This window comes from Rhododendron vialii, chromosome 7a, assembly GCF_030253575.1.
Source record: "Rhododendron vialii isolate Sample 1 chromosome 7a, ASM3025357v1".
Lineage (NCBI taxonomy): Eukaryota > Viridiplantae > Streptophyta > Magnoliopsida > Ericales > Ericaceae > Rhododendron > Rhododendron vialii.
Window position 1 is genome coordinate 36,920,820 of NC_080563.1, and position 69,525 is coordinate 36,990,344.

General features: G+C 38.8%; 4 protein-coding genes and 1 pseudogene across 5 annotated transcripts; 4 read left to right on the plus strand and 1 right to left on the minus strand.

The window, feature by feature from the left end:
* Positions 1 to 544: 544 nt before the first annotated feature.
* Positions 545 to 10,823, plus strand: LOC131333455 (ubiquitin carboxyl-terminal hydrolase 17-like; annotated as a pseudogene).
* Positions 10,824 to 22,490: 11,667 nt separating this feature from the next.
* LOC131333456 (AT-hook motif nuclear-localized protein 17-like) lies at positions 22,491 to 24,022 on the plus strand. Its single transcript, XM_058367985.1, has one exon. The coding sequence runs from the start codon at positions 22,589 to 22,591 to the stop codon at positions 23,558 to 23,560; it is 972 nt and encodes a 323-aa protein (XP_058223968.1). The 5' UTR covers positions 22,491 to 22,588; the 3' UTR covers positions 23,561 to 24,022.
* A 4,466-nt stretch (positions 24,023 to 28,488) lies between these two features.
* Positions 28,489 to 30,036, plus strand: LOC131333457 (uncharacterized). Its single transcript, XM_058367986.1, has one exon. The coding sequence runs from the start codon at positions 28,631 to 28,633 to the stop codon at positions 29,687 to 29,689; it is 1,059 nt and encodes a 352-aa protein (XP_058223969.1). The 5' UTR covers positions 28,489 to 28,630; the 3' UTR covers positions 29,690 to 30,036.
* A 6,430-nt stretch (positions 30,037 to 36,466) lies between these two features.
* On the minus strand, positions 36,467 to 37,090 carry LOC131332981 (uncharacterized). Its single transcript, XM_058367284.1, has 2 exons — positions 36,890 to 37,090; positions 36,467 to 36,778 (listed from the first exon to the last, which is right to left on the minus strand). The coding sequence occupies exons 1-2, from the start codon at positions 37,088 to 37,090 to the stop codon at positions 36,467 to 36,469; spliced, it is 513 nt and encodes a 170-aa protein (XP_058223267.1).
* A 16,915-nt stretch (positions 37,091 to 54,005) lies between these two features.
* On the plus strand, positions 54,006 to 64,265 carry LOC131333458 (MADS-box protein JOINTLESS-like). Of its 2 annotated transcripts, none has more exons than XM_058367987.1 (9): positions 54,006 to 54,119; positions 57,667 to 57,876; positions 59,756 to 59,834; positions 60,321 to 60,382; positions 60,471 to 60,570; positions 60,676 to 60,717; positions 60,944 to 60,985; positions 61,649 to 61,833; positions 63,894 to 64,265. In XM_058367987.1, the coding sequence occupies exons 2-9, from the start codon at positions 57,695 to 57,697 to the stop codon at positions 63,916 to 63,918; spliced, it is 717 nt and encodes a 238-aa protein (XP_058223970.1). In that variant the 5' UTR covers positions 54,006 to 54,119; positions 57,667 to 57,694; the 3' UTR covers positions 63,919 to 64,265. The 2 variants fall into 2 exon arrangements, with proteins under 2 accessions (XP_058223970.1, XP_058223971.1); XM_058367988.1 differs by having other exon boundaries at positions 54,012 to 54,126.
* The last annotated feature ends 5,260 nt before the right edge of the window (positions 64,266 to 69,525 follow it).

Here is a 69,525-nt window from a genome sequence, read left to right on the forward strand (position 1 = left end):
CCAATAAAAATAGTTTTGGCATTATTATTTCCTATTTTATTTTACGATTGATGTCCGGGTCAATTTGCATGTGCTTCAACTAATTTCCTTCTGGCCCGCTCGAAGGCAGGCCACTCAGGCCAGAATTACAGAATCCACAATAATTACTACTCCCTCCGTCCCTTTTTAAGTGTCTTGCTTCGTAATTCCAACTTATTAAAAAGACATCATCATTATACCTTTCACATCAATTTTTTCCTCCACTTTCCTTACTTACCCATCATTATTACACTTTTACTCACTTACTTTTTAAAATGGAATCTACTTTTAGGGACAAAATAGACAATTCATCAACTTTTACCCACTAACTTTACAAAATGGACACTTATTAAGGGACAGCCCAAAATGAAATACCGGATTATAAATAAGAGACGGAGGGAGTATTTTTTTTTACGACTTGACCCCAAGAATCGAGAAGCAAGATCAATTGTGTGAACAACAAATCCACCAAACAACTAAACTAACATTTAACGGCTAAAATAAGTACGCCAGTATATACAAAAACAAATTTCCACGCATACGCCATATGTGTGAAAATTTCCCTCTCTCTCTCTATCTCTCTCTCTCTCTCCAAAACCCCCTAAAATCTCGATCTGAAGAAATTGGAATTCCGAAATCTCTACCAGAAAAGCCTCTCAAATCCTCATTCCTCTGCTTGCCCCAAGCCACATTCGTTCTATAAATTTTTATCCACACATATGCATACATGTATATGCACATATATATTGTTGTGTAATTGTATTTGTTGTACTGCTATCATCCCCGTCGCAGCCACCGCCGGTCGGCCAGTTGCATGCGCAATCCGTGCAACCGCCACTGCAATTTCAACGGGAGGATCTATGTATGCGAAATTAGGGTTTCATAGCCTCGGATTCATGCGATTGGGAGCGAGATAAATGCCAATTGGAAGAGATCTAGGGTTTCCGTACCTGGTAGTGTTTTTAGTGTTGGTAGGGCAGTTGGTGATTGGATTCCTCGTCCGCCGTAGATGGAGGCGTTCGGTAGGAAGGAGGGAGGAGATCAAGAGGCTCCTTGTAATGGCGGCGGCGGAGGAGGATGCGGCTAGGGCCGAGGAGGAGGCGGCGGCTAGGGCCGAGCTCGAGGCGTCAGCTGGTTACGCCTCGAACGTAATTTCAGCACCGTACGCCTCGAGCCTAATTTCCGTGCCGTTGCAGTACCAGTGTGCAGTGTGTTTGAGCCCCACTACGACGCGCTGTGCTAGGTGCAAATCCATTCGATACTGGTATGGTAATTCGTGACCAAGCAATGGTTGGACCACAACGTTAAAACACAACTGTATCCAGAACCGTTCGGTGTATGTAGGCCCATGTACATTGAACGGCTCCGAACACAATTGGGTCAAGGCTTTTTCTTCATAACCTTTGTGCATGAAGCAGTTGATTTTTTTTTCCTGTCATTTGGTTGTGTTTTTGTTACAGTATATTTCAGTGAAGAATAGGGTCTGAATTTGTTCACCCACCTGAGAGAGAAAAATTTGTGAGAACAGTAGAATGAGAACACCCTAATATTTTAACCAATTGTAGGTGAGATTAGTGTTGACATAATTGCACTCGTTTGTGATATTTTGGGATGTTGTGATCGTGATTGGAATTTGGTTAAGCCGTTAAGGGATTCACTTTGGCCATTGTTTATGGTAATGATGGAGAGATTTGGTGAGAATGGGCTTGGTATCTTGAGAAAGAGGAATTATAGGTAGGAATTTTAGGAATTGATGCATAGGGTATAAAGGAAAACAGTTACTGGAGGAGTTTGATTCTTTACACAAGTTTAGTTTAACATGTTGAATAGTTGATGTTTGGAGTCAAAAAGGAAATATGGCATTTGAAAACAATTCAGAAAATGTGGGAGGGAACTCTGCCTTACGGTCGACTCGGGCATGTCCAACAGACAGTTTGTCCTGCTAGGTAAAAACAGTCCCCAGGGTTTGATGGCAGCATCACCTAATATATATGCATTGAACTTACAGGTGTACGGTGATGAATGTGTGGCGCACGATGTGATATGCACTCAAAAAGGTGAAGCAATCACACTGGAGGGGAAAATACATGTACTTATTAAGTGTTGTGTAGTTACGGGATGGATTTAATGATGGCAGAATGCCCTGTTAGACATTATGCTCATCTTTGGTGAAAATTATTTTTAATTGAAAGAACAACAGTTGGATGTGCAACAACCCTACCATGTTGTTCCAGCAGAAACTTTCATCCCTCTTCACCTTTGAACTAGTGATGCATTTGGATTTGGAGTCCTGAACACCCTCATGGTAATCATCTTTGAACCCGTCTCCACCATACCTTGTTACATCTTTTATGCACGTCTTGTCTCCGAAGACAACTGAGAGGGTGAGAGTGTTAAATTTGTTGGAAGTTGGAACTCAAAAATTTGTGCACAAAGAGGGAGGGATGGTGGTGGCGATGCGTGATAGAGGGGGATGGTAGTCCTTAAGTATATCTATTGTACTGCAACTAGGGTAGTTTCCTTGTCCAAATCGTCAATCAAAGCGAACTGTTAATGGCTCCAATTCGTTGATGATTTCTAGAACATGTTGATTTTATAATTATACTTTTAAATGATAAAGATACATACTAAAAGTAATTATTTTAGGGGGTAAATAAATAGGTAGTTGGTCTTAAGTGATCAATTGAGAATCATGTGGTCTAACAGGGAAGGCCCTTGCGTGTATTGCAAGAGATTCAATGAATGGGTTTTTGGCTCCCTTTTTTGCAGGAAAAGGGTTAAATAACCATTTTAAGGTCTATAGGATTCAGGACTTATTGCATGCTATCTTGTGTCTTTTTCTTCCTGCAGTACATTTTTTATTATTCAATGACATATGGTCCCATGCACGTAGATTTATTGAAACAAGAATCTAGGATACATTATACTAGAATATTAAAATTTGATATTTTAAATCAAATTGAGAGAAATTTGATATTATAAGAATCCATAAGCGATATTATAATCATTACTAGATTGATTGCTTCATAAATTTCAGAATGACATTCTAAATCAAATTGAGAGAAAATTTGATATAATATGAATCCATATGCGCTGTTATAATCATTTCGAGACTCCAAGCTTCATAAATTTCAGAATGACGATTTAGTTTTGTACCAAAACTGAAGTCTATCTAGATTAATGAAAGAAAGACCCTTTATACGAAAACTATGAGAAATGACTTAAAGCATATGGAGTATAACTTTTTCCTTTTATTTTATCTTCATCAAATGGATAAACAATAAAAATAATTTAGTTAGCAAGGAAAAGAAATTTTTTTTTTTTTGCAGTTCATATAATCCTATTACTCTTATTAAAAGGGTTTTTAATACTCAAATCGCCACACTTTTTAGACATCTCACTCAATGACTTCAAATAATTCTTTTTGGAAGTGAGACATGTTGGCAAAGGGAATCTTTCTTGTCTGTATCAAATTGAATTGGATGACATTCACCGTGAATCATAAAATTTTCGTCTCCCAGGGATTCACAGCAACTCACCCAAACATACAAATTGATAGCTTGGTTCATCGAATCAAGTCGCTTGATACATGTCATGAATCGTGTGGTTCTGATAAGAGGGTTGTATTTTGATTTTATATGTTCTCTCTCTGACCTGTTAGATTAGTTCTCTTTACTTAACAATTGACGATGGTATCCTGTCCACATGTCTATAACCCCTGTATCGATGGCCTTCCATTAATTGGACCTTGTGAACATTACTTTGATTTGTGGTAATTTCTTATCTGTAATTAGGGCTGTAAATGAACTGAGCCATTCGCGAACTGTTCGAGGCTCGGTTCGGTAAGAGCTCGTTCGAGTTCGATTCGTCTGCTAAACGAACTGAACCTGAACCTCAATTCTAGGCTCGTTTCGTAAATGAACCGAACCTGAGCCTAACGGTATTCGGCTCGGTTAGGTTCGCGAACCTATACTTAAATTTAATTAATAATTCAATAGGGGTCTATTTGTAAATGTAAAAAATTTTAAGGTTGTATATATAATTCAATACTTATTTTTCTCCCAAATTCTATACGATCAATGAGAGAGTTTGGGTTCGCTTGAGTTTAATGAGTTAAGCCGAATCAAACCTGAGTCTTGACGAGCTCAATTCGAGCTTAGATTCGGCTCGGCTCAATTCATTTGAGTTTAACGAGCCAAACTCGAGCCAAGATGTTCAAGTTCGAGCCGAATCCGAGCCGAACTCGAGCCAAACTAGTATCTTAAAGAACCCAACCGAGCCGAACTCGAGCCAGACTAGTATCTTAACGAACCCAACCGAGCCGAACTCGAGCCTTGAAAAATTTTAACGAGCCGAACTCGAGCCGAGTTGTTCAGGCTCGAATCGAACTTGAGCCGAACCCGAGCCGAACTCATACCTTAACGAACCCGAGCCGAACTTAACAAGGTTCGGCTCGATTCGGTTCGTTTACAGCCCTATCTGTAATGGTCCATTTTGTGAGTATTGTTGTTTCCCCCTCAAACGTGAAGCCTCCTAGTATATGGGTAATTGGGAACTTTCTAAATTTCAGGAGGATTGCTGTAGTTATACTTCATTTTTGGTATCAACTTACTTCATCTAGACTCTAGAGTAGCAAATCAATCAAATTTTAGTGATCACAACATATCATGGGTAGTATTGCCAAACTGGTCTTGGGTTAGCTACTAGATTAGCCCAAGGGCGGGAGGCAAGCCCTTCACACCACAACCCCAATGGGTGTTCTGGAAAGGAAAAGAGCTCGCGCGCGCGCACACACACAGAGGTTATTGACTCCCTCCATCCCACAATGTTAGTCTGTTTCGATTTCCAATCATTTGAGGGGATACACATTTAATGCACTAAAATTCAAGTTAAAACTATGTGTAACATTTTGCAAGGTTTAAAAGTATCCTTAACCAGATGTGTAGTTCTGGAAAGTAAAAGAGTTTTGTGCTTGACTTTTCAGCGTGAACATGTATTTTGGGATGCCCCAAAGTGAAGGAGTATTTATTAGCGTTATTTGGTAAAGTCAGATTCTTATGATCGGCCCGTACTTTCCAGTAGTTATTTTTTCTTGGATTTAATTTATCCGAGCTTCAGCTTACCCAGTGTCTGGAACCTGTCCCTACATCGATAGTTCCTCACATGCGCATTTTTCATCTGGCATGCCTCGAAGATCCAGAGATAGATAAAATTTGGTTTATTCCTGAAAGGATCTACTGTAAAAAACCTGAATAAACAAATGTACTTCTGAAAGGAAATTCCTGCCTTCGATAGATAACTTTCCCATTTTAGTACTGTTATTGGTAGGTAAATCTTAAACTTGATTCTCAGTTGGATTATCTTAGAAGGATACTTCCTATCCTATAGTGATTCTGTTATGGCGTACAAATAATCTGATTCTGCCATATGTTTTAATTCCACATGTAGGCCTCTGCTGTGGATTTGTATGCATATAATCTGGTGCCCAGTACTGACACGTTTGATGTTTTCAGTAGTCCAATATCTTGTTCTTTTCTAGGCTTTTGAGCTTATAAGTTTGCAGTTATTCAGTTGGGAATTTGACTGTTTCAGCTCTGGCAAGTGCCAAATTGTTCATTGGAGACAAGGCCACAAGGAAGAATGCCGTCCATTTACATCTTCCCATGAGAGCAATGAGGAGGGAGGTTCCTACCAAAAAGTGTTGAAACAAGATGAGCGCAAGAGTCATGACAACAGCATTGAGACTAATGAGAAAGAGAGGAATTCTAGTTTGCATGATAAAGAGAGATCAGATAAACATCAGTCCACTAATGTATTCCCCGATAAGCTTGAGGCTAGTTGTATGAACAGTGTGGATGAAAATGGCCAACCACGTTCAAAGGGTACCGTGTTTGTTGATTCCGCTAATTGCCCTACGGGTTCAGGTAAGTTAAACCAGATCAAACCTGAATGTGCTGATGAAGATAGTCAAGGTGATTCCACAAGCTCTTCAGGATGGACTGCTGATGGATCCAATGAGTCTTTATTTTCTGGGCCTTCTACTCCATCCTCTGGTTTCTCTGAAGGAACGATAGACTCCAGTAAGCCCAAAGTGGATGATGCCCTTGATGATTCTGCTGAGTCTGCTTCCATTGGAGCTGATGATGCCAACTTGCAAAATTCTCAATCTTTGAGTTTTTCCTCCAAATTCCATAGGAACACCGTGCTACCTGTTGTTGAACAGTGTTCTGATACCAAAACAGTCAAATTGGATAAGCTTTATTCATCTGAACCTAGATATTGCTCATCCAGCACTTACGCTAACCCAAATTCAAGTGCTGGAGGGCCTTCAATTAGTACAGATACTTTGAAGGAGAGTAGCATCCGTTCAGTGACCCATGAAAAGTCAAGTCATTCAGGTAATGACACTGGCACTACTTTGTGTCCGTTGGGATCCAGAGGTGATAAATCTAGTGCTTGTGCTGAACATACTAATCCGGGTAAGGTTGAAAGTGCTCAGGCAACTGCTACTACTGAGTATGCGCATTGTTCACCAAATGGTAGGAATGGTGTGAAAACATGTATGCAGAAAGTTGTTGGCCAGCTCAGAGCCTCTAAAGGGAGTGAGATGACTGGAAGATACACTACCAAGGTTTAGCAGCACTCTTTTTCTGCATTTTTTTGGGGTCCAGAATGCTTATTTTTTGGTTTTGATATTGGATTTCCTTGGTTTTCACAGGGCCTGTTTCCATACGAATTATTTGTCAAGCTTTACAATTGGAACAAGGTTGAACTGCAGCCATTCGGCTTGACAAATTGTGGGAACAGGTTAGTTAGAGCTGTTCTTTATTCTAGAAAGGCAAATAGTAAGTGCTATAGTATTGTTTTTAGGAGGTATGAAATTGTTTGTGATGTTCAAGGATTGTCTTCATCTCACTCAATCTCCTGTTCTCCAATTTGTAAATTTAACTCATATGAGTGCATTGATGTTGCTTCAATTTTACAGTCGCAAGATTAAGAAAATTGTTTATCTGACAGATTAGATTGAAGACATAAGCTGGAATATATTGCTTATTCAAACAAAACAAAGAAAATTACTCATCTCCAACAATGCGCACATGCAAATACACGATATGCCAGTACCATTGTTTAGTGCTTGTATGTCTGTTCGCGATACTCTGTAATCACGCATCTTTATTTATGATTCTGTGTGCTTTTTAGTTTGATGTAGTTGGCTTCTTTTTTGTTTTTGTTTTTCTTGTGTTTGTGTCATAATGTGTTCCTAACGCGTAGATATTTCTAATGCTCCTGCAGTTGTTATGCCAATGCCGTGCTCCAGTGCTTGGCTTGTACACCGCCTCTTAGTGCTTATCTTCTCCAAGGACTTCATCGTAAAGCATGTATATTACTAAACACTATTTATTTTGCAGGATGCACTACCTTAGAAGTTTTTGAGAGGCATGTTTATTTATTGTCTAGTAGTGTTGAATTGATTTATGTTTGTGTTTGATTTAAGGTGAAAGGAAAGGCTGGTGCTTCACCTGTGAATTTGAAAGTTTAATTCTAAAGGCAAGGGAAGGGACTTCTCCACTGTCTCCAATGTCTATACTAGCTCAGATTCAAAACATTGGAAGTCATCTTGGTAACGGGAAAGAAGAAGATGCTCATGAATTTCTAAGGTGAATTAAATTCTGTAGATGGGCAGTGTGATTAGATGAGTTTTTGTATGTAGTCTTTGTCATAGTGAGATGGTTTTCTGTGCAAGTCAGCTAATGATGATATTGACAGGTATGCTATCGATGCAATGCAATCAGTTTGTCTCAAGGAAGCTGGAGTGAGTTCAGGAAGCTGTTTGGAAGAAGAAACAAGTCTCATAGGGCTTACGTTTGGGGGCTATCTGCGATCAAAGGTATTTCGTGGTCTAACGTTTAGAACTATATAGAAATCAGAAAGATAAAGCGAGAGTTTTCTTTCTCTATCTTGAATATAAGTAACCCAATTGGACTTCGTTTTTTTATTAAAATAAAAAAGGATATCAATTATCCATATGAGTTTGATGCTCTGCTCTGCAGATTAAATGCATGAAATGTGGAGGCAAGTCTGAGCGGCACGAAAGGATGATGGATCTCACTGTTGAAATAGAAGGAGATATAGGAACTCTAGAAGAAGCGCTACGAAAGTTTACTGGCACTGAGATTTTGGACGGTGAAAACAAGTACCAGTGCACCAGGTTGGTTTGTTTTGTTTCTTATAACACAAGAAAGCAACTCTTTAGAATGATTTTTGGATGGCGATAGTAGCTGATTTTTCAAATTTTTTTCCCGAAACACTATCTATAACTTCTTGGCATAATGGAAGCCAGATGGTTGCGCACTGTGTAGAGTTTTTTTTTGTCAAGCGGTATACAGGGGTTAGGGGGTAGTTAGTAAGTTAGTCCACAGGGGTCCAAAGGTTGTCCATAACCCTGAACCACAAACGAACCACAAACGCCCCTAACGGGGCTTGAACCCTGGCCTCCCACAAGGGAAGGACCAGGAAATACCATTGAGCAACAAGCCCTTTGGCCACTGTGCAGGGATTCAAAAGTTGCATTAATGTCATTATTTTGTTGATATATGGATAGCATTCCCTTCCATCATCAAATGTGGCTCGTCCCTTCTTTGCCTGGATTCTTCCTCTTTTTTTAACATTCTGGTGAGAACTCTCGCAAGTTGCTACGTCATGTTAGTTATGTTTTGGAATGAGGTGGATTTTAAACTCCATGCATTGGCATGGCGTTGCTCGATTGTAGGAGTTGAACCAGGACAATCAGGCAGACGGTCCCATGTCTAAAAGTTTCAAATAGGATGAAAAGAGGCTCTTTATTTTCGGTAGGACAATAGACATTAAGGTACTGACTTCGGATTTATATTTTAACAGATGTAGATCCTATGAGAGAGCCAAAAAGAAGTTGACAGTCCAGGAGGCTCCTAATATTCTTACGATTGCATTGAAGAGGTTTCAGGTATTTGGTAACCCTGTATTGTTGAGCATATTTTACTCTTCTTAGTGTTTTCAGATCTATTGCTTACTTTGCATGAATTGTGCAGTCGGGTAAATTTGGAAAGCTTAATAAATCGATTAAGTTCCCAGAGATTCTGAACCTGGCACCATATATGAGTGGAACAAGTGACAAATCACCTGTATACAGGCTCTATGGGGTGGTGGTTCACTTGGATATCATGAATGCCGCATTTTCTGGTCACTATGTGTGCTACATAAAGAATGGCCAGAAAAAATGGTTCAAGATTGATGACAGTACGGTATGTTTTTCTTAACTATAAGTACCTGTTGGAATGTCTAGTTTGTTTTGTTAGTGTTATTTGATTTGTTTTCCTGAAATTTTCTTATGGCGATTTTGAAGCTTTTGACCCTTATGCTTCTTATGGTTGGGTAGGTAACTGCTGTGGAACTTGAAAGTGTCTTAACAAAAAGGGCATACATGCTTCTTTATGCTAGGTAACCCATTTATCCTCTCTTTCAGGTTGAGATTTCAGTATCTGAGTGGTTAGATATCTAACGAGGAATATTTTTGTAGATGCTCTCCCCGGGCGCCAAGAGTGATAAGGAATTCTATAATACCGCTCGATCCAGTAAAACCAAAACATCTTATATTCAAATCAAAAACTAATCCCACAAGTTCTTGGGACACCTCTACCCCCAATCCTTTAAGCGGTCATACTGGCATTGAATGCATACGCGCAAATCACATGAGGAAGATTTTGGAAGAAGACTCTTCGAGCGAAAATTCTTCCTCTCTATTCTCTGAAGAATGTTCCTGCTGTAGTTCTGAAAGCAGCAACAAGGACTCTGCTACCTCCGACGACTATGATCACCTTTTCATTGATCGAGGGAGGGATTGGAAGAACTCATCTGATTCCGACTCTACTTCTTCTGACTCTGACCAGAATTCTCCAAAATACCCCTCGACCAATGCGATTCGAATTCGGAATGTAGAATCAGATATTGACAGAAATAGTTTTTGGGGTAGACTACCAGACCGGAGCAGTGATTTGGAAGGTAAGTCTAGTGGTCCCCTTTTGAATTCTGATATAGCGAAACAGTGTAGAAACTTTAGGGAGTAGTAGTAGTAGTCGTAGGGAAACTGACTCAGACGGATTAGGGTTGGCTAACTCTAGAGCTGGTGTATCTTCAAGTAGAACGGGTTAAGTGTGTTTTTATGAAGGTTTTGAGTTGGAGGAGAGGGGAAATAAGAATTGGGGAGGAGAGGGTAGCCAGGGACCCTGCAGTGTACTGATTGACTATCGGGTTGTAGTGCACCTCGGTTTGCTCCACCTCAAGCCCAGCGTCAGGATATGAACTGTTAGTTTTTCAGGGTCCGCTGAACGTATTTTCTGTGCAGGAAATTAGGTTATTCGAACATTAATAGCCGCATGATCGGTGGACAGTGGTCCAGTTCTTGGAAACCAATGTTATTCGATCGTGTTGCTATTAATATCCGATCAAACATTATTTTCTGCACTAGTGAATGAGCAATTTTAGATCGTGATGATGGGCTGGAGGCGGATCTTGCTTAGGTGCGCTACGACCTCATGATCCTCTTGGTCACTATAGTTTCCTGTTCCAGAGAGCATCTATGTATTTTACACGCTTTCTGTTGGCCACCATTTTGTGACTCCTCCCCCCTTGATGTAGTTTTATATATATGAAAACATCCATTTCTGTAGTGTACAGTAGGATGGGATAAATGGGCGGTCCCTTAATGAACTGTGTTAATGGATCCGCAGATGTAAGATTTGATTAATGCATAAGATGAATTCGCTATATGTTGCTATGTTTTATTCGCGACGTTTTTCTGTTGCTTTTTTTTGTAATTTGTACAGTAATTTGTTTCTTTTTTCCGGGACCAGTGAGTCCCTTTGCAGTTTGTACTGTTTGGTTCACAGTATATGTTGCGGTTTCTTAAAAAAGAAAGAAAGAAATGGTACTTTGTGGGTGTGTGCGAAAAATTATTTTGATAGATTTTTAGATTCTAGCTTCTAAAAATCAGATTACAATGTTTGTCAAAAATATAATATAACTGATTTTTAGAATCTATAGGTTCAGAGAACTTGAAAAATGAAAGAAATTCTCAAAATTTCAAAGTTGGGTTTGGATAGCTTTTGGGATTTTGCAACATAAATTTTCAAAAAGTAAATGAATTTTCAAAATCTTGCAGCAACAACAAACATGTTTTTCATCTTCTAATTTCGAAATCTAAAATCTGCAATAGACTCTAAAGTTAAAATTAGGAATCTATATCTACAGTTATCGCAAAATGCCATTATCGCAAACACACAATTAGACGTTTGAAGGCTCCAATTATAGCTTTTAGCTTGCAACTTGTTTTTGACTCATTTTCAGCCAACTTTTTTTTGTGAGTTTTTAGTGGTTGGTGTGAGATTTGACCAAAATTATTATAGAGTTTTTTTTTTTTTTTTGGGGTATATATTTGACAAAAACCAATGCGCTCGTAGTAGTTGATCCTATGCAAGTTGGTCAAACAATAACTAATAAGCACCAAAAAAAAGGAGAGAATTTTTTAGTGTTGCAATGCAAGCCCCAGGCACTCGGACTGCAATGCAAAAAATATCCTGCAACTTTGCGTGTGCTGGTACCCTGAGAAGTGAGAACTCATAGTCTTAATAAAGAGAAATGATTTTGCCACTTCTGTTTTTTGTTAACGTCATTTTCTTGTTGCAGGGGAGTGGCGTTAACAAAAAAAGGAGTGGCAAAATCAACAATCTTAATAAATGCCAAAACTTTAGACAGTTGATGTAGTTTTTGTTCCCTGATCCTTTTTTTTTTGTGGGTATATAAAACCTAAAATTTACAAACATAAACATGTTCGATAAACCAACACTTGTGGCCCCAAAATTTTACCTAGATAAGATATGTCCTATTTGCAAGATGGAAGGCCTGCCAGCTCACATCCGGCTATCAGCGACCGCCTCTAGCCCTGTGACCACCGCGCAATCGAATCTCTCTCTTTGGTAGACGGTGATTGTCGCTTTGTTGGGGGATTCACTTCTCACCACTACCTTATACTCCCTTTGACCTATAAAATTGGTTACCTACAAAATTATGTGTGATTTTTGAAATAATGTATTTACTAAAATAGATTTTTATTTTTTTTTCCAAATGAAAATTGATAACGTTATCAAGCAGACTTTATTTAACAAAATACGAATAGAAGTTCTGACCCACTCAAAATAAATCGGGCTCGGATCCTGTCCAATGAATTCCAAACTTGTTTGGTCCAGTTTGTGGCCAAGATCCGGCCAACCCACCTTCTCCTAAATCAAGGGCTAGTATCCTCCCAAATCACAGCCAACCCTCCTTCCCCCCAAATCAAAACCCTCTCTCCCTCAAAACAGTCTGAGACCACCACCACCAAGCTACCAGAGACTACTCGGTATAGTAATTGCCTTCTATTATTTTCTTTTTCCCCATTTTCTTTAGTGCGCTGTGGTGTCAATTCTGTTCTTCATCTGTCCCATGCCAATTGAAGAATAAAATCATTCTTGTAACTTTCCAAAAACAAAAACACTCGAACTTTTTCTTTCTTCTTCGTCTCCGAGAAAAGAAGCGGTGGAGGCGATGGTGTAGACAACGGATCTGTGTTGGAGAGGAGAGAGAAGGCAATGATGAAATGGAGAAGTTGGGTTTTGTTGAGAGAGAAAGAAAGATGGGAGTCGGGGAGAGAGAAGTGGTTAGTGCTGGTGGTGGTCGGTAATATTGGTGGCAACGATCGGTGTGTCCAAAAGGTGGGTTGGCCGGACCTTGGTCACAAACTGAACCAAACAGGTTTGGAGGATCCGAGCCCGAATTAATCGGTGACCCGAAAAAATGAGAGTAAAGGCAAAGCAGGAGCCGTGACCAAAATTGAACAAAGAGTAATAAATGAAGGCAAAAGCTAATAGGTGCTATGTGGCCTCCCATAGTGAGCGCTGCTTTATTGGCACTGTGGCAAGCTCATTATTACAATGTCCATCAGTCTGACAGTGTTTATGGGTTTTAATCAAATTACAAAATTAACCCTTGCACTCCTTTCTTGTATTTTCTAAACTGGAGTCTTCAAGTGAAAGTAAAACAAAAAAAAAAAAAATTAGCGCATGTACATTAGTAGTTAGCAAAAATTGTTCAAAAATTGCTAATAAATATATTTTACATTTTATCTATTTATATTTCTTTCAATACTACACCAATATTCTTTATTTTACCCACTCTCTATTATTATAATTTTAGTTTCTCTCTCTGAAATTAACCATACTTTTTATTATATAAACAGTCTTAAAAAATTAGGGTAGTGATAATGTTAAAATAATTTTTGTTGGTGCCAAAATTTAAGCGCATAAAAGTCTTATATACTGCACATGGTACAAACATTTTTGTGACTAGTGTTTTGGCACCAACAAAAATAATTTTGAAATTAGTATTTCTAAAAAGTTAAAAGTGTTCAAATTTTCAAACTGTTTGAACCGAAGCGAAGATCATACTTATAAGAGCCTCAGAGATAAAAATTAATTGGCTTCCACATCAGGAGTTTGAGTATTGTATGTGTGTTTAAAGGGTTCATTATGACTCTCTCTAGTCAGCAATTGCCTAGGTGAGTTGGTATGTGGAATTATCCTATTGCCTTCCTTCAAAGCAACCAAGTCTTGCCCACCCGTTATGGTTTGGGTGCTTGATCTCTGGTACAGGCTCCTTGGGCACTCTGTTGTAGTGTCACTCTTTAGTGGCGAAACTCTTGGGTCTGCGTCAGTTGAGTTGGTTCCCACATTGGGAGTTTGGATATTTTATGCGTATGTGTGTGTATTTAAAGGGTCCATTATGCCTTTTCCTAATCAACAATTGCTTAGGTGAGTTAGTATATAGAATTACCCTCTTGTCATTCTTCACAGAGATAAAAAAATTAATTATAACCTTTTAAAATAATATAATAAAATATAAAATATACACACCGATTCAAATGGATTAAAAATTTGAACACTTAATTTTTTTGATACTGTTTATATACTAAAGTAATGAATATTTTAATATCAAAAAAACTTCTTTGCGGAAGTTTCCGTAACGTAAGTTTATGAAAGTGAATCACGACCGTTCGGATATTAATAAAAAAATTTCAGGGAAAATTTTACTTTTTTTCGAAAAAATTTCATTAAAATTTGAACCGTCCAAAATCAAAATAGATGAACTGTCCAAAACCAAAATAGATGCGCTTGATTGAACAACTCCTTGAATAAGTTTCTCTCATTTAAGATCCCGAAATGCTACTGGTACATACAATCTGTGCACAGATTTTGTGGTGAGGCCCACCATGGGTCCCACACAAATGATCCGAGCCGTTCATTAAGGGCTTGTTCTTCTAAAAAAGCCATTGGCTTTCCCGCCAAAAATAAGCCAAATAAATCCACATAAAAACAAAAATAAGTCAATAAGCCACTTTTCCGTATTTATTCAAAAAATATTGGATTTCGATCAAAAGTTTTATACTTTTTAGATTCCTCTAGTCATGAAGATGCAATAATCTCCAAAAAAATGAGAATAAGTCAAGTGATATGAAAAAAATTTGAATAAGGACAAAAAATAAGCCACTTTGGCTTATTTGTCCGAACACCTAAATGTAAAACATTTTTTCAAGGGTTTCTATAAAAAATCAGCTCAATCCAATACCTATAGGTGCTTGATCTAATCATCTAACTTTTCATTACCCGAAAATCTGAATGAAAATTTAGATAATTGGATCGAGTACTTATAGATATTAAATTGAGCTGATTTTTTACGAAAACTCTTAAAAAAATATTTTACATTTAATGAACGGCTCGGATCATTTGTGTGAAACCCATGATGAGCCTCACTATAAAATCTGTGCACAGATTGTCTGTACCATTAGCATGGTTCCTCATTTAAGATCTTCCGTGGAGCGCTGTATGTGTCCATCTTTCTCGTGCTTGGGCTATGAAGTTTAAAGTGATTAGGGTTAAATTTGTCATTTTGTAACAAAATAAAGGACAGACAAGACAAGTAATCAATGTTTCAAAAGCAATCTTGGCAGAGAACAGAACCGCAACTTTGGATTGAAATATAATAATAAAATAATAAATTTAACTGGTGCATGTATGCACCCTTTAGCCGGACCGATAAATGAAAGATGAAGTCAAATTTGGTAAGATTAGAAGGGAGAGGCATGAAAAAGGAAAGAGCCAAAAACAGGAGAGCCAAAATAGGAAAGAAAAGACGCCCACGTGGGTGGGCGTGGTTAAGTTTGGTGGCTGGTGATAGATGTAATAAAAATGGGGAATGGAATAAGATAGGAGTGGGACCAAAGTTCATCCGTAACCAAACACCAGATCAAACCAATAGCCCATTTTTTACTCTCTTTTTTTTCCCCACTAAGATTGTATAGATCAGCGGAGGACCGGGGGTTACTGGAGGAGTTAGTAGATCAGTCCACAGGGAATTTCAAATGATATCCACAATCCTGAAACCTTAAACGCCCACGACGGAATTCGAACCCTGACCTCCCACAAAGAAAGAACAAAGAGATGCTAACTGGATTAAAGCTCATCGGCCGGTTTTTACAATGCCAGGGGCAGACATGACCTGACTCTGACAGAAATGGGCCGTCACCACAACCCCGTTAAACTCCCTCTCATTTTCAATCCCATCCAAACCTCATCTCTACCCTCTTTTACTACTCGTTTGGTGGGATGTAAAGTTTTGCGCGGATTAAAAAAAATGGTATATATAACGGCCTATTTGCGGACAGGATATAAGAGGCGGATATATTATCATATCAGATAGTATACCCGAAATAATTATGTTCGGTGTTTACGACCCAGATACTATATCCACCCATTGGCGGATATAATAAGGATAGGAGAGTCTACCCTCTTAATTAAAAAAATGCCGCTGTCCACTTTTAATTATATATCCATCCCAAAACAAACCGAACATATACATATAACTCGACCTTGGTTGTTCGAGTCTCTTTTGTTCAAACTTCGAATCATCAAAAAAAATTTACACGAATCTTAAGCTCGAAGTGAAGAAAAGCAAAAGCAAATTATGAAAAGACTGAAAATGCCACGTCCTAGGATAAGAATTAAGCATCCTTTCTCTTGTTTTACTTTTCCCTTTTTCCGTTTTGGGTTTAAAAAAAAAAAACCAAGTAAAAGAAAAGAGTAAAAAAGAGGAAAACGTGTAGCTAAAACTTGGAACCAAATTCTCCATACACATAAAATAGCAAAGGTTTCCACTGGAAAGATGATTCAGTACGTGCTTAATTCTAAAGAATTACCTCAATTAGAATATTCACATGGTGTTTTTTTAGATTGATTGTATTTTAGGAAAGACGCGAACGCACCTAACATTGATGAATCGGATACGAATTGCGCGATTCATGGGCCTAAAAAAAAACAAAGCGAAATACAACTAAAGAAAATTGATCAAAATATATACAACCAAACAACGAAACAAAAACAAGAAAAGTGTTTAGGACTATTGATTTTCGAAATGCATAAATTTAGAACCACACCCAACTTACGCACCGAATATGCTGATCAGGAAAAAAACTTGCACACCCAATCACACACACTCACTCACATGTTTTGTGGCCTCACAAAACATATGCGGGCCACAAAACAACATTTGAGTTAGGAGGAATTGTGGTGTGTTCAGGATGGAGTTTCTAGTGCTGGAAGGATATTTATACGAAAAATTAAAGGTACACGTGTTCTACGATTAATCATATATAATATCCCATAAAAATAACTTTTTTCATTGGCTAATCCTTTATTAACAATGGTCAAAACAATAACCATTAAAACTAGTGGGAAGTTGGGACTTGAGGGTGACCTGTGCCACCTGGGGCGCCTTCGTAACTCCGCCCTTGTATGTGTGCGGTTGTAAAAATCTCATTCTAGACATGGTATTTGACTGAATTAACTTAATTTTTTTGTTAACGATCTAATTTACATCGTTAGTAGAAAGTTTGATTATTTTGATTTATATTTGACAGTGAAAAATGACATATGCCAAAGAACATGGACCAAATTTAAAACAACTAAAAAGAAAAATAATAATTTGTAACATCTATTTCTTAATTATATACATTATTAACAATTAGATCATTGGGATGGATATTCCAAAGTACAAAAGAAGAAGAAGAAGAAGATCACTTGGATGGATTAGGAGAGAAAAAGAATAGTTTGTGTCGTTAAGGAGCTAAGCAGAACTGTTGTGAGCAAATTCATTACAGAGTGTAATGAGTAATCGCAACCGTTTATCTCAGGAATGGCTGCGCAATTACTCCCTCCACCCTGTAGCGAGTTTGCTAACCACAGCGCCCCGGATCCAGATCAATTTTGTAGTAAAGATTGAGGTACATCAGTAGGTGTACAGCAGCTCCGTACAGATGGGTTTTGCGCCCATCTCGGGTCCCACAAAGATGATCGGAGCCGCTCATTTTGTTCAAAACATATTGTTTACGGTCCCTGTAAAAAATCATCTCAATCCAAAATCGGAAAAGACGTTTACGAATCATCCAACTTTGTTTCAGAATTTAGCCTTCGATCATCTTTACGGGACCCGAGATGGGCGCAAAACCCATTTGTACGAGGCTGCTGTACACCCACTACTGTACCATTAGCAGCTCTCTCGATTTTGGGGTAGAGAAAGTGGAGTGTGAAAAGAACCGGAGGAAGAGAGAGAAAGGGTAGGCTAGGGAGTAGGGCAGCAAGGGAAGAACAACCGAATGGAGGGCAAAAAGGTCCACCCCCCAGCTGAAGAAGTCGTGGCACTAAAGTAAAAACTAATATGGAAATATAATGTGGATGACTTGTTCTATGGACCTATTATTCCTAATTTGGAAAGCCGACGTGTGCGTTTGTTCTGTTCCCTGATGGAAGCCCTTGACTACACTCTCTCGTAGTGTACCAAATAAAGTAACCTAAGATTTTTTTTTGTTTTGTCTTTATTTAAAAGAAATTGCATTTTTTAATTTGTGTTGAACTTTTGTAGATTATTAATTCATCTTGATGAGAAAAATTGAAAAAACAAAAAATTATAAATTTATCCTTTTTTTTTTTTTAAATTTCCCAAATTTAGCATTTTTAGCCCAAAAAGCTGAGCTAAGAGTGCTAAAATTTGGATATTTTCGATAATATTTTGGTAAAATTCATAATTTTTGCTTTTTTCGATTTCTCTTGCCGAGATGAACCAACAAGTGACAAAAGTTTGATGAAACCCCGTTCCGCTTTCTTTCTAAACTTTCTTTTTCAAAAAGAAGGTAATTTCAAATTTAAATATAAAAAAAATGAAAAATAATATTTCAATTTTTTTTGCACTGTTTAAAAGATCTCAATGAGATCTATCAAACAAGATCCATATTGGTAGGAAAATTATTTACGTAAACACATGATTTTTGAGCTTGAACCTTTCTTTTTTAAAAGTTTCTTTTTTTAGAATCTGGAACACCCCTTAAGAAATGCAAAAAAAATTTGAATATGGATAAAACAAAACAAAAACTCGACTTATTTTGGAAAACAAGCTAGAACGTTAGAACCGGCCCTAAACATAGGCCCATGAGGCGACCGCCTGGGCCTCTAGTTTTGTGCCCAATTATTGGATCCCAAAATATTGAATTATGTTAAATATTAATGTTGGTCTAATGTTTTCCAAAGGTAAGATCTACACCCTCGCCCTTAAGCCTTGAGGTTGCTTGTTTCATCCACATAAACCTCAATTTTCAAGCAGATTTTTTGAAGTTGCCAATAAAAAACCGTTCAATCCGATGGCATTGGGAGTCAAACTCGCGATCTAGGACACCGAAAACACGCACAAAGCAATATGCCACCAAGCCGCAAGCCAATCTTACTTCTCTTGTTGCGCAACTAATAATTTATAAGAGAACATGAGAGGTTCCATTTTCATATCCCCGTCTGTAACTTCCAAAATCTCAAAGCCGAACCTGCTGAGAACGTTTGTCACCTAATCCAACACAACACGGCATCCAACTCTTATCAGGCCTGCCGGGTGAGGGAGACTGTTGAGTGAGTGCGACCCATCTTTGACGAGGGCACTCAGGGCAGCCGCGCACATTTGTTCGCCTTTCCGGTGGGCCTGGCATGCTTGATAGATACGGCTTCAATGAGGAACCTACTCCCAAGCATCCATTTTCACATCCAACTTTTCCTGGTGCTGTACGTATTTTTCAACAAAAGCAAGTTGCAAACCAGCCTTGATCAATGCCCAGATTTCAGCCATCATCCTCAACGCTAATACGAAAAAAACACTCCTCACGGTTGATTGGTTTTGAAAACTGCTGCTCCATTTTGAATTGAATAAAGGGCGCTTTGACTTTTTTATTCAATGAACAGACACCGACAGATCATGTAGACAGTAGTGTCTCGTTAATACGTAAGCCGAGCTTTGATTTCTTCATTTTGAAGAACGTTTCTCGTCAAAGGATGTGAGCTTCGAATTATTGTTTTGACTTGTCTTCGATCCATAGGTGCTAAAAGTACCGTTTGTTTGGACGTAAAATGTTTTCCGGTAAAATATTTTAGTACCTGTTGTGTAAAAAATAAGGAATACATTTTACATGTAAAATATTTTCAATTAATTGGATGGAAATTATTTACCCTTAAATCTTCCGTAAGTTATTTTCTTAAATGAACCCGTTGTCTTTTACTACAATTCTCACTGCTCAGTTGTCTCGATCGTCAGTCCTTGACCTACGTTCAATTTTAATATTATCAGATCTCTTCACCGTTTTAAGCCTCCCCTCCTTTCTTTACACTATTTTGTCAATTTCTGAAAATATTTTTCAAGTGCCAACCAAACACTGAAAAATAAAAATTTGAAATTTATTTTCGGAAAAAATTATTTTACATCGAAACAAATGGAGCCTAAAAGTCAAGTTGTTTCTCAAATGTGCTTCAAAAAAAAATTTAGTTATTTCCCAAAATCTGGGTCTTTTTTTGTTGGAAAATAATTGCTTGCCTTTGTTCTTTTCCCATCTGTCAGAAAAATATTTTCCTCCATGCACGGTTCTCAATAACTTTCGCTATCATTTTTTTCCGCTCATTATCACTGATTACATCAAAAATAATTTTCTAAAATGGCATTTTGTTTTTGACTGATTATTTTGGGAAACTATATGGCCTGAGATCCTCTGTGCCTTTTCTCTGTCCCCATCCTCTAGCTGTTGCAAACTCCCTCATTCTTCAACACGTGTACACACCAAATCTCAGCCGTTGAATCAAATTCATTCTCTCTCCTCTTTCCTTCTCCGGTGAAAGTCACTCCCCTTCTCCGCTTAGCCACTGGCAACTAATCCATCGCCAGCACCACCATTCTCACCTAGGTCGAACAAAAATGACTAAAAAGACAATGACGATACTTATCCAAACACACCCTCGATCCTAGGGTAATAAATGAACAGAGCCGTTCATGAACTGTTTGTTTCGATAAAACCTCGGTCAAGTTTAATTCATCTACTAAACGAACTGAATTTGAAACTCAATTTTAAGCTCATTTCATAAATGAACCGAACTTGAACTTAACAGTTTTCGGCTTGGTTAGACTCACAAACTTGGGGTTAAATTGTAGTTAATTATACATTGGGATTTATTGATAAATATTATACATTTTAGGGGTATATTTAGTTTAACAATTTTCCTTTCCCCCAACTAGGGAAAATGACGGCTCAGTCTGCTCAGAACGTGTTTTGATAATTAATACCTGTCAAAGATATGCTGAGAACATTTGTTAATGCTGAAAATGTTTTTGGCAGGTATTAATTATATATCAAAACACATCCATGGCCGTCATTCCCCCCCCCCCCCCCCCCAAACTAATATGATCGTAGTACTATAGGACTTCAGGTTGGTGTTGTGCAATGAGGTGCACAGCACCATGCTGCGCACTTCCGAATCGTCGGATCGTACATCATATATCATTGATAACAATTGGTCATGATCTTGGTGCGTTTTCTCCTCCTTTTTTTTTTTTTTGTCATATAGTAGTATTAAGGAATACTGATGTGGTATTTGAACAAAAATTACTAACAAACTGAATTCCAGCCTAAATTTGACTCGATCGATTAGAGTCGTTAGAGTTTAACAAGCCCTGACAAGCCGAGTCCGAGAAAATCGAATTTGAGCCTAAAGTCGGCTCGATTTGACTCGTTTGAGTTCAACAAGCTCTAACTTGCCAAGCCCGAGCTTTGAAATTATATTATGAGCAAATCCCGAGCCCGACTTACACTTAAACGAAGTGATCCTGGATCTAACAGGGTTCGGCGCAATTCGACTCGTTTACGCTTCTAGTCGGTCCTTCATTTCTTATTTCAAATTCTAATTTTCTGGGCTCATTTTTCAAATTCAAATTCTAATACCGGGACTCTATCTACGGAGATGAAAGATTCTAACAGACGAAAGTGGGACGAGTATGGTTTATTCACGGAGGCTCTGTGAATTTTTTATTGGCGGAGCCGCGCAATTTCTGCCGTCCATTTCTGTTTTACACGGTCCGATTTTAAATGAAAATTTTTCGACGAAGAGTTTGGAAAAAAATTTTTTAACATTCGAACCGTCCAAAATATTCTTGGACGGTTGCAATTCACCTCCATAAACAACTGTTGACGCGGGAATCTCAGTTAAAAGATTTTCTCAAGTGGGACTTGTATGCATGCGTTGTATGGATAGGTAGTGAGAGAAAGATGCACATGCCTCCCCCATAACCCAAAATGGAAAATCATCATGGAGTCATTGTCAATCTAACTCGGTCGGGAGCTACTTGTGCTAGTAGTACTAACTAAAGGCAAAATCAATCTCTCTCTCTCTCTCTCTCTCTCTAAAGGCAAAATCAATCTCTCTCTCTCTCTCTCTCTCTCTCTCTCTCTCTCTGTGAACTAACTAAAGGCAAAATCAATCTCTCTTCATGTCATGTCCGGTGGAGCCTCTTTCCTACCTCTCAGGCGGTGCTAACCGCTAGTCTTTTACTTGGTTTCCAAGTTCACCCACCTGTGTCCCCCTCACCCCACCCTTTAATAGTCTTTAAAAATCACCAGCACTTCCGCACTCACTCCTTGCATTTCGCTAGCTCTTTCATAGATTTTTTTTGTATTTCAAATGTAATGTAAAAACGCTTTCATACTCGCGGTTGGCTTCACCCCCATCTCAACTCGGCACTCAACCTCTCCCTCCCTCTCTCTAACCACCACGTAGCGGTATCCGTTGACAATCACAACGGTCCAAACGTATTTTAAACGGTCCCGATTTATTTCCTATCTCTCCCCTCACTCCACCACTCTCTGTCCTATTTTTCTCTTTCTAAAATCTGAATTATCCAAAACATATTTGAATTGCTTGGATCATCAATTAGGTACGATGTGTGTGGTACCCTTCCGGAACCCAAAAACTTCTCCTCCTTTATATAACTAATCCAAAACCAATCCCAGTCACATGAATCCCAAAGCCGGCCATAGAAATCAATCAAACCATATAGACCTAGAGAGAGAGAGAGAGAGAGAGAGAGAGAGATCATGAAAGGCAAACATTGGGAGGGAAAGGATCATCACGCAAACACCCTGTTTGCCAACATGCGTCAAAACCCTAATTTCCAGCACCACAACCACCACCAACCACCACAACATCAACCTCTCAATCCCCACCATCACCACCACCTCAATCTCCACCACTTCCAAGCCTCCAAAGAACAAGAAGAACAAACCGACACCCACACCACCACCACAACAACTACCAAAGACCCACCAACCGCCGCCGCCAGCGATGGCGCCACAATCGAAATCCCCCGCCGCCCCCGCGGCCGCCCGCCCGGCTCCAAAAACAAACCCAAACCACCCCTCATCATAACCTGCCTCCAACCCGAACCGAACGCCATGAACCCTTACATCCTCGAAGTCCCCACCGGCCTGGACCTAATCCACTCCATCACTCAATTCTCCAAGAAACGCAACACGGCAATCCGCGTCCTCTCGGCCACCGGCGCCGTCTCCAACGTCACCCTCCGTCAGCCCGCCGTCGTCTCCGCCGCCGTCACCTTCCACGGCCGCTTCGACTTGCTCTCCCTGTCCGCCACCGTTTTCCCCTCGCCGCCGCCGACGTCGTTTTCACGGGGTAATATTCACGAGTTCTGTATCACGTTGGGGGGCCCGGGAGGGCAGGTGGTCGGGGGGACGGTGGTGGGGCCTTTGTACGCGGCGGCGACGGTTTATGTGGTTGCGGCGTCGTTTAATAACCCGTCGTTTCACCGGCTACCGGTGGAAGAGGAGGAGGGGGAATTGAAGAGTTGTGGGGATGGGGAGGATAATGAGGGGAGGTCGTCGCCGCCGGTGGGGCACGGCGGCAGAGACGGTGGTCATGCGGTGGCTGCGGCGGCGGGGGAAAGTTGTGGTGCGGTGTCGTTTTATGGCGGGGGTCAGTTGGGTTCGGATCAGGTGATATGGGCACCTGCTGCTAGAGTACCACTACCTCCGCCTCCACCTCCCTACTGATTGAATATTTCTCTCTCCTTAAGTTGATTGAATATTTCTCTCTCTTAATTTTCTAGTGTTTAAGCCCTTCGATGATCAAGTTGTTTTGGTTTAATTAGGTTTGTTTCTTCTAACTTCAACAGCAATTCATGTAAAATGCACCACAAAACCCTAGAGGTTTGCCCGATCGAGTGGGCATGATACAGCAACTAAAGGGTTTGCTCTTCAAACCTGCAAAATCGAATTTGACGGAAGCTGTACGAAGCAAGCCTCAGCACCACTGAAAGTTTGCGCGGTAATTAATTTCAGGATCACAAAATTAGTTGAGATATAAGGAAACGAGCTCGCGCGGACTCCCGATTGTCAGAAGAAAATGTAAAATGCTCCCCGAAGTAGTTAGGTTCATGTTCATACGGTAGTTTCTCATCGGAGTTCAAATCTCTGTAATTGTTTTCTTCATACTAAACATACTCATTGTGATCATACCACGCTTTGACATTTTAGTTTCGGTCCCGATATATATGTGATATATATGTGGTGAGATTTTTTTTGACAATTATGTGGTTACTTAATTTGGACAACATTTCTTTCTTTTTTTTTGAAACAACAAAAATATTATTAAGGGTAAACTCGACAATGGGTACATCGAGGGAAAAGAAAGCAGGAAAAGAAGAGGGGAAAGAAAGAAAGAGGGCCCGGGAGGGACTTCCAACAAGAAGTTGAGAAGAGACAAACTCCAAAGTATCGATACCAAATATAGCAAAAATCTTCTAGTCAAAAAACAATTAAACCAGCCTTCCTTCCGTGAATATGCATCCTCACCAAAGCCTTCCATTTTAAAGAACATTCAGTAGGGTAAGCAAAGGAGGATTGAGTGGAAAATAAGCCAGAACCAGCAAAACCTCTTTGACAGAAGAAAAAAAAAACCATAAGCAACCATCAGCATCAGCATCCATTGTAATCTCAGAGTAGGCAACAGATTTCCAGTATCCCAACTCTTTAGCCCTCCAATAGATGGAGTTGGAAGATTGACCTGCATACCAATCCATCCATTTTAAGGAGCAGCCAGTAGGCAGGCTGAAAGGTAAGCAAAATTCTTCGACTGAAATATCCATTAAAAACATAACAGAAACATCCTCATCAATCGACCTCATATGTATCCAAATATCCAAATCCTCAGAAATCAACATCCAACATCAACTGGTGGATAAACTCAGAAGCCATATAAATTAATCATCACACATTGTTGAGAAAAATGGATCGAAACACAAATATAAACATGCATTTTAATCTCAGAGTCAGCTTCAAGTCTCCAATATCCGAACTCTTAGCTAGCCCTCCAATATTTGGACAACATTTCTTGATGGATAAGCATATATATCTTCATTTTGTATTCTGAATAAATCCTTGTAAAGTACTCCCTCTGTCTCTAAATAAATGTCCGGACTGAAAATCTAGGTCTTTTAAAAAAATGCATTTTATTCGTTAAAAATTTCAATTTTTTTAATGCAAGTTGTGAAAAAAAAAAGTTGAAAATTTTTAACTAAAAAAATGCATCTTTTTAAAGACCTAAATTTGCAGACCAGATATTTATTTAGGAACAGAATGAGTATACATTGTTGTGTTCGTGTCTTGTTACATTTCTAATCACTAAAAACATGTAAAAATCATGCAGATGAACGGAGGATATATTCATTTTGCAAGAAAAGTTAGCATGATATTCTTTTAGGGTGTATTCCACTAACTAAAACAAGTACTACTTATTTTTATTTATTTTTAAATTAAAAATAATAATATTATGAGAGAATGACATATCTTGTATAATAAAAAATAAATATTTAAAAAATAAAAATATTAGCGGAATAAGACCTTTTGGGAATATAGAGAAGTAGTGGTGGTGGGGTTGAGAATTGGGGATGGGGGTATTTTGGCGTTTTGTGTTTGCTTTGAGTTTTGGAGCATTTTGACCCCAATCTTCTGAAAGCTGAATTCTGCAACTCTGCTCCAACAACTGGACGAAGGGAAGGATAGTGCACAATTTGTGATTCCCCACATCACAGTGGACCAAATTTCTGGGACTTTGGGTTGGTGTTATGCAGTGAGATTCGTGCTGCGTACTTTTAAGCCGTCGGATTATGCATCTGACGGCTCGAATCTCATCTTGATAACTAACGATCAAGAGTCATCCGACGGCTCGAAGGTACGCAACACGATGCTGCGCACACCATTATACAGCACCATCTCCCATTCGAAATTTCTGAGAGGATAGAGCAAGTAATCAGTTTCTTCTTTACTATGTAATATAAAAATTCACCTTGTGGTCCCATGTGACGTGAAATAGGATTTCTTACCATCGCATTTGACCATTCGAGTCTTTCGTTTTATAAGTCTTGACGTGTTTTATCATCCTTGATATAAATTAGGTCGATTGGTCGTTGAAAAAGGCTTTGTCGAATTGTATGTGTCTTAAGAGAAACAAACGGGAAGGACAAATGCCGATGCTTGTATGTGTTAGTTCATTGAATTGTATGTGCCGTCCGTCTCTCTCTTCAGAAATATATCTAGTTCACACAAATAGCGATGTTTGGATTCACCTAGTTTTTAGGCGAGATGATAAATGCATGAGGTTTTGTAAAATGAACGGACTCAACTTATCAACTAACATTGCATGGAGCCCTATTTTGTTTTTCATGAGGAAGCACGTGGGAATCATCACATGACAAGATTTTGATTCGGAAGCAATCCTCATTAAAGTGTTACTTGTTTATTATTCACCCACTACAGTAACCGAACATAACCGCTCTGGCTGATAAGTACAAAATATTGACACATAGAAGCTTCAACATCATTTGCAGTAAGTTAATTAATGGATCGCAATTGAGTATTATTATTATTATTATTATTATTATTATATCTTTTTGTGTATGAAATTAGAGTGTGCTAGTTGATTGGCAAATGAAAGCGCCGCATAGATTAGATTTTTTTGAAGGATTTAGTTCTACGAGACTATCCAGTAGTACTGGGATTTAGTATATCATAGGAAGATCTTTTATACCGACCGAATTCAAAATAGGATTTCCTGATCCAATCAAGAATTCTTTTCTTTATCATTCTGTTCCATTCTAGTATTTTATTTCTATAACTTACCCTTTCCCTTCCATGTATCGTTATCAGATAAAGTATTTTCTGACCATCGTTCGACTTCTATTATTTACAAACCCAAATAAACAATAGAAGTGAGTGAAAGGAAAAAAGAAGACCCCTTTCTGTAGTAAAGGGTACACACCTCCGTAGCAGTTTCAGTAATCACGATTGCGATTCTTACTTGTCCAATAAAAAGGAAAGGGAAAAAGAAAGAAGTTAAAATACGTTTTTTTTAAGCCAATATTGGGCTTAAATTTAAAAGATAGAAACGTGGAAGAAAGTTGTGGGCCCCTAATATTGGGCTTGCAAATGGCTCCAATTAAAAATAGGGATAGTGAATAGGCCAGACCTTCTCAAGATTCCAGGGGAAAATGACGGCCCATGACGTATTTTGATGATTAATACCCGTCAAGAATATTTTTAGCATTAAAAAATATTCTCAGCATATTCTTGATAGATATTAATTGTCAAAACACTTCCTTGGCCGTCATTTTTCCAAATTCCAGGATTGGTCGGCCGACAATCATTAACCCAAAGGCCCATTTTGGAGGCTGGCAATGGGCCATGAATGATGGAGTGGTCTCCCAACCCAGTCCAGTAAGCGAACCAAAAGGACGTTGTAAACCCATTTCTAATTGATCTATAAATTTTGAGTCGAATGTTTTAATTTATATAATGGTCAAATAAAAATTCATTAAGTAGAGAAGAAAGAAAAAAAAGAATTAGGAACTCTGTCTCTATCACTCTTTGTATGTCCCATTTCTTGCGAGTATAAAGAGAACATGCGGTATGACCATCTAATTAAAACACGTGTGTACTCACAAATCACAAGAGAATCCATTTTGAATGCATGACAATTAGTATGGCACGGATCGATTTTGATATGCTTGTTATTTACTGGGGCCAACCCTCATGTGAAATTTAGGGACCTTGTAGTACGTCGAGCTTTAATGTTATAGTGCACCTTGATGAGGAACTCAAGCCTATCATTACATTTGGAGACCTTGTCTGTTTGGTAGATTTGATTCATTTGAAGTAGTTAATTACATGAAACAAAGTTTCCAAATTCACCTAAAACCATTATAAATTACTCCCAAAATATAAGCAATTGGAAAATTGCACAAACTTAAAAAATAAAAAAAGAGTGATTTTCACACTACCTTTTTTTGTATTTTCACATTCCCTTTTTATTTTTTAGTGCTAAAAGTGTATATATATTTTTCATTATTACAAGACTAAAAAGGAAGTGTTGATATAGTATAAAAAAATGGAGTTCAAAATTTATTGTCAAGAAATAAAAATAAAAAATAGAGACGGAGATGGTAGCTGGTACCTGCCTCGTGCTTATGCCAGCTCAACTCTTTTGGAATTACTGTGTATTGTTTATACTCCATTCTTGATTGAGTTGGAGCTCAAACTCACTACAAGTAGTACTGTAGTAGTACAAGTTACGAACAAGTCTGAACTGAAGACTCTGAACACACGAAACTGGATTCGGGCGGAGTCGGAACTTTGGTGCACTGGTGGTTTGCGTAGGAGATGTGCCTAAAAAAATACCCCGTAAGATGCCCTTCAGTACTCCGTCAATTTCCGAATCATCCGTGCGGAACGCAAAGTGAGTCTCGCATGCCCTTCAGTACCCCGTCAATTTCCACCTCATCGGTACCAATAGCACGGTTCATATCCAATCAAATTGATTTTTTTTCAAGAATTTTTAAAATATTACTATTTAAACAAAATAAATTATTCGAATCATTTCGTAGAACTCAGAAGAAGAAAAAAAAAAAAACATAGAGTATGTGCAAAATCTGAGTAAAAGAGTCTGTGTCAACAGACTTTTTGCACCCACATCGAGTCCACAGTTTTTCTCTCTCTGTCCCAAATTCAGACACAAATCCTCCAACGAAAAACATTTCTCAAAGTCTCTCTCAAACCCCCAAAATCAAAATGGAGCCAAACCCCAGCCGAGCCGAAGCCGACCGCCTCCTGGGCATCGCCGAGAAGCTCCTCCAGGCCAAGGACTTCAACGGATCCCGAGACTTCGCCGTCCTCGCCCAGGAGACCGACCCCTTGCTCGACGGCCCCGACCAGATCCTCGCCGTCGTCGACGTCCTCATCGCCTCCCAGAAGCGCATCAACAACCACCCCGACTACTACTCCCTCCTCCAGGTCGACCACCGCCACCGCTCCGACCTCGACCTCGTCAAGAAGCACTACCGCCGCCTCGCCTTCCTCCTCCACCCCGACAAGAACCGCTTCGCCTTCTCCGACGCCGCCTTCCGCCTCGTCGCCGAGGCCTGGGCCGTCCTCTCCGACTCCGTCAAGAAGCTCAGCTTCGACAACGAGCTCAATTTCTACTCCAAGGTCGATCTCGTCCCCACCACCACCGTCATGAAGAACAATGTCAATCAAACTACCCCCTCCTCCTCCTCCGCGGCCGCTGCAGCGGCGCGCAGGGATCATCAAGATCCGATGCAGCAGAATAAGTTGCCCGTGCGCAGGAGCTCCCCCTGGGCCGCGGCTCCTGCGCCTGAGAGGGGGAGCAGTTCCGGTGGAGGCGGAGGCGGAGGAGGTGGAGGTAGTAATAATACTAGCGATAATAGTAATAATTTCTGGACGGCGTGTCCGTACTGTTATAATCTGTACGAGTACCCTAGGGTTTTTGTGGACTGCTGTTTGAGGTGTCAGAACTGCGACAGGGCGTTTCACGCCGCCTCGATCGCGGAGTTGCCGCCCATTGTGCCGGGGAAGGAGGCCTACCATTGCTGTTGGGGGTTCTTTCCCATGGGGTTTACCGTTGTGAATGGGGTGGAGGATGGTGGTGGTGGTGGTGGTGGGAAGATGAAGGCGGCCGCGGCGAAGGCGGTTCCTAATTGGACTCCTGCACCCGCGGCCGCACCTCCTCCACCACCCCCACCAGCGCCAGTGGTGCCGGAGGTTTTGGTGAATGCTACTCCCGCGGCGGGTGCTAAGAAGAGGGGGAGGCCTAAGAGAAATGTGGTCTAGGGTTCGAGGGATTGGTGATTCAGTTACTGTGGAGGGTTGAGGAAAATGTGCTCTAGGGTTTTGCGGATCAGTGATTCAGTTAATGTGGAGTGGGGTTTGGTTTCAGAACTGGCTCAAATCCAAATTGTTAGAAGTTTAGGAGGCTGAAGCTGCTCAAATTGGTAAGTTCGTATCATAGGTTCTTGTAGATGTTGTTGCTGTTGTTGTTTGTAGAATTTTAGACATTTTCTGTGGCTTATTTTGTTTTTGCTGAATTGTCTCAACTTTGTAATCTATATTGGAGAAGAATGTGAAGCTGGCCGATGAAATTGGGCTGTATTTTGTTGAATGGAAATTGGCTTAACAAATCGAGAATGACTCAAATCCTTTCATCGGATACGCAATGCACATGTAATCCACATGTTTTATTTTAAATAAAGGCGGGTTATTTTGGGAGTCTTGATTTGGTCATGGTGTAGAATAATGGTGATACAGAACATCTCATTGCTATCAGCTGATAAGTAATTGCACTGATACGGAACGGTGCTGGCAACGGTTGATAGTCAACTTACACTTGGCGACAAGGTCTGCCAAACAGCTTTTCTCTCCCTTTGCTTCCTTTGTCAGACCAACTGCATTCTTCAACCGTAGGTCATTTGTATCTTTGCGAGGTTATTCCCCTTCTCGATGTCAAAAAGCTTCAGATTTTCAGCGACTGCATTATTGTCATGGTAATTGCATCAACGTAGGAATAGATAATAACATTCGCTTTCTTAATTGCATAAATTATGTATTCTAGTACTATTTTTGGTTTGTATTAGATAGTGAGATTCTCTTTCCCTATGAAAATATCAGTATTTATTGCCTTAAAACATTACTTTTGTATAAGTCTTACTTACAAAACTACTTGTAAGAGTCAAGTAATGGTTAGAAATCTTTTGAAAGCATCCAATTTGTCATAAATAAGGTTATAAACATGTGTATCAATGGGATTTCTTAGCATTTGTGAGTGCTTGGAAAAAATTCACTGAGTGTAGTGTCTGATTTCCATTAAAACATTGACGGACACTCCCGATATCTGTTAGTCACCACCGCGGCCGTTACATCGATTGAAACCGGTTTTATCTCTCTGCCTTTCCCCTTCCTCTTCCGCTTTTTCCTTCCAAACCGAGCCTTATGTCGCAATCAATTGGGGTCGGCTACATGAATCATTTTTCTCCATTAAGCTCTGTCAAGAGCCACTTGTTCACTCAAACCCTTTAGACTCATACCTTTGCGCACAACAGCATCTAATGTCAATTTAGATCTTCCTCTTCCGCTTTTTCCTTCCAGTAATAAGAAACAACCTGTTATAAAATTTCATAAACAAATGAAAGGTCTGTCATATTTTTTATTTCCTTTTTTGTTAGGAGAATGATGCAATTCTCGCCTACTTTCCTATGGTAAGCTTTCCTTGATGAAAGTTTTTTCTTCCAAAATCATCTTAAATGGTTATGTTAGCTAAGTCGTAAACGGGAATGTCTTAATAGTTACAACAAATTAGATTATTTGTTTATACTTTTCAATTCCAACGTAGGTTTTCATATTTAGACTTTACATTGCGTTACCTAAGTTACTTTTATGGAACAATCCATTATAATCACTTCCAAGTACATGGCACGGGATTCCGCTCGTGGTACCTAAATCGGGTGAAATTATTGGAAGAATAATGATTGGGGATGTTGACTTCCATTGGGAAAGGGAGTATGATGAGTAACGAAAACCCAACTTATTAGAACTTAGGACACTGAATTAGCTCAAGTTGGCGAGTTCATTGCTGGTGTAGCTGTTGTTATTTGCAGAATTTGGACCTTTTTTGGATCTTATTTTGTTTTAGCAGACTGTTTCATCGTGGATAATTTTGAGTCTACTTTGGTCAAGAATGTGAAGTTGGCCAATGAATTGGGCTGTATTTTGTGGAAGCAGTGAATGCTATTGTGCTTCTATAAGCATCACAAATTCCTTCATCAAATGCAAATTTGATTGAAGGGCTAAAAACAAGCTCCCATCCTTTCGTCGAAGTTGAACAATATGAGGGAGAACCAAATCCTTTGTTGAGTTCCCAATGGTACTTAAATCTCACCACAACTCGAAAGAGCAAAGATTGAGGTGTTTTTCCTATTGGTAAAAGGTTGAAAAGGTGGGTTTGATTGGTTGCTCAAACCCAAAACTTACTCGTTAGAGTCTATGTAGCACCAACACTTAAGAGGAGCAACATCCCGGTGTCGGACAAGGACACGCTTTGGACACATGTTTGACACTTAAATCTCAAAGTGTGTTTTTTTTTTTTTTATACAATATTTGGGGGTTGGACACTCTCTGACACTTTTAAGGACACTTTGGGGACAATCATTGAAGTGTCCCTAAAGTGTCGCGTTGGTGTCCTTAAAGTGTTGGGAGGGTGTCCAACCCCCCAATATTGGGAAAAAAATCAAGACACTTTTAGATTAAGTGTCGGACACTAGTATGTTGCTCCCGGCGAAGTGTCGGTGCTACGTAGTATATATATCAACATACACGCGTATATATAAACATGTATAGATACCTTGACGTGTCCCCCATATTTTAAATAATTCGCGTGTCGGTGTCATGTCCCGTGTCTGTGTCAGTGCTACATAGGTTAGAGTATTACTAGAAGTTTGGAGATCGAAGTTGCTCCATTGGGATGTTCATATGTAGCGTAGTAGTTCTTTCTGTGCCATTTAGAATATTTTATGGTTTTATTATGTTTAAACTGACTATATATCATAGATGGTTTGCTATGTATGTTATACGAGAATTGGATGCTTGCTGATGAATCAAGCTATATATACTTTTACTGGGCTTCTGTTATTGAGTTCTTTGATCTCTATGGAGAGTAATTTGTATGTTCTATTATATATCTCTGAATCCAGAGCGAGTCGTTACATTTTTTCGTATCATCCTGAATTGCTTATTTTCCATTGGACTATGAATAAAGGAGGGCTGCAATTTACCCCGTGTTGTGCAGGTGGTCTATATGTGTTAGAAAATTGTGGTTATTTTATATCCGAATTTCAGCGGTTTCAGTTTTTTTTTTTTTTGCTAATGAAAAGGGAATGGAGGGGGCCGACCAGGCACGGCGACCTGCTCCAACCACCTTATTTTTCAGCTGTTTCTGTTTACCTTTGCTTCGCATTGATCATTCGCTTACGACTGTATTCCTGTGAGAACTTACTGATATGTTTGGGACAAGTGGAGGGTAAGAACGGGAATTGAACTGTATTTTGTTGAATTGCTTATATTATCCATGCGTGAGCCCTAAATTTTCGAGTTTCATGCTGTCACCAGCGGCCACCACCGGCCAATTCCAATGGATCCGGATACTATGAGGATATTTTTAATTTCTGTTGGGAGAAAAATATGCTAAATTTATGTGGCTAATTGTGTGCATCAACTAGATTTAACATGGTTTTTCTTTCTTTCAAAACGACACCATTTCATTTTGAGAAAGGTTTGTCTTGTCGATCACCGTTGGATCTCTTCACTAATGCGTTGGTAATTCCGTATTAAAACCCTCACAGAGGATCTGGATATGCCCTTTTTTATATCAACAATTCAGCAGTTTCTCATGAGCTTTGTTTCAAGTTGACATGCTTTTGAGCTTTCTCAATTTCCCGACTCTTACCAGACTCAACTGCATTGTTATTATTTTGTTCAGCTGATTGAATAGGTCATTCATGTATGAAAAAATCTACAGCATATTTTAAACATATTCGTCGACCAATTATTCACAGAAGATGTGATTTGGTCATCCATATATCAAATTAGTCTACGTTTTCATGAACTATTCGATCAGTGGGCAAATCAAAGAACAATCAACGTTGCAGATCTGATTGTATTTCTCCAGGAACTCATTGAATTCTGGTTCTCTCTGACATGTTCATCTTCTTGTTGATTTGGTCTGTGCAATAATTCTTGTTTAGTTATCAGTAATAAAAACAATTTCATTCATCACAAGGGGAAAAAAAAGGTAAATACCAAAATTACCCTTGAAGTTTTAAAAAATTAGAGATTGTCCCCTCGCGGTTGAGAAATTATCAAAAATAGCCTCTGTCGCATAACAAATTACTCACTTGGCACGACAAGGGGGTATTTTTACGAATATCCGACGAAATTTGTTTAACATCATCAAATCTTAATTACAACAGACCAAAATAACTATTTGTAGCCCGCGAAAGGCTATTTTAACACTTGTACAACCTTTCACAAGCTACAGAAGAACAATGTGATCCATTGTGATTAGGATGTAATGGTGTCAGACAGATTCCGTCGAATTTTCTAGTGGCTAAATCACGACAAGGGGGTAATTTGGATGCAACAGGGAGTAATCTGTAATTCCTCTAACGTGAGAGGGAAATCTTTACTTTGTAGAAACCTCGGGGGTGATTTTGGTACTTTACCCTAAAAATATAAAATGGAATGATCTCATGGTATAATTAATTGTGATACAATATTTGTAAATTCTAAACTTAGAGATTCTCATGCCAAGAAGACATGGTTGCTGCTGCTTTCTATTTTAGGAAGAATAAGAAATTTATAGATGATAAAACAATTTACACAGGGGATTACAACCCAAAAAACCAAAAATAGAAATAAAGCTACATTGTTACAGAAGTTTCAGCACTAGCTCTATTCAAAAAGGGTATATCCCCGTTGAGCAAGACAATGGGCCTGATGGGTATTCTGGGAAAACCTGCAGAATGATAGCATGGAAATATCTTGACCACGGTTGCGCAACAAATATCGTCTGCAAAGCTGGACTCCTCCTTGCTATCTGCATTAATTTAAACAAACATAATAAATATGTGCAACATTGTAATTGTAACGACCCGATTTTTAGGAACGTTAATTTAATAAATTTTTCACATTTATTAAATAGAAAGAAACATAAAGTCATTACAAGCCAAATTATCCCTAAATTCGTGTTACACTTATTTAAATAGATAAGGGAGGGGTACTAGGGTAACTTCTACTCTTCTGGACGTCCGTCTCCTTCTGCATTATTCTGCTCAGTACTGAACTCCTCCAAATTATAAAATTCCTCATGTTCGTCTCTAAACTCTGGCATAAGATGACAGAGTCACAAAGTAACACCGTGAGCAATTAAGCCCAACAGCTAACTCTTATCCCTATGTCTCATACACTAACAAAAATAACACATAACAATTTGTCAAAAACAAAATTTAGCATCACAAAAATAATCAAAGGTGTCGGTGTCTTTCAGAGTTATCGCAGCGTATCATAAACTGTGTCATCATTTTTCAAGTATCGATTCCACTTTCCATTTTATTCTCTCGAGCATTGGTTCCGCTGACCATCTTTCAGGACCTACCGGGCTCCCATGCTAAGTTCAGATTTTGCCACCCAAAAGCACTGATTCCGCTGACCATCTCTTTCAAGACCTGCCGGGTTCTCAGTCTTTAATCATTTCCCATTTCATAACGCATACAGGGCACTAGTTCCGCTGACCATTCTTTCAGGACCTACCGGGCTCCTAGGCAACACACACACACACCCGAGCCATGATTCCGCCGACCATTCTTTCAGGACCTACTGGGCTCTCATGCTCACACACGCACACTTGAGCCATGATTCTGCTGACCATCTTCCATGGACCTACCGAGTTCTCATGCTCACACAATCATTAATCTTTTCCACATTTCATTTCTCGTTTCTCGTGTTTCGTAGACATGCATCATTTTCTCGCGCTCACATTAATCTTTCAAAGTTTGCTACAATTATGCGATAATAATAAATCACTAATTTCACGCATTTCTATTTTTGACAACATTAAAAATTATAACATCACAACTTATCGACAAACATGCAATTAATTAAGCATTACAACGATAAAATCAACTTCTCAACTTAAACAATTTAATCATGTGATATCATAAAAATAATAAATAAATAGTTAAACATATAGCACATCAACATTATACTTAGGTGAGTAGATAAGAGATTTCTACCGTTCTTTTTGGCGGTAGAGCTGCTACGAAGTACGTTGGGTGAAATCGTGGGCGGAGTAACGTCGTTTCGGCTTGATCGAAGAATAAAAAGAGAATAGTTTTTTTTTTTCCTTCTTTCCCTCTTTTCTTTCTCTCCTTCTATTCTCTCCTTCTATTCTACTTACTTGGTGATGTGTGTGGTGTGTGGAATGGAGGAGAGGGGTGAAGCCTATTTATACCCATGAAAGAAGAATCTAGAAAATCATAACCATATCTTATAAAATCTAATAATATCTAAATCAAATCTAATAATATTCAAATCAAATCTAAGAAAATCCAACTATATCTAATAATATCTAATCAAATCTTATAAAATCTTATAATATCCAATAAAATCTATATAATATCTAACAAAATCTTTGTAATATCTAATAGAATCCAATCAAATCTTAATATATCTAAGTATATCTTAGGATATCCAATCAAATCTTATCTTAATCCAATGTAATCTTATTCTAGATTTTTAGGATTATGAAGTAGGGCTAGGGTTCTATAATAGTTGGGTATAAGGATATCAAGGTTCAAGATATAGAAAGAATAAAAATAAAAATCATATGATATCAAAGGGTTTTTAATGGCTAGCTCCTAAGGTTAAATTATAATACAATCACTTTAATAAATGATAAAAGAATTTTAGTAAAAGAATTATAATAAAAAATTGACGTGAAAATTCAGGTCATTACATCCTACCCCCCTTAAAATAATTTCGTCCTCGAAATTTAAATACGCACTATGATGGAAATAGGTGAGGGTAATTCTTTCGAACTGCATTCTCTCGTTCCCAGGTAGATTCCTCATTTCCTTGATGCCTCCATAAAACTCGCACCAATTTGATCGTTTTTCCTCGAATGTTCTTCTCGCTGTGATCTTGAATCTCTACTGGTTGTTCCTCGAATGTTGTGTCGTCATTTAGAGTGACGTCTTCCCAATTGATAACATGAGTGGGATGAGCTATGTACTTGCGTAACATGGAGACATGAAACACATTGTGAACTCGATCCAGCTGTGGTGGTAACGCCAAACGATAAGCTACCGTCCCTATCTTCTCCAAAATATCAAATGGTCCAATATATCATGGTGACAATTTTCCCTTTTTCCCAAATCGAATCACCCCCCGACTCGGTTTGATTTTGGGAAACACATGATCTCCAACTTGAAAAGATAGGGGTCTGTTCCTCTTGTTCGCATAGCTTTTTTGTCGGCTCTGAGTAGTAATCAGCTTTTGTCGTATCACTTTGATCTTTTCAGTCGTGCTTCTAACCAAATTTGGTCCAACCAATCCAGGTTCTCCAACATCAGTCCAGCAAACAGGCGAGCGACAGGGTCGTCCATATAAGGCTTCATAAGATGCCATCTCAATACTTGATTTGATAGCTATTGTTATACGCGAATTCAACCAGAGGTAAATGTCGTTCCCAATTTCCGGAAAAGTCAAGTGCACAAGCTCTCAACATGTCTTCCAAAATTTGAATTGTCCTTTCCGTCTGCCCGTCCGTTTGAGGATGAAAAGCGGTACTGAGTCGAATGTCTGTTCCCATTGCTTTCTGCAACCCCTTCTAAAAGTTTGACACAAACCGCGGGTCTCGATCAGATACTATGGACATAGGTACCCCGTGTAATCGCACAATCTCTTGAATATAGAGCCAACTCAGAGTTTCCATGTTCTCAGTCATTTTTACCGGTAGAAAATGTACAGACTTGGTGAGACGATCTACGATTACCCAAATGGCAGTGTTTGACTTTGGTGATCTAGGCAATCCAATTACAAAATCCATATAAATGTGCTCCCATTTCCAGGTTGGAATCTGTAAGGGTTGGAGATCTCCCCCTGGCTTTTGATGCTCAGCCTTGACTTGTTGACAAACCAAGCAAGTTGACACAAAGTTAGCCACATCCTTCTTCATTCCCTCCCACCAATATGTTCTTCGCAGATCATGGTACATCTTCGTACCACCCGGATGAACAGCGAAGTTTGAGTGATGAAATTCTCGTAGTACGGCTTCTCGGAGGGTGCCAATGTTGGGCACAAAAATCAAACCCTTGAATCTAAGGCTATTGTCAGTGTGAATTGTCCACCCAGTAAGGGCTTTTCCTGCAGCTATCTGGAACCGTATAAACTCACAATCTTGTTCAAACCTTTGTGCCAGTAAGATTTCTCGGTGTAGTGCAGGTACAACAACAATAGCACACAAGTGTGCTTGTCCATTGTTTAATGATGGTTACAGGTTGAACTTGTTAAGTGTCTCGACCATCTCCCATTCTTTCATAGCTACCTTAGCTTTCTGCTCTCGATTCTTTCGACTCAAAGCATCAGCTACCACGTTAGCTTTGCCTGGGTGGTAAGACATGGTAAATTTGTAATCCTCGAGATACTCCATCCACCTTCTCTGTCTCATGTTCAACTCTTTCTGAGTGAACAAGTATTTAAGACTCTTGTGGTCGGTGAAAACTTCAAATTGCTCACCGTACAGATAATAACGCCAAGACTTGAGAGCGAAGACCACGGCTCCCAACTCCAGATCATGCGTAGGATAATTCCTCTCATGCGGTCTAAGTTGACGAGATCCATAGGCAACAACCTTCCCATCTTGCATCAGTACACAACCCAAACCATCCTTAAAGGCGTCACAATAAACTGTGTAACCTACATTCCGCTCTGGAATGATAAGTATGGGTGCACTGGTCAGTCTCTTCTTCAGCTCTTGGAATGCTTTCTCACAAGCTTCACTCCATTCAAACTTGACCCCTTTTTGTGTTAACCTTGTCATCGACTTGGCGAGAATTGAAAAGTCCTGAATAAATCGTCGATAATAACCAGCCAATCCTAAGAAACTTCTGATTTCAAACACTGACGTGGGTCGCTTCCAATTCAATATAGCTTTTACTTTGCTATCATCCATAGCGATTCCTTCCTTAGACACAACATGTCCCAGGAATTTAACCTCTTCAAGCCAGAACTCACATTTGCTAGCCTTAGCATAGAGTTGGTTATCTCTTAGCACTTGTAGTACGATTCTGAGTTGTTTTTCGTGCTTCTCCTTTGTGGCTGAGTATATCAATATGTCATCAATGAACACAACCACAAATCTGTCTAAATAGGGTTGAAAGATTTTGTTCATGAGACACATGAATACAGTTGGAGCATTAGTGAGTCCAAATGGCATCACCACAAACTCGTAATGTCCATATCTGGTTCTGAATGCAGTCTTGGGAATGTCTTTGTCTCTGATCCTTAGCTGGTGGTACCCTAATCGAAGGTCAATTTTTGAGAAGCAGGTTGCTCCTCTCAATTGATCGAACAGGTCATCAATTCTAGGCAACGGGTAACGATTTTTTATCGTGACACGGTTCAGCTGCCTATAGTCGATGCAGAGACGGAGTGTTCCTTCTTTCTTCTTCACAAACAAAGCCGGTGCTCCCCAAGGTGATGTGCTTGGTCGGATATACCCCTTGTCAAGCAGGTCTTGCAACTGATTCTTGAGCTCCTTCAATTCAGCTGGTGCCATGCGGTATGGGGCCATGGAAATTGGTGCGGTTCCAGGTTGCAGTTCTATTGTGAAGTCCAACTCTCGGCGAGGTGGTAATCCAGGGAGTTCATCAGGAAAGACGTCAGCATATTCACAGACAACATGTGGCAATCCTAACTCCTTACGATCAGTTTCTTCCAACTTGAGACTTGCTAGCCATCCAAATAGTTGGTCCTGCCACCTTGACCGTCGATTCGCTGGATTTGGAGTCTGTCTATCCCCCTTAAATTTGAAACAGGTTCCATCAGAAGCGTAAGCTGTCACCATCTTTTGATGGCAATCTATGACAGCTCGGTGTGACGATAGCCAGTCCATTCCCAAAATTATATCAAAGTCAGCCATATCGATTACTCGTAAGTCACAGGTTAAGCGTAGGTTGGCTACTTCTATCTCACACCCTTTACAGATTAGATTTACAAATATCTTCCCTCCCAAAGGTGATGTTACGTTCATGTTCGATCCTAAGGGTTCTGATTCTAATTCTAGTGCATTTACACAAGCAGTAGAGATGAACGAATGCGAAGCTCCGGAATCAAATAAAGCTTGAACACAAGTACTGAATAGCAGTAGCGTACCTTGGATCACAGAGGGATCCTATTCCTCCCTTTCAGCTTGCAGAGCAAAGATACGCCCTCCAGTGTTCTACTGTGTTCCAATGGGTTTCTTGCCATTCCAATTATTCTGTGGTGGCTTAGCTGCTTGTGGCATCTTGATATTTTGTTGCGACAAAGCCAACAGATTGGAATTGCTGCCGACTTTCACCTCCCATTGGTCTCTCCATTCTGGGCTGAGCACATTGACTGCTACAGTGTCCCAGAGCTTGGCAATTGTAGCACTGCACAGTCGAAATGTCCCTAACAGTCCCCTGTGGTGGCCTCTGGAATTGATTCTGCATTGGTCTAGTGTTCCTCCACTGCTGGTTGTTGGGCTGCTGATTGAATGGCCTAGCTGGGTATGGTCCTCGGTTGTTGTTGTTATTGCTACTCTGGCCAGTTCTAATTGGTCCTCCAACGGTGGTCACCGTCTTTTTCAATCTTGCCTTAGAATCCATGTCTTCCCTTTCCGGCCTCAATGCACATTTCACCACTTCAGAATAAGTGGGAAAAGCGTGCCCAACCACAGTCGTACAAGTTGAATTGAGCCCCCATTCGAACCTCCTTGCCTTGTCATCTTCTATCAGAATGATATTCTGAGCATAGTGTGATAGCTCCTTAAACTTGGCGGCATATTGGGTCACCGTCATGGATTCTTGCTGGAGGTTCATAAATTCCTGCGCCTTTGCTTGTTTCATCGGTATGGGAAAGTACTTGTCTAGAATTATGTTCTCGAACTCAGCAAATGTCATAGTCGTGACATTGTGAGTTGTCTCCATCAGCTCCCACCAATTACGAGCCTCTCTTTTCAGCTGATAGGTGGCCAGGGCCACACAGTCTCCATCTTGAGTGATATCCAAAGTTCGGAATATCACCTTGGTTTCTTTCAGCCAGGCTTCTACCAGGGTCGGGTCAGGTCCTCCATGAAAAGCTGGTGGTCGACGCTTGCAAAACTCATTCATCGCTTGCACACGAGTCATCGATCCCTGTGCGATTGCTTGGGGTGGTGGTCGGTTTGCGTTGTTAGTTGCTGCAATGAAGGCTTGCAGCAGTTGGGCCAGGTCTACCGTTCCGTTCGCTTGGTTAGTAACTGGCAGACCATTGGATGTTGATCCTCCATTCTGTCTGTTACTAGTATTATCATTTCCTAAGCTATTTCGTGTAGTCACCATCTACAAGTTAAAATTTCTAAGGATTTAGTATAGAGACTTCATCTATATAAGAAAGGCTATATATTAGACTTAACAATGTAATGTGCAACCGTACACAAACAGTAGGCAGACACAAGGGTAAGTGTGCGTACACGAATAATGATCAAGTACTAAAAGAAGCATATAAAACAAGCAATAATTGAAACAAGTCGAGTACCTCATAGATAGTCAAGGCTTCCTAAGTTAGGTTTTCGTCATCCCTCTTCCTAACTACTATATTAAAAGTCCAACCACTGCTAAACCTTCCTAACTGATCTAGAAGATGTTCAAATATCAGACCGTATATATGCCTATCTCAGTCTCGTAGGGTGCTTCATCTACAAGGAAAGATATATATGTTTTGAATTTCCAAATTCCACATTCGATCCTTGATTTAAGTCATCATCCAATTGTTCGGGAATTCCTAGCTCGGCGGTACTGTCAATTTCTACACCTTGCTTCAACCCGGAGGTTGTTTTGTCGGAATTTCACCCAATTTGGGACGGTAAACTTAAACTCATTTCACGTTTGTGCAATGGTTGAACTATCTTATGGTCTACCCATACTTCCCAAGGCCAAAGTTTTGAACCTAGGGCTCTAATACCAAGTTGTAACGCCCCGATTTTTAGGAACGTTAACTTAATAAATTTTTCACATTTATTAAATAGAAAGAAACATAAAGTCATTGCAAGCCAAATTATCCCTAAATTCGTGCTACACTTATTTAAGTAGATAAGGGAGGGGTACTAGGGTAACTTCTACTCTTCTGGACGTTCGTCTCCTTCTGTATAATTCTGCTCAGCACCGAACTCTTCCAAATTATAAAATTTCCCATGTTCATCTCTAAACTCTCACAAAAGTAACACCGTGAGCAATTAAGCCCAATAGCTAACTCTTATCCCTATGTCCCATACACTAACAAAAATAACATATAACAATTTATCAAAAACAAAATTTAGCATCACAAAAATAATCAAAGGTGTCGGTGTCTTTCAGAGTTATCGCAGCGTATCATAAACTGTGTCATCATTTTCCAAGTATCGATTTCACTTTCCATTTTATTCTCTCGAGCATTGGTTCCGCTGACCATCTTTCAGGACCTACCGGGCTCCCAGGCTAAGTTCAGATTTTGCCACCCAAAAGTACTGATTCCGCTGACCGTCTCTTTCAGGACCTGCCGGGTTCTCAGTCTTTAATCATTTCCCATTTCATAACGCATACAGGGCACTAGTTCGGCTGACCATTCTTTCAGGACCTACCAGGCTCCTAGGCCACACACACACACCCGAGCCATGATTTCGCCGACCATTCTTTCAGGACCTACCGGGCTCTCATGCTCACACACGCACACTTGAGCCATGACTTCGCTGACCATCTTCCATGGACCTACCGGGTTCTCATGCTCGCACAATCATTAATCTTTTCCACATTTCATTTCTCGTTTCTCGTGTTTCGTAGACATGCATCATTTTCTCGCGCTCACATTATTCTTTCAAAGTTTGCTACAATTATGCGATAATAATAAATCAATAATTTCACGCATTTCTATTTTTGACAACATTAAAAATTATAACATCACAACTTATCGACAAACATGCAATTAATTAAGCATTACAACGATAAAATTAACTTCTCAACTTAAACAATTTAATCATGTGATATCATAAAAATAATAAATAAATAGTTAAACATATAGCGCATCAACATTATACTTAGGTGAGTAGATAAGAGATTTCTACCGTTCTTTTTGGCGGTAGAGCGGCTACGAAGTACGTTGAGTGAAATCGTGGGCGGAGTAACGTCGTTTCGGCTCGATCGAAGAATAAAAAGAGAATAGTTTTTTTTTTCCCCCTTCTTTCCCTCTTTTCTTTCTCTCCTTCTATTCTCTCCTTCTATTCTACTTACTTGGTGATGTGTGTGGAATGGAGGAGAGGGGTGAAGCCTATTTATACCCATGGAAGAAGAATCTAGAAAATCATAACCATATCTTATATAATCATAACCATATCTTATAAAATCTAATAATATCTAAATCAAATCTAATAATATCCAAATCAAATCTAAGAAAATCTAACTATATCTAATAATATCTTATCAAATTTTATAAAATATTATAATATCTTATAAAATCTATATAATATCTAACAAAATCTTTATAATATCTAATAGAATCCAATCAAATCTTATTATATCTAAGTATACCTTAGGATATCCAATCAAATCTTATCCTAATCATATCATATCTTATCATAATCCAATGTAATCTTATCCTAGATTTTTAGGATTATGAAGTAGGGCTAGGGTTCTAAATAGTTGGGTATAAGGATATCAAGGTTCAAGATATGGAAAGAATAAAAATAAAAATCATATGATATCAAAGGGTTTTTAATGGCTAGCTCCTAAGGTTAAATTATAATACAATCACTTTAATAAATGATAAAATAATTTTTAGTAAAAGAATTATAATAAAAAATTGACGTGAAAATTCAGGTCATTACAGTAATTGTGATTGAAAGACCATTTTACCTTGAGAATAATGGATAGGGTTTCTGTTTGTAAAGAACTCAAGTTGTAGCACGAGGTTGAGCAATGCTGGATAGGAGATCCATCTGGAGAAGATACGCAAAAACCCAACCCGCTCCAAGGATTGCCCTCTTTCCAAGCGCCATCCACATGGACGTTCACCATGAGCTGTTGGTGAATCATGACAATCGGGGTATTGCTTGATAACGAAAGGCGAATTTTTTTGGCATATAAAGGATATCCTTGAAGGCGAAGGTTTTCCCAAGAGGACCAAAGGGCAGCCCTTTTGAGTTTTGAACCAATGGGCGGTACTGTCCATTGCTATTGCTAGGGCGGTGATGGTAACAAATGGGAATTCTGAGAAGACCTTTTGGTTCCTGTGTTTCCAAATTGCTCAAGGGATCTATTCTAACAATAAAGGGCGAGCACCAGTTGGGTGTCTCCCTTTCCTGAAGCTGTGTCACACTTTTGATTTCCAAAAATACCCCTAAAATGTGTGAACAAAATGTTTAGAAATTCATGGGCGAATATGTAAATGGATAATAAAGTTAGAGAATCGCTCGTTGTCGGTTGAGGAGACTGTTAAACAAAGAATCCAATCCAATATCTAATCTTTGAAATTAAAGTTCTCAGTAATGCCCTAATATGACAAATGACAACCTCTTCAACTTTACTTTTTCTTGATAGATGGATTTGCTTCATATAGGAGTACCATGTACTTGTGCAGGTAAATGTAGTTGTCAAGCTGAAGATTTTCCACATAATTTTCTTGCTTCATATGGTCCATGTAAATGTCAAGTTTAAGGTTAATAGGTCTCTCACTCAACTTTACGAACACACCAATAGGCCACAGATATTTTGTGTTGAGTATCAAGCATATTTGAAATGAGGAAAATTAGAACACAAAAGAAAAGGTGAAAGATCAAAAAGGTTAATTGGGTGTATGGAGTTGACTACAAAAGGGAGTTATATTGTGATGTGGAAAACAAGAAAGCACATTAACCCCAACGGGTTGGCTTAGCGGTCAATGATTTGAAATTTTTAAGTTTGTTCCTTGCTAAAGTCTCAAATTCGAAAATTTTCAAGTGTTTTCAATTCATTTGGGGTCAATCCGTTTAGAGTTTTGCTCAGAATTTAATTGGGACCCCTGCAAGTGGGCGCTAGGATTAGTCTCCCATAATTAATTGAGATGCGTGTAAATTGGGCCGGACACATGAGTTTTTTAAAAAAACAAGCAAGCAAAATATTAATCACTTACCCCCAAGAAATTGAACAGATTTATAAAAAAACGATTCACTTTGACTAATTATTTATTTTGTCTATTTTTTTTTGGCTTCTCTAATTTTATAGTTTTGGATTCCGGTGGGTTTGATCTAGTGTTTCGGATCTATTCTTTTCAAGTTATATGTGTTCCGATCAGGCATATAATAATATCCAATCGAGCTGATTTTTTACATACTTGCTCTACACAACGAGTTTTACAAAATGAACATTTTCGATCAATCGAAGTGGGACCAGAGTGGACCCCACTCAGCATGCACCGTCCTAGAATCCTCCTATCACGGCCCACGCGGGAGAGAGAGAGTCATTAGTTGTAGCAAAAAAGGGGTAAAGCAGCAACTATTCCGGCGAGTCTGCTGGTTTCGGTTTTGAGCCCTGTAGTTCGGCAAAACCTCCAAGTAATGAAAGAAGCGAGGCTATCGGAGATGCTCTAACAAGTGCATTGCTACTACTTTAGATGGTAGTTTTTTTGCACAATGCCGGGAGAGAGCTCGGGTAGTGAAGGCCCATATCTTGTTTGTAATTTTGGTGAGATTCTCAGGCATTTTTTATTTTTTATTTTTATTTATCCGAAGCACATTTTATCTACCCTGAAGTAGACTAATTATGGACCCACCTAAATTTGACAACCAAAACGCAAACTGGGCCCTGCTTTGCTTTATCAGTGTCAACTAATCTGTTCTTTAATTACATAATAGTTCAATTGTGAAAAGACAAAACTAAGTTAACATTAAAATCTATTAAATGTTTTTCATGATGTAGTGTTGGATCAGGTGTTAACCAAGACGTCTCGAGTACAGAGCGGATGCTGGCTTTCATAAAGCCAACAATCTCTCCCCAGCACCAGCCTAGGACTCGACCCAGTGACCTCGCTTTGATACCACTTGTTGGATCAGGTGCTAACCAACTCACTTAAAAGCAATTGTTGTTAAGGAAAAACGTAACTTGATCTTTAAAGAGCAGCGTAGAATCCTACACTTAGCGGCAGGTGAACATAAGGGGCTTCGCAGTACTGTCCATACAGCACCGACGGGTGAAGGCGGTTAGTATTCTCAATAAACTTGGCCCGCGCCAACAGGAGCGCCTCAAATACAGGATAGATGTTGGCCCCCATAAAGCCTAACATGTAGAATATTAAAAGTAGAGGGTATTGTTGGGAAAAGGTCGCAAAAGCAAGTGATCTCAAAAAAATACTACGGAGTATAAGAAATGGAACTTTCTGCGACAAATTTCCCACTTGAGATGCATCTCTGCCTTTGGGTGGAGTACTAAGTAAAGGACACTTTTGTAAGAAAGTGGGATAATAAACCTCTCCCCACATTTTACCATTCCATATTTCTTGTGGAGATTTAAACCAAGGCTTGACAACACACTAATGATTTTCATCCTCCGGCTGCAAACAAGCCAGCACTGCATCTCCCACCTACTTTAGCGAAACGGTGTAGTTATTTATGAGAAAACTTTATGTCAATTTCAAAACCAATTGGTAATGAGTGGAGAGATCCCAAATATTATTAAGTGATAGATGATAGGACCCAAAAGTAGCCACATGTAACAGACCTCAAAAGCGGCTGCATGTGAGGAGGGAGGTTAAGATATAAAGTCTCACATTGTTTGGGAGTGGAATGGGTAATCACTTAATAACATTTGTGACCTTTTCACTCATTGCCAATTGGTTTTAAGATGAATATAAAGTTTCCATATGGTATCAGAACGGGGCCTGTTTCACCCCACATTTTAAAAATTTACAATTCACACTCCACGATGGCAGACCAGCAAAAAGGCTGTACGATGATAGGACCTAAAAGTGGTCACACGTAGGGCTGTAAATGAACCGAGCCATTCGCGAACTGTTCGAGGCTCGGTTCAGTAAGAGCTCGTTCGAGTTCGATTCGTCTGCTAAACGAACTGAACCTGAACTTCAATTCTAGGCTCGTTCCGTTAATGAGCCGAACCTGAGCCTAACAGTATTCGGCTCGGTTAGGTTCGCGAAATTATATTTAAATTTAATTAATAATTCAATAGGGGTCTATTTGTAAATGTAAAAAATTTTAAGGTTGTATATATAATTCAATATTTATTTTTCTTCCAAATTCTATACGATCAATGAGAGAGTTTGGGTTCGCTTGAGTTTAATGAGCTGAGCCGAATCAAACCTGAGTTTTGACGAGCTCAATTCGAGCTTAGATTCGGCTCGGCTCGATTCATTTGAGTTTAACAAGCCAAACTCGAGCCAAGATGTTCAAGGTCGAATCGAATTCGAGCCGAACTCAAGCCAAACTAGTATCTTAACGAACCCAACCGAGCCAAACCCGAGCCTTGAAAAATTTTAACGAGCCGAACTCGAGCCAAGTTGTTCAGGCTCGAATCGAACTCGAGCGAACCCGAGCCGAACTCATACCTTAATGAACCCGAGCCAAACTTAACAGGGTTCGGCTCGATTCGGTTTGTTTACAGCCCTAGCCACACGTAACAGACCTCAAACGCGGCTGCATGTGATGGGAGATATTAAGGAAATAGAGTCTCACAGCTTTGGAATGGAATGGGTGATCACTTAATAACATTTGGGACATCTCCACTTATTACCAATTGGTTTAACATTTAGGACCTCTCCACTCATTGCCAATTAGTTTTGAGATAATATAAAATTTTCACATGGTATCAGAGCGGGGCCCGTTCCACCCCACATTTTAAAATTTCATAATTCACACCCCACGATGACAGACCAGCAAAAAGGCTGCACGATGGTAGGACCCAAAAGTGGCCACACATTACAGACCTCAAACGCGACTACACGTGATGGGAGATATTAAGGAAATAGAGTCTCACAGCTTGGGAGTGGAATGGGTGATCACTTAATAACATTTGTGACATCTCCACTCATTACCAATTGGTTTTAAGATGAACATAAAGTTTTCACACTTCATGCCTCGTCCAAAACGAAGACATAACAGCCGCGCAGATAACCCCCACTTCTCTCTCTTCGTCAATTGCTTACACCGCCTCGCTCGCTCTCATCGGTGGATATGGCCATTCCGATCCGCACGAGTATGATGGTACCCCCAAAGTTGTTAAATCCGTTCCGTACCGGGGTGCTAAAACGGAACACAAAGACTCAAGATCCGTTCCAATTGAAATACTGGCCTGTTCCAGCCAATACCGGATGTACCAGACGATACCGGTCTGTTTCGGACATTTTTCGGTGTTCCGAACGGTACAAAATTACCTTCTTTCTCTTTTTTTTTTTTTTAAATGACATAAGTTGTGGGCTCTAAACTAATTAAAAGAAACTTATGGGCTTATATATGATTTTTTTCGATTAAGATCACGATGGAATCCTGATCTGTTTCATAACTTTGTTTTGAGTTTTTTTAGATAATTTTTTGCTGTTGTTTGTTTCACGGAAATGATTTTGCAACCTGGTAGATATAAATTAAATATATATAAAATATTAATTGCGATAAATCTGGAACGGTACAGAGATAAAGTCCGGTACCAATACGTACCATTCTAATAGTGAAAACGGTACGCTGACCAGTACGAAGAGGTAGAAGTGTGAGTTATCCGCTTCTGTTATGTCTCCGTTTTGGACGAGGCATGAAGAACTACACCGTTTCACTAAAGTAGGTGGGAGATGTAGTGTTGGCTTGTTTGCAACCGGAGGATCAAATCATTAATGTGTTGGCAAGCAGTGGTTAAAAGCTCCATTAGATATATATGGAAAAGGGAAAATGTGGAGAGAGGATCCTCATCCCAACCTTATCATCACCACCACCAATTGTTAATTAAGCGTTGGATATTACAGAGAGAAACTTATTTCCGGAGCAGCTACAAACAGTCTATTTACGAAGTCGTGTAATTTCAGTCGTTTGTTTCGGCAATTAATTGTTTGGATTTTAAAAAAACTATTCGCGCAATTGTTAATTAAGAGTTGTATATTAAACTATATGGTGAAAAACTTATTTTCGGAGCAGCTGCAAACAGCCTATTTACGAAACCGTGCAATTTCAGTCGTCCGTTTAGGCAGTCAATTGTCCGAATTTTAAAAAAACTATTTGCACAAATAATTTTTTTAAAATTCGAATCTTCCAAAACACTTTTGAACGACTGAAATTGAGTTCTGAAATGTTTACGGTTGCTCCGTAAACAAGATTTTATCTTCCATATAATAATTACTCCTTTAAGCAGGTGCTTTGTCCTGACAAAAGAAAATAAATTAAAGGAAAATTTTAACTCCACACCCACTTACACATTCATACTCACAATAGGGATGGGTCCCAGACATACTGAGTATTTAGTGTGTTCGGGCTCCACCCCTATTGTAAGTATAGATGTGTAAATGGGTATGGAGGTAAAATGATTGTAAATTGAAAGTGTATACTGAGGGTGGATCAGAAAGGCTTGAATGGTCCTTTAATTTTCTAGAGACAATATTCTTTGTGCTGAAAATCATTGTGCTTTGTATCGAGAAATTTTTTGGCCATTGAATTTAGAACATAAAAAAAAATACTATCGGTCGAAAAAACCATCGGTAAAGGGACACATATGACCATGTTCGTTTTGGAATTTTCTCTTTGCGCATGGTCTTTAATAAATTTTTTACCAATTATTACTCTCATTTCTTTTTCTATCTCTCTTCATTCATTATCCAAAATTCCAAAATCAAAAAATTTCAAAACGAACATGGTCATGAGTTTCCGGGACAGAAGTGATCGGATCCGAGACATATGTATGGATAGTCTCTTTTTATTCTTTTTTATTCCATGAGATGCATCTAGAAAATGCTCTTTTCTCTATGTTATTCCAAATGAATGTACGATAATGAAGGACACTTCTTTATTTATGCTTATTAGATTCGGTAACGTGGTGCACAAGCGACAAGAGGACAATGGAGCTTCAGAAAAGGACCATGGTTTTGAAGAACGTAAAATGGAGGGGGTGAATAAAAAACGTGCACTATATATTTATGGAGTTAGGTCCTTTTCCTAGTCCCTTAGAAGAGACTGTATCATACATGAATGGCTTAGGTGAGTAATATGCGATAAAGTTTAATAGTTTTTTTCATGTATGTGCAGTCCGAATGTACGTGGAGATACGGATTGAAGAGACGAGAATGAGTGATACTTCTTTATTTATGCTAGATTCGGTAATGTGTGCATCGGAGGACAAAATGGGCACTATTCCTTCCTTTTTTTTACACACCATATTGTGAAACCTAATTAGACTTCGTTCTGTTAAGATTCTTATTTTTAAGTACTCATTTTTCGTTTTACGAGACAGTGTCATTCTCTCACAATACGTCACGTTTAACTCAAAAAATAAGTACTAGTACTATTTCGCTTAGCATAATGGGGCCATACAGAAATGTTACACATACAGCAAAAGTGCACAGATTTTGTGTGGGGCCCACTACGGGTCCCACACAAATAATCCAAGCCGTTCATTAAATGTAAAATATTTTTTCAAGGGCCTCCGCAAAGAATCAGCTTAATCCAACACCTATAAGTGCTCGATTCAATCATCTAATTTTTCATTATCTTGAAATTCAAATGAAAAGTTAAATGATTGAATCGAGCACCTATGAGTATCGGATTGAGCTGATTTTTCGCGGGGGCCCTTGAAAAAATATTTTACATTTAATGAACTGTTCGGATTATTTGTGTAGGACCCGTAGTGGGCCCCACACAAAATCTGTGCACTTTTGCTGTGTGTGTAGCATTGCTGGGGGCCATAACTACTCTTATTTTGGGTTCGACGGTTAGGGGTGTCCATGACAATTTACACACCTCAACTAATATCTTTACCTGTCCGGTCAAAGAGGAACCATCCAAGCCAAAATTAAGTACTTCACAATAAATTACTTTCATACAGCGAGTCTCGTAAATTCGAACATTAATTGGTCAAACGTGTGGGTAACAAATCCACCAACTAATTGACTTGAACTGTGAGAATCCTATGGAGACCGACACCCAACACCGACTAGGCCTACCGACGGGCCCACTCCGGGTCCTAAATGGATGATCGAGCCATTCAATAATTTATTATATAAAACCGAATAGATCCGTAAAAAATCAACTTTAATTCGATACGTATATGCGCTCGATCCAATTATTGCTAGTGTATTAGGGCTACCTAATTATTACTACTACTGTACTATTCGTTGGGATTCTAAAAGAGATGGACACGAAATCCCCTTTACAACTCACTTGGAAGGCAGTAGAAGGCGGTAGAAGCACAACCATACCTTTTTCAAATAATGAGTAAAAAGAAAAAAAAAAGAAAGCAAATTGAGGGAGATGAATGATTGTAGGGAACAGCTGTGGGGGTGTATGGGCAGATGTGGCTGTGTTCCCCCCCTACAAAATATCTGTACGGTCAAAGCGTGGGTTACAATAGTACTAGTATTAAAGATTTTTTTTTTTTCAATATTATATACATTGGCAGAGGTTAGTAGGGAGGTGTTAGAGTTACCACGGAGGTCTAGAGGGTATCTATAGCCATGGCCCTCAAAGCCCCTCCCCTCGTGGGACTCGAACCGTGGTCACTACTAAGGAGAAGGAGATGAGTAACCAACTTCATTAAAACTGGTGCTCGTATTAAAGTTGTTGAATGGTATAGTTTGTCCCATGTAATTTGGAATAATAGTGTAGTTGCATGATTTCATAGTCTATCCGTTTGGTCCCTTTCATTACTAGAGCCAAAATAGATAGATTTTCAAAGTTATGTACCCTTTAGTTTCGTGGTGGTAAATTAGTAGTCTATTGCATTTTTACTTCCATTTTGAATTTTTTACGAAAAAGGAAGGGAAAAAAGAAAGCATTCTTGGCTTTTTCTCATTAGCTAGTCTTAATGGACAGGTCATATAGATCAGCATCTGATAAAAGAAACTATGAACCAAAATTTTAAGACAGATGAAGTATTAGGTTTCTGGAAAAGGCTGTTGTTAAATCTGATTTGGCTTTAGTGTGATTCTCGTTGACTGTTTATTTGAATTTGTTTGTGGGTACGCTAGCTCATGTGTTGTGCTGTATCAGTTGTTTCAGTTAACCGAGTTGCAAAAGAAAAGTTACTTTCCACTTTCTTGTAATAATTGGGTCATGTGTATGAATATGATGATATTTTGTGTAATATTCTCAACTATCTATGTTACCCTTTGTGATATGTAAGCTGCATGTTCACAACTCACGCCTACTTAGATGCTCTCAAACTTTAGTTTCATAGGATTTCCTTGAAATAAAAATACTTATCCTTCCTCTCTATGTGAATCATTATTGTCGTACCCTACCACCTTAAAATTAGTGGAAATCACCATTAGCTACAACTATGGATTACATTGTCTTATTGGTTTTCATCTAATTAAAATAAGCATGCCGACTATTAATGCCACATTGATAACTTAGGAGGCCACCACAGACTCACTTTTTGTTCTCCGTTCCGAAATAAGGATCCAATATTTTATATTGGACTGTCCTTACATAAATGTTCATTTTGAAAAGTACATGGTAAAAGTTTGTGCAATTATCATTTTGTCATTTTAAAAAGTTAATGAGTAAAAGTGGGGGTAAAAGTTAATAAAAAATGTGTAATAATAATGTCTCTTTAATTTAATTATGTTTTTCATCTGCAAAATTTAGTTTTGCATAATATTATATTTTTGGCAAGATTAAATTATAGAAAAGAGCATGGAATCTTTAAAATTATCGTATTGCATAACTATGCGAATGTTTCTCTCAAATCCTGACCTCCCTAATACCAAAATCCTAGTTTCGTCCTTGATATCTAACATTGACTCTCCCTTCACCTATGATATAGCCAACGCTCTACCACGTCTTCCTCACATATACATTACCATAATAGCATCACTCGGTTTATTTCTCGTTCGCATCTTTTCATGTCCCAATTATGGGAAGAAGTGGGCATAACGAAAGAGAGGTGAAGAGACAAAATCAAAAAATTATTTAGAAAATGATGGTAGAAGCCAAGGTGTTGTAGATTTACAAATACAGTAACTTTTGGTTTGTAGAAGCGCGGCGGACTATTCAAACCCAACATTAGAAGTGAAACATAGCATGTAATCGCATAGACAACGGCATTGCAACAACAAACTTTCACTCGATCTACTCCTTTAGGATAAACGTTGCACAAAACTAAAAACTATGATTCCGGATATCGCACTTTAGCCCCTCGAACTAACTACCACCGCAAGAGTTGTTGTCTTTGATCATATTAGTTGCACTGTTGAGAGAGACAATCATTTAAATGAAAGTGAAAGGCTGATAGGACAAGATGAATTGTGGATTGAGATAGAACGAAAAGGATAGAAAATATAGGGGATGCTTGTGGTGTTAATGAGGAGAAATAAAGAGAAAATTCAGGCATAATTACAGAAGCAATTACTGTATGTCTTTTTTTGTATTATTATTAAGTGTAAAATTACTAGCTACCCCACATTACCCTTTAGAAATTATTTCTCCGCCATCTACCGACATTGTAAAAAGGTAATTTAGGTTTGCTATTACCACCAATGGGTGCATGGGTGATAAGTGCAATTATGGCAAACTTATGAAGTTGGGTTGAAAGGAGGTCCAGTGTAATATTTTGTCGGAAGCACAGTGTTTTTATTTATCTTTTTTTTTTGTTTTTTTGGGGTGGGGGGCAAAGTAATTCCATTTATCATTCCATGTCTCCTAGTACTACTATGCATAGTTGCAAATATGATTCCACACATTTTCTCATTAAAGGGTATCATCTTTGGGACAAGTTTTTTTTAGTGCAAATAGGATATGGTCCACATAAAAGGGCACAATTTAGAGGTTGAGAAAGAGGAGAGAGAATGGTCGATTGAATAGAAGAAAGAGTGCTCGGATCTGAATCATTCAAAATACGTTTGGACTGTTCGGATGCGTGCTGAGTATCGCCACGTAATATTCAATTTGCACCAAAAAACTTCTCTTTTTTTGGCCACTCCACTTGTACTCACATACACCTAGCTTCTTTGGGAAAATAATGTACAAAAACTATTGGCCGATAAAAAGGAACTTGAAACGCTATCTAAATGGAAAGTTTCTATATATAGAATGTACCCAACTCTCCCTCCCTCCCTCCCTGCCTCTCACACACCCCTCTCTCTCTCTCTCTATATATATATATATGTATATATATATCTCAGTACTCTCGAGCTATTCATCCCATAAGTGGTAGCTATCTTCGATCCAGCAAGTTTCCTTCCAACATTTCAGAATTCATTCTCTTCCTCTTTCTCTCGGAAGGTGAACAGTGAGTCATCGACTATCCAATCTTTAGTTCTCTCTTTCAATTTCTTGAGTTTATCTGTATAACTGTATTTCAAAAAAAAAACAAAAAATACAAGAAAAAAAACCCACTATAATTGGTGGGTGTTCCTGGGTTTCTTGAACCAGATCTAAACTGGGTTTCTTTCACCATGGTTATGTTTATCCCCCCCAAAAGCCCTCGTGTTTTTTCTGTAAAATTTCTTCAAACCAGATGATGTAGTTGTCCAAGAAACTGGTAAAATAGGCATCGTTTGTGATGCTAAATCTGAGTTCTTAGCAAGCTAGCCTTGAGCCTTGACCTAGATCTAATCTGGTTCTTTCCTTTTCTTTTTTTTTTCTACTGTTAAAGTTAACCAGAACCAGAAGCTACATATTTTCCATTCTTTCTTCCTTGATATTTTAGGGTCAAGTTCAATGCATCTCGTTGCGATTTGACGCGTGTGTGTACTGTTTTCCTGACGCTTTGAATTTGGTGAGAAAAGAAAAGGATAGAGAATAGAGATTCTCGCCACTTGTCTGGGTTAACGGATGAGAAACGATGAGGAAATGTGTGTAAATGAAAGACTTGGGGGCGTGATAACCGATAAGTATGGACAACTTCGTATTGTTCAAAAATGTTAAGTTGTTTCTGCTAACCTCGAAGTTGTACATGTGGGTTAGTGTAAGTAACATGACAAATTACAATAACTTCCGGTCTAAATATTTTAGTGGAAACGCCCCCATATTTTGTTTCTCACCATTTCTCACAAAAAGAAATGATAAGATTTTATGAAAAATTATGACACTTTCTTTTTCTCATCAAATCACACAATCCAAAGGGGTTATTAGGGTGCGTTTTCCATAAATTTACTTTGGTATTTACGTTGAAATGGTGGTTTTGGACTCCTTTGGTCTGTATGTTAAAAACACGATTCATTATTCCCTAGTTGTTGGTATTTTTCGATCTTATTTATTTTTCGTAATTTGTTGTTTACTTTTCGTAATATTTTTTTGGACTATGATGAGACAAATAAAAAAAGTAATATTTTTTTTTGTTTTATTAGAATCAAACAATTGCGGTCGTAATCCACATCGAGCGGACCTTGTAAATCTTGAATTAATTAATACTATGTGTTAGTGCTCTCCATTTCTTTAATTATTTTCTAATAACACAGTGTACGTACGTGCACTTCTATTGATATTATTACCCGTTTGCGTTTCACTAGATATATGAATAACAAGTCGTCTCCGGTTGGTTGAGGGGGAGGACAACAACTAGAGTATCTCCGGCCGGCCGAAAAATTGGCCTACACATTCAAAACAGATTAGAAATTTGGGGGTCGTTTGGTAACGGTATTAAGGGAGGCAAGAGTCATCCCGTTATTTTAATTAATTTATTTTTCCATTGTTTATACGTTAGCTAGGGGTTGGTATGTTAGTCAACGGCGGTTTAGAAGCTATCCATAGCCCTGAACTCCAAATCTGCTCCCCATAGGGCTCGAAATACTGGCCACCACTAGAGAGACACACAAGCAAACCAACTCAAGTAAGCTTGGCTCAACACTGGCAATTACTTGCTGTCGCCAAAATTTGCATCAATGGCTTAATTTTCCTTTCTCCTCTCTTTCTCTCTCTAAAAATCGTTTCCCCTCCCTTTCTCTTCTGTTTAGGGTTTTCAGTCGGGGCGTCTCCTCCTCTCCTGTGGGCACCTTCTCCCTCCGCCCCTCTCCTCTCTCTCCCTTTCTCTCTCCCTTCTTCTCCCCTTTTCTTTTTCCCTCTCCTTAGCCTTTTTTGCATCTCTCTTCCCCTCGATTTCTCCATCGCCGGTTCCTTTCCAACTTCTCTCCCACTTGTCTTGCCGTTCTCACGTCGGATTTTTCTCTTGAGTGGATCCGATTTTGGGGCTTAACGGCATGGTGGGTTTCAGCGACAGGTGGAGGCGATGTTTGGGGTGGGTCACCTGGTGGTTGCTCTCCTGGGTGGAATCAGTTTTATGCCTAATGTCTTAGGGTGCTCCACGTGGCTGTTGATGGTGCGATCTTTATTTCTCTAGGCCCTTCAGATATGATGTTATCCGTCCGTTTTTGCTCTTGTTTGTTTGGTGGTGGGTGTGTTCCTGCGAAATTGTTTCTGGGCTCTGTCCTAGTTCAGCGAAGGTGGTAGCTATTGGTGTTGGTCTAAGCTTTTGGATGACTTGCTTTCGGGTCTGGGGTTATGGCTGGAGAAGTTTTGGTTGTAGCGGTCGTTGGCCTTTGGGGCGGCAATGGCGTTGGTGGTCTTAGGGTGGTGGTTACAGGCGGCTAGGGTTAGTTTTTTTTTTGCTCTTTTAGGTTTGTTTATTTTGGGTGCTAGACTTAGCCCATTTGTTTTGTTTGTGTCTCTTGGGTGTTTATTGGTATTTTACCAACTTTTTGGTGTTTTTTGTGTTTTTTTGTTGTAAATGTGAGCTGAAGTGTAGTGATAGATGAGGTATAACCTTTGTGCATGATGCTTCCTGATATATCACTGTAGGGTTTCTCTTTTGTATCCTTTTTAATGATATGAAAATTCTTTTTTTTGCTAATAAAAAAAAAGTACTAAGGAAAGTTTTTGAATAATAAGTGAAGAGAGATGAGAGAAGTAAGTTGAGAGTAAACTTATTTTTTTTATCGGCTTGAGAGTAAACTTATTAGTAAATGTGCTGAGAGAGGTAGAAATATTTTGGAATCCCAAGTGAACAAACCGTTGTTGTTTTGGTTAAAACTGTATTAATTAATCCGTAGTACAGATACATCAAATATATAATCTCACATATAGTGATTGGTGTTAATTAACCTTATGATGATCAGTATCGACCCTATAAAATTACAAAACTCTCAGACTAACTTCGGAGTCCTAGAAGGTTATAATGATCACGCATATACCCACAGGGTTTGGAACGTTTAGCCTCCTTAAGATTCGAACATGCAACCTACACATGAATTGGGTATGCCCTTCTTCTTTGGCAGACCTTGTTGTCTAGTGGTTTGACAACGGGTTTTGTAAATTGGAGAAGCACATTTAGGAAGCTTGCTTTTCTGCTACCATTTGGTCTTAATGGCTAATAAGGAATAACTTAGTTTTCAACAATGCTGTTCCAGTGATTAGGGAAGGTTTTTTGTGCTCGGCAGTGATTAGGGAAGTTGGGGATGGTATTAAAACTAAAGTGGCAATGTCAATGAAAACCAAATTTGATATCAAGATCTACACGGTAGAGGAATTTAAGGGCGTCTTGGATGGTATTCGAAAGTTAATTCTTTGGTTTTTCCTCCAACTCTCGGTTGGATGTTTTCTGTTGTATTTTTCTTTCTTTTGGCAGTGTAGCATTTTGGTGCTTCTTGCCTCCCTCTCGATGTAACCCGGTTAAGTTTTATAAAAGTTTGTTTTGCCGATAAAAAAAAACATGCAACTTGCAGGTGGAGGACGAAACAACCCCCCTTGGGGTTTATAAACCCAAGGGTTCATATGTGCTTTGCTTGTTAATTCCATCAATTAAATAAACTGTGTTGGAATATTGGGAGTACAGTACTGCAGGTGGTGTGGGGGTCAAGAAAATGGCTCGGGAGAGGATAAAGATAAAGAAGATAGACAACGTGACGGCGAGGCAAGTGACTTTCTCCAAGAGGCGAAAAGGGCTTTTCAAGAAAGCCGAGGAGTTGGCTGTACTCTGCGACGTCGATGTTGCTCTCATCATGTTCTCCGCCACCGGAAAGCTTTTCCAGTTTGCTAGCTCCAGGTGCGTTACGTATTCCCTCTTATTTAAGTGCTCATTACTAAAGTCTTTTACCGATGCAAGAATTTTTTTTACTAGTAATTTGCAAGGACGAATGAGTTCGGGTAACCATCCTATGTACCTAAGTTTTTCAGCTTTCTTTGTACTTGTAGTAGTTGTGTATATTATCTTTGTAACAAGTTAATTAAAATCATGTTATCTTTATACCCGAGTGTACAAATTACTTTGAGGCTCGTCTCAAATACTTCCCTAGAGATATTGGAGCCGCTCATTTTTAGAGAATCCAAGACGGGTCCCAGGTGATTTGTATGCGTGGGTACAAATCCCAAATCTATAGATTCTATACCCTTGGCACTTATCACGGATCAGTACTGAAATTTTGTGTTCCGCTGTAAAGTATATCTATCTCGTTGCTTAATTATTTTATGTTAGAGAGAGAGAGAGAGAGAGAGAGAGAGAGAGAGTATTGAATGTTGTAGATCCACTAACACACACGCAGAGATAGAGAGAGAGAGAGAGTAACAGTACACAAAGAAAGAAACACTTTATTTATTCGAGTCTCACGCTACGCGACAATAATCTTCTTTGTTTATTTGTAGTGGGCACCCCATGTGTTTGTCTACTTATGAAAATTTGGTTCATTCACAACTTTTATGAATTGGGTTGATTCAATAAAAAGACACACAAATGGCTCAAGGAAATGTTATGGGGCATAGATTTTATTAGAGGCGTTGAACGGGCTGGGCCGACACAAGCATGACACATGCATGACACGTTTAGCGTCGACGCGATACGGTATAGATCTGGCACGGCACGGCACGGCACGACACGATATGAACACTAAAGTGAGTTGGGCTGGGCTATCGTTTTGGAGCCCACGGCACGCCATGGGCATGGTTAGGCACGGCATGGAACACGGCACGAAGCAAGACACATACACGTATAAGAACACGATAAAAATACTAGTGATGCATTTCTAGTTGAGAATGCATATGGTTGATAGATGAGGAGTGTGGCATGGAATGCGTACGATTGATGATTGAGTAGATGCCAACTTAGTTGGGATGTATTCAAACCGTAGTGATGCATTTTTTATTTGTAATTACATTCATTGTATTACAAGGTTTAATTATCAATAAATTGTTTTGTATTTTTTGAACTAAATGTGTTAATTTTTAGTTGTAATTATCAATTTAAAAAAATATAATGGTAATTTTTTAGAAGTGTTTTTTAGTTTTACAAGGCTGATTGTGCATGGGTACGAAAATCGGCACGGCACGGCACAACACAAATTGTGGTGGGCCGTGGGTCGTGGCTGGGCCGAGGATATTCTGAAAAAGCACGGCACGGTTAGTAAATGGGCTCGGCACGACACGGCACGAAGCACGCTAGGAACGGAAATAAATGGGCTAGGCTCGGCCCATTCGACACCTCTAGATTTTATTGGTAACTCTGATGCTGGTGGCTTTAACTCTTTTCATCGGTATATATTGACATCGCAGAAGGCCGACTGAAAAACTGCTGCTGGAGATTAGGGAGTGTAGTGAATAGTATTAGTTCTTTTTTTTCTTTCTTGTCTATTTTGGCCGAACGTAGTGAGTGAGATATAGAAAGTTGACTTGAACTATTTTGCGGGGTCTATTAGGGAGAGATAACGAGTTGAGTTCTATTCACCTTCCACTTAAGAAGGTGAACGTTATCCTCGGACACAAACACGAAAAACATGGCGTGAGCCAAAATCTCGTACAAAATTTGGCCGATGATTTTGCAGTTATATACACTTTTGTGTAAATTGCTCCGTGCCTTTTTTTCCCCCTCTTTCTCAAGATTATTGGGCTCAAATTTTCCAATGGATTTATGTTTTTTTTTTTGGGCCTTGAAGCATGAACGCTATACTTGCAAAATACACTCTGCACTCAAGTAACATTGAGAGGCTGGACCAACCTTCCCTTGAGCTGCAGGTATGCCTTCTTATTTGGAAAACTTCTTATTAAAATTTGTGTTGCCAACTTTTTTTCCGTTCTGGTTTGCGGCTTAACGCTATGTCGGTTTGGGTTATGGGCCAACTTTGTTTGATCCCTCTTGTCGTCGTCTTCGGATTTTGTTAATCCGTTTAACTTGTTGTACTTAGTATTATTCGAGTTATTAAACATTTTCCCGGTATTAAAAACATTTGTGGATCCGTGTAGTTAGGTCTCTTTCTTCCAACAATCCGTTTTCGTTGCCAGAGAGAGAGCGAGGGGGGAGCGGGAGATGGTTTCATCCCCTGGCAATTGCCCAAACATTTGTGGATCGGTGTAGTTAGGTCTCCTTCTAGTAAGGACCTTGAATGCGGACCTTAGGTGCGGACCTCATAGTTCGGAGCCCCACGTTAATAATCGGAGCCGTTCAACTTATTTGAAATATGGAGCTATTGACTTGTATATATATGTTGCTCTTGATTGTAGCTTGAGGACAGTACCAGTGTCAAATTGAGGGAGGAAATTTCACAAAGGACCAATGAGCTAAGGTATGCAAACATTTTGTCAAATAGATTTGCCATTTCTATAAGCTAAAAAATACCATTAAATTGACAAAAATTCTGTTTTATAAAACAGGCGGATGAGGGGTGAGGACATCCAAGGACTGAAAATAGAAGACCTGCAGCAGCTGGAGAAACGGCTTCAAGAAGGGCTCGGCCGCGTGATTGGGACGAAGGTATTTTCTCTGATCATATGCATGGTTTGAATTTATTTTCCCAAATTTGTTACAAGGATGACGGCTATGGTTGGATACTAACATGGCATTTTCGGACCGTTTCAGAGTGAACGAGTCATGAACGAAATCACCGGCCTCCAAAGGAAGGTACGGAAATGTTTCTCATGGTGATTCAAGTTTCACGGTGCAAAGCAAGTTTTATGCACTTTGAAATTTCAAACATATATAATCGTCATCGTTTTTGTTTTCTGGTCTTCATTCTCTCTTCTCCAAACTTAACAAATCAAACCGAGTCTCGTGTCTTGATTAAACTGGTGTGCTACGTACATTTATTTTATTTTATTTTAATATTTTGCTCTGAACTTTTATGCAGGGGGATCAGTTGATTGAAGAGAACCAGAAACTGAAACAGAAAGTAAGGTCTTCTGTTCCCTAAGCCAATGTTTGGAATTGGGATATATGTCTACAAAAAATGAGAGTCTATTTCTATTATCAAAATCTTATTTTCTTTAGGCTTAGTGGACTTTTTTTTGCCCCTTTGGTCAAGTTATTGATATTTCTGGCTATCTCGACAAGAGGAACCAGAGACAAAATTAGGAGTAGGCTTATGGGGCCCCTCGTAGTTTCTCTGTTTTATTTTTCTAAATTACAAAACTTAAATGTTAGTTGTTTTTTGGTTCCTCAAAAGCACCAAGATATTGTGTCTTGTATCGGGTGTTATTTAGACATTTAAATGTTACTGTGTTTGTTTTGGATTCAAAACCCAACCCCTCCCTCTGTGCATGATCTCCAATAATTTTTTCCTTCAATTATTACTATCATTTCTTTTTCTATATCTATCAACTCATTACCCCAAAAACCTCCCTCAAAACCCAAACCAAACGAACATAGATTCCCGAACTTTTTTAGTTCGACCCCCACGTTTACGAAATTCTGGTTCCGTCTCTGAGATGAACCACACAGATGAAAATACAAAAATGTAGGCCAAATCTGATAAAAGTCTAATAAAAATACAAAGAAATCATAATTTCCAGCCTAATTGTTTTAATCCAGAATGATATTATTTGATTGGATGCAGATGGAGATGATCAATTCTAAAGGAAAGGCGCCAGTGGTGGATGTGGCCATGGAGTTGGAAAATTTGAATGATGCTTTACCTGAAGAAGGGCAGTCTTCAGAGTCTGTAACTAATGTGTGCAGCAGCAGCAATACAAGTGCTCCACCTCCAGAGGAGGATTGCTCTGACACTTCTTTGAAGCTAGGGTAAGCAAACTAATTAATAGTACTAATTTATCTTTAGCATGGTATAATTAGGGGTGCGTATTATGTCGTATTGTGTACGTGTGATCTCGTGTTTGTGTCAGAATTTTTTCAACTTTTTTTTTTTGGTCGGCAAAATATGAAATTTTATTAAAAATGGAAAAAAGGGGAAGAGAATCTAACAAAAAGTTAGATGTACAACACAAGGGCAAAAGCCCAGAAACACCCGAGGGTCTACAGGGTCCACAACGAAAAAAAACAATAAAGTCCAACCCATACCCAGAATAAACAGAGAAAATCCCCAAACACCCAAATCCGGCCCAAACCTGGGCCGGCCCACCCTAACCAGTCCCCAAACCCTAACTACATCAGCCACCATCGCCATACAAAACACCGGAAAAAGCCTTGCTGTAAGCCTTGCTAACCTCTCCCAGATGTAGAGGCCGGCAGTTGGATCCGACCTACGAAAATGAGAGCCAAAGCAATTAGGACCGAAGGACACCAAACCACCACCACAATTGCCAAACCCAAAACCCCAACATCCAAACGCGACGAGCTGACAGCCCCACGGCCCCACACCCGATTGAGAACTTTGAACAGCTGTCGGTCGGACTTCGGCACACAAAGACGACAAGAGATACCAGCCATGGGGGCTGCATCCACCTCACCAACACCGCCATCTTCTTTGATCGATTTTGAAAATAGGATAAGAAACCTGCAAAAAAACGTTAGAAAAAGCAGCTAAAATACTCTCCTCCGCTATGACCCCACCACCGCCCGCCACCACCACCACCACCAACTGGCCCAGATCTACAACACCATCCACCACCACCCACAACCTCCGATCAAACCGGGCCACCCAACACCACTAGGCTCCTGGAGGAACCAAGGAACCTCCAGCCGGAGGAGACCGAGCAAAAACCCAGCCACCGCACCCTCCCATACTGAGGAGGGTGGAGGCCCAAAACACAAACGAAAATGGGGGAAATGGCCTGGATTTTGAATTGAGAAGGAAAGGGATGGAGAGAAGATAGCGGGAGCAAGGGGGAAATAGGAGCCCGGAGGAGGAGGGAGGGAGGCTACTCCTCCCCCCCCCCCCCCCCCCCCTAGCGGCGGCGGCCAAAAAACGGTATCCTAGAAGAAGAGGGTTAGAGAGAGAGGTGTTTTGGTATTTCAACTTTAACCTGACCTGTTTAGCTTTTTGTGTTATCATGTCATGTCATATTTGAGTTCTGTGTCAGAAATAGCTAACCTAACCTGCTAACTTCGTATTGAGTTCGTGTCGCGTCCAAAATTCCCACCCCTAGGTACAATATATGTGTTGGGACCGGAATTGGTTTTCACACTTTCCTTTTATTTTAAGTGTGCTTTTTTTTTGTTTGGTTTTCTTCATGCGAAATTGCAAAATTACCCTTTTCATTTGCCAAAAAAATGTAATTTGATAATTTCGCAGGGGTAAAAACGAAAAAAAGGAATCCATTTGATAAAAGGTGAGTCTTGAAAGAAATTTCTTATGCTGTGTGCCATTGTTGCATAACAATATATTTCTCCTCACTAATTTTGTGCTTCTCACTAAATCCCAGTCTCGTGTGAGAAATGGAATGGCATAACAAGATATTTCTCCTCTGATCAAAAAAACAAAAAAAAAAGATATTTCTCCTCACTATTTTTCGTCAAATTTTTTAACCAAATTACTTTGTGATCTAGCGGCCAAAAATATTATTCGCAATAATAGATGATAATTTGTAAATTTTTTTTGTTTCAAAATTAAAAGTTGTGTAGTTTTTGGTGATTAGATTAATTTCAGAAGTTAGCTAATGCCGTTTTTTTTTATTATCGGCGAAAGAATTTTTAGTTAAGTAACAAAGTCATATCAAGAGTATTAGCTTGCATGTGCTGCTCGATAAATTGAGGTCCTGTTCCGCTAAGGTTCTTTCTTTTTACGTACATATTTCTCGCTCAGTGGAACGGAGCCCTAATATTTTTGAGTTGCGGATAAAAAAAAAGTTGTCGAGTAAAAATTTTAATTCGTTGATACATGCATACATCTTTCTTAATTTCAGGCCACCTTTCTCAACCGCAGGCTGAAACTGAAGAAAGATGGAAGTGATTTCCCCAAGGAAGAAGCATTAATAATCTCCAGGAACTTAAATTAATAGTTATCACTCTGGAGAAATATTACTCCAGAGTGATAATATGCCATCAGATTTTCATCACCCTTAATCACTGCTTGGTTAGGTGATCGTGATTTATTAGAGTTAGAAGAACATGAATAGAGAATCATGCAAGGTCGTCGATTCTCCTACGTACGCGGATCGTGGTGTAATATATAGCGGTAAACTCGATGATCAATGAGATCTGGACTTGTTTGTAAGCAAATTTTAGGTTAATCCATGGTAAATAAATGTCTCCTACGTACACGGATCGCGGTATAATATTTAGTGGTAAGCTCGATGATCAATGAGATCTGGAATCGTTTGTAAGGAAATTTTAGGTTAATCCATTGGTAAACTTAAATGGGAAAGCCAAGAAGTTGTTGCTGTTTATACAACCAATTTTGTAGTCCTTTTTTTCAGTGTAATTTGTTTGGACGGTTTCTACTTCCTGTTTATTGGCAAAAATAATTAATAAGCTTGTAAAAATTATAGTAGTTTTTAAAATCTAATATTGTATATATCAATAGAGGATTAACGGGAAGTTAATGTGTTAACAACTACAGGGGGTTCGACTTCTTCCCATAGATTCGAACCCCATAGCCCCATACCTCCTTGGGTACAAACAGACGGGCTTGAAGCCTCGTCTTAAAAAAAATATTCAGAAGCTTCATTTGGATGGTTTTATATTCCAAGTTCCAAGTATGATCTAAAAGTTGCAACCAAAAAAAGAAAGAAAGAAAGAATATCTGAGACAGATTTGGTCCATCCTCTTTCACGAGTGTGTTTGATGGGCTCGACTTGGTGCCAATTTGTTGCGTTTTTTCTTTGTTTTTTTGTATTTTCTTCGTTATTATTATTTTTTGATTGACTTATTGTAGTTGTAATCTTTTCGTTTTAATATAAATGAAATAATCTTTCGCTATAATAAAAAATAAAAAATAAAAAAAAGGGCGAGGAAGGAGCGGTAATATTCAGAGCAGCTCGCAACCGAATATACTTTGAAAGACCTCAACAAATGAGAGAAGGCAGATTATTCGGACTGGATCATCCACTCTGGCCCGTTGTGGGCCACTTTTGGGCCTATTAGGATAGCGTCCATCTTTTAGGCCTCATCGAGAGCATTAGTCACACAAAGAATTATATATTTATCAAATACCGTGTGACATGTTTTTGGGACTTACCTATGTTGCGAAAATGGGATTCGATTCAATGTTTAATATTTTTTGGCGGGGCGATGGGAGCACCATAAATGTGTTTCGGAAGCTTATGAAACGGTATCGATCAATATGATGTTTGACGTTTGACGCCACCGATGTACTCAACAAGTACTGAATGTAGACGGCTTCGATCACCAAAATGAATCCGACAATTGTCCACACACGAGCCGGACGGGATGGTCCAGCCCCTTTGACGGTAGCCCGTCCCAAATAAAGAAATAATTATGCGTCTCATATCCCTGACTACATACCAAAATCGATGACAACACAAATTTACGTATAGTACAATCCCCATAATTGACATATTTGTTTCAACTTGCAAATCCTGGTAGCATCTTTTCATAGGAAAAAGGGTAAATTTCACTGACCTCCCCTGAGGTTTCTGACACAAACAGAAACCTCCCCTGAGGTTTCTGAAATCTCAATAACCTCCTTTACTTTTGCTGACATTACCAAAAGTCCCCCTTCAGTTAATTTGACCTTTATTGGCGTTAACTATTGTGATAAAATGACATATATGCCCTCTATTTGTATTTCCATTTGCCCTCTACTGAATAATTCTTCCCCTTTGCAAAGAAATCCAACGGAAATTGCCGACTTGGATGCTGGCATAAGCAAAGAACATAATGGGATAGAAATAATTAAACCTCACTTGGGTGGGTTTGGATTAAAAAATTAAGAGTGACTTTTTTTTTGTCTTTATTTAAAAAAATCGCATTTATTAGTTTTACTTCAAAATTTTGACTTATTGATTTGTCTCGACGAAAGGAATCAAAAAAGTAAAAATAAAATTGATCGGAAGTCTTAATTTTTCTAAGAAAGAAAAAAAGTAAGTCAAAAAGACAGTTTTTTTGATTTTTTTTTTGTCTTTTTAAAAAAATTTATGAGTTGCGATTAAAAGTTTATACTTTTTTTATTCCTTTCGCTAAGAGAAATCAATGAGTTACAAAAAAATTGAAGCAAAACTAATAAATGCAAAAAATTATTTGAATAGAGAAAAAAAAAAGTTACTCCCGACTTTTTAATCCAATTGTGCTCTTATTCTGCATACGCAATTACTACTCGAATGAAATAAACATACGCACATTTTTATATAAATCGGGTGAATTATTCTTTTCCGGTGAATGGAGTGAGCAGCATGCGAAATTGGTAAAATAAGGATAAAAATTGGTTGCGTTGTGGCAAAATTGGGTGCGGCGGTTTTGGGCACTTTTTACGATGGGGCATTGGGTGGTGATAAGGTGATGGAAGAGGTTTCTGGAGGTTTACAATTTATGCTGGGTTAGAGGTTTTGAGGGGCTCATTGTCTATATTGAACAAGAAAAATGGATAGAATTGCTCAATACAACAAGTTCATATTCTAGAATTTCTTATTGAAGACATTTTAGATTTTTTTAAATAACTAAGGTGTTTGGGTTAACTTAAGTGCACCTCGAATAATTCTGGGAGCCGAATCCTACCGCCCATTTGCAGGGAGCCCAACTAAAGGTAGAAATGGGTGGTCCGAAAATAGTTGATTGCACTTGAGAGATTTCAAACTTGAGACTCTAGAAATGAGCAAACTCCTAAGTCTCAAATCTTGACCACCAGGCTAACTCTTTAGGGTTTAAAACATTTTAGTTTTGTGTTCAATTTTTTTAGATTATTAGTTTATATCAAGCAAAAAAATAAAAAAATTTAAAAATAGGAACTAAAATTGAAAGAATTAGAATAACAAAACATAATTCTACTAAAAAATATTTTTATTTGTTTATGTCCTTAGTCAACTTTTAAAAGTCTGTTAAAAAAAACTTTTAAAAGGTTTTGATCATAATTTTTTACATTTTATGTTTCTCTTGTTGAAATGAATAAAAAATCCATCAAAAATTGATGCAAAACTACTAAGACAAAAAAATATTTGAACAAAGACCAAAAAAATCCAAAAGAATTATTATGGCAAACTACACCTTAGTTTATTTTACAAAGTAACTAAAGAATTTATTAATTTTCTTTTTTGAGCTTATTAATATAGTCATTATTATAAATATTTTCAATTAAATATTTGCATTTGAAATAGAATAATTGATAGATTCATATGCTTTCTATCTAATATCCAAAATAAGTTGGCTTCATTGCGGCAAAATTAGAATTTGAATTGTAATATGGGTGGAAGAACACATGAGTTTAGAAGATTTAGAGGTCAAAGGGCATTTTTGGCAGTTCAAGGCACATATTATGACATCATCAGCAAATTTTGTTAGCATATGTAACGGCTGGTAACAGAAGGGGGACTTTTGGTAATGTCAGCAAAAGTAAGGGAGGTTACTGAGATTTCAGAAACCTCAGGGGAGGTTAGTGAAATTTACCCTTTATGTTAATATCGATGGGTTGACAAAATATTCTTTATATTGGGCTCCCTTTGTTTCAATGTAAAATGTTTTATAATATAAAATATTTTCTTTCTATGTAAAATATTTTTTTTAGAAAATAAATTTCAAACTTTTATTTTTCAGTGTTTGGTTGACAATAAAAAATATTTTTTCTGAAATCAACAAAAAGTCTAGAGAGAGAGGGGGGGCGCTTAAACGGTAGAGAGATATAAGAATATTGGAATTAAACGTGGGTTACGATTAACGATCGAGGAAATTGAGCAGTGAGAAGGCAGCGAGTTCATTTCGGAAAATAATTTACGGAAGATTTAAGGGTAAGTTATTTTCATCCAACTAATAAAAAACGTTTTACATGTAAAATGTTTTCCTTATTTTTTACACAATCATACACTGAAAAATAGATAACATATTTTACACCTAAACAAACGGAGCCTTACTATCGATGGATTGATAAGTAATGGAAAATATATATTTTTGGACCTCCATCTATTGATACTTAATCGAAACACGATTGTCTTTCAAAAATGGAAAATATATTTTTTTGAAAGGGAATTGATTTTGCCACCCCCTTATGAAATTTCATTTCTTTCTAAAATGGAAGTGATTGTGCTAATTGACGACTCATATTCAATTAAATCGATTTTTTCCCATTCGCGATCTATATATTGAGGTTGAAAAAATGAATGATGTAGATCACTAAGAGCATCCGCAATTGTAATAATCAAAACCAATAACCAAAATGTGTCACGTCATGTAACAGCCCGAAAATTTTAATTAATAATAATAACATTTAATTAGTGTTATTAATAAGGAAATTAATTTCTTTTAAGATAAATACAAATAAGAATTTTCCTATTATAATTATCCTATTATAATTAACCTATTTTAATTTCTTTTATTTGCATGCATGCATTATTCCGAATTTCCTTTCATCTCTCCCTCTCCTACTCAACCTCTACTTCCTCCCTAACCCTATTTTTCGTCCATATTCGGCCAAGAGTTTGAATCCCATTAAAACACAATTTTATCACCCTTCTTTAAAAATTTTCCTTTATATATACCTCATTATTCCGACCCTAGGGCATACCACAAAACTTCCCACGCCCCACCAGTCCAGAAAGAGAGAGGAATCGGAGAAAAACCGAACTCCAATCCATGGAGTTCTAGAGAGAGATAAAAAGAGAGAGAAAAGTGGGTTTCGTAGCCACGACCAACCGAGATCCGAATTGACCATTCCAATCTCTTCCTTCAATCCCAAGCATCCCCAAGCATCATTCAATTCGAGCCCAAAGTCCCCCGATCGCCAAAACCGTAGTCGTCTTCTCCAAAAATCAAGTTTCGTTCTAAAATCAATTCGGCCCGAACCAAGGGAGTATAATCCCTTCCAAACACTCCTCTAAGTATATTTATTGTTTTCATGCTTAACCCAATAGCCCTAATCGTCCCATGCATCGAAAACAGTGGAGAAAAGCAAAAAAATCGTTTTCTGCGTTTAACCTTGCGGCCGCAAGGTTCGGGCCGCAAGAACCAGGCCTGACCTTGCGGTGGAGGCCCCCAGCCACAACCTTTGACCGGTCCAACCTCGCGGTTTTACTTGTTTTGTTTCGAATCGACTTTTCGACCTTCCGAACATCGTTTTCGACCCCCGAACTATTTTTCCTAGACTTTTCACATTCCAAAGATCATAACTTGTTAAGATCATATTTTTTTTATTTAATTATCTATTTATTAAATTATTTGTTCGTTATCTATCAAAGTTTACAAACGAAAAATAATTGCGACCTTTCGAATAATATTTTTAACATCAAAACTATTTTTCCTTGATTCCTCACACCTCAAATATGTTATCTTGTTAATTGCATATTTTTTTTATTTAATTTACTATTTATTATTATTTCACAGTGTTTCCAATTAAAAAATTCTTTACGACCTTATAAACGTTATTATAAATGC

Excerpts from the sequence above, each read along its gene's own strand:
- LOC131333456 (XM_058367985.1), top strand. The coding sequence starts at position 22,589 with ATGAAAGGCAAACATTGGGAGGGAAAGGATCATCACGCAAACACCCTG.
- LOC131333457 (XM_058367986.1), top strand. The coding sequence starts at position 28,631 with ATGGAGCCAAACCCCAGCCGAGCCGAAGCCGACCGCCTCCTGGGCATC.
- LOC131332981 (XM_058367284.1), bottom strand. The coding sequence starts at position 37,090 with ATGGCATCTTATGAAGCCTTATATGGACGACCCTGTCGCTCGCCTGTT. Across the intron at positions 36,779-36,889 it reads ACAGACCCCTATCTTTTCAA|ATAGGGACGGTAGCTTATCG; the intron begins GTTGGAGATCAT and ends ATTTTGGAGAAG.
- LOC131333458 (XM_058367987.1), top strand. The coding sequence starts at position 57,695 with ATGGCTCGGGAGAGGATAAAGATAAAGAAGATAGACAACGTGACGGCG. Across the intron at positions 57,877-59,755 it reads TTCCAGTTTGCTAGCTCCAG|CATGAACGCTATACTTGCAA; the intron begins GTGCGTTACGTA and ends TGGGCCTTGAAG. Across the intron at positions 61,834-63,893 it reads GACACTTCTTTGAAGCTAGG|GCCACCTTTCTCAACCGCAG; the intron begins GTAAGCAAACTA and ends TCTTAATTTCAG.